Source organism: Urocitellus parryii, chromosome 14 (assembly GCF_045843805.1).
Source record: "Urocitellus parryii isolate mUroPar1 chromosome 14, mUroPar1.hap1, whole genome shotgun sequence".
Lineage (NCBI taxonomy): Eukaryota > Metazoa > Chordata > Mammalia > Rodentia > Sciuridae > Urocitellus > Urocitellus parryii.
In genome coordinates this window covers 54,180,768-54,252,856 of record NC_135544.1, presented here as the reverse complement: position 1 = coordinate 54,252,856, position 72,089 = coordinate 54,180,768, and the positions used below count along the sequence as shown (strand labels likewise).

Below are 72,089 nucleotides of genomic sequence, written 5' to 3'. Positions count from 1 at the left end.
ACAGGTCGGTTGATTATAACTCTGAAACTTAAACATGCTCTTGATATACTTCTGTATAGAATTATATTTTTAAATTTGGCCCCTCTTGGAACTCTGCATTTCTCATCCCTCAAGGAGCTAATCCACAAATATAGCCACAGCTGCATCAATAGTATCTGAGTAGAACTGAGAGTCTAAGTCAATTAGCCTAACATTTGCTCATTTCTGGTTTCTGACCATTTTTTTTTCTTACTGATTTGTTAAAAGTGTCCTTACAACTTTGTTACCATTCTAGCCTTATTTTTTTTCCTTTATTTATTCCACAAATATTTATTGAAGCCCTACTATGTATCTGTTGTAGGACTTTGGAATAGTTTGGAATCTTTCAGCAAGTATAACCAAGAAAAGACCCCTACTCTCATTGAGTTCATTTTTTTCTTAGTGAGAGACACATCATAAAACTTTATTCATTTTCTGATGCTGCATGACAAATGACCACAGACGTCGCAGCTTAAAACAACAGACATTTATTGTCTCCCAGGTCCTGTGGGTCAGAAGCTTGCATGCTTTAGTGGGGTCCCCTATGGGCTTCCAGGACAGTGTTGGCCAGGGTGGAGTTCTCATCTGGAGGCTCGACTGGAGCACAGCCTACTTCAAGCTTGCTCAGCTGTTGACAGAATTGATTTTTTGTGGCTGATATCCAGGGCAACCTCTTTTTTTAAAGCCAGCAACAGAGAGACAGACCCTAAGTTGAGTGTGCTAACAAGACAGTTTTATATAACACAATGTAATCATGGGAGTGACATCCTATCCCTTTGCCAAATTCTACTGATTGAAATTATGGTTCCTGCCAACAACCAGGTGAGGCGGGCTACACAAGGGAGGGAATGCCAGAAGGCAAAAGGTTGTTGAGGGTCACCTTAGGGTCCCTCTGGAACAATAAATCATTTTTGTAGTGTGTTAGGCAGTGCTAAGGGCTTTGGAAAATTGGGGAAGGGGAATAGAACGCAGTAAAGAAAACCAGGAGGGCCAAGGGGAGCGGGGGAAGGTCATGGGCTTTCCTGAGAAGGTGAGGTCCACTGAGTCTTGGAGGGGGTTAGAGAATTGACAGTGTAGTTTCTGAAAGAAGGAACAGTTGGAGCAAAGTTCCCAAGGTGGAAGCTTGGGAAAGAGAAAGGAGGCAGAGGGGCTGGGTGCCGCGAGCAGAGTCCAAGTGTCGGAGTCCCACTCCAGATGGGCAAGCTGGCAGCAAGAACTTGTGGACCTTTTACTATGTTCTAGGCTCCAGGTGTATGGTGATGAGACATAGCTCCTACAGCCTTATCAGAACAAGGGATAGAGTCAACAGGAAGAGCCAACACCCTCAGGGATGCGCATTAGGTGAGAGGCTCTGAATGCCTCCTGTGTGGGAACTCCTGCAGACCATCATCTTTCCCCATTTTATAAATGAGGAAAAGGAAACCTAGAAGGTTTCAGGTATCTGACGTCATATAGCTAGCCTTCCCTCTGAAGGTGTCCTTTCACCCACAACTAAGTACCTATGAACAAATTCAAAAAGTTCTTTTTTTAAGAAATAAAGTGGCATGAGAGAGAAGGACTGGAATTGGTGCTTTAACTGCTGCTAGAAAAGGGCCCCCTCCCCCTGCCCATCTGAACTGAGAGGGCGGCCACCTGGAGACCTGGGGAGAGAGGAATTGTGACTAAAGAGTGGAAGGGCCCTGAGACATGAAAAGCTTGCTTGATGCATGAAAAGGAAGCCAGTGCCCCTGGGAGGGACCAAGCAGGCAGGACTAGAGAGAAAAGAATGGAAATATGCAGGTGGGGTGAGAGCTCATGGGGACTTATAGGCCTTGCAAAGGATTTGGGGCTTTATTCTGGTTATAATTGGAAGGCCCTGAAGATTTAAGCAATGGAATGCTGTGATCTGATTTTATGCATTAGAAAGGTCACTCTGTGAAGGGTGGATTATCATTAAGGGTCAAGGGTAGAAGCAGAAAAAACGAATTAAGGGGCCAGTGGGCTGATCCCTGTGTGAAATGATGAGGGAAGGTTGAACTGAGGGTGCAGCAGTAGAAATGGAGAAAGTGGTCAGATTTGGGATATATTTCGAAGGCATAAAAACCAGACTTACTGGTACATTGGGATGTGTTGTAGCAAGGTATCGCAGTGGAACTGAGGGACTTGGACCTAAGTAAGTAGGGGATAATGATGAAGTCAGTAATTGAAACAGGTAGTTTTAATTTGGGAACAACTCTACTATTTTATTTTTGTTATTTTTAGGACTTACTAAAAAGGGTATCTTGCATTTTATAGTTTGGGAAACTGGAGAGTTTTTTTGGTTATCTTTTTGCTTCTCAACATTATATCACGAAGATTAATTCATATTTTTGCATTATCTATATTTCACTATTTTATTACTGCATAATATATTCTCTTGTATGATCCACAAAATTTATTTATACTTTCTCCTCTCAAGAGGTATGGCCAAGAAGAATAATGGCTTCTCTAAAGATACCATGTCATTGTGCCCGGGGCCTGGAAATATGTTATGATGTAGTATAAAGGGGAAATAAAATTGCATGTGCAATTAAAACTGGTAATCAGCTGACCCGGGGATGAGGCTATAATTCTGAATTATCCAGGTGGGCCCAATGTGCTCATCAGGGTCCTGAAACACGGAAGAGGGAAGCAAAAGAATCTGTGTCAGAGTGAGGCAGCAGAAAAAGGCTGAGTCAGCCGTTGCTGGTTTTAAGATAAAACTGGGCCAAGAGCCAAGGAGTGTGGGTGGCCTTTGGAAACTGGAAAAGGCAAGAAAACAGATTCTTCTCTATAGCATCCAGATACAGCTCTGGTATTAGGCCAGTGAGAGCCTCTTTAAGCTTCTGACTTCTAGGCTATGGGATGATAGATTTGTGCTGTTTTAAACCTCTGAGTTTGTGGTAATTTGTTATAGCCGCAAGAAGGAACTTATACAAGGGGCATTTTATGTTTCCATTTCTTAAATGATTGCAAGCATCGCTGCAATGAATGTTCTCATATATGTTTACATGTGTAAGAGGTAATAGTTGCTCTTGGGGTACACCCAGGTTGGAATAGCTCAGTCCTTGTCTATGAGAAAACTGAATTTTATAAGATAATGCAACCAAATTGTTTTCCAAAATGATTGAACCAATCTACCTTCTCAGCAGCATTGTAGGGGCTCCCTGATTGATTTAGATCTTCTCCAACACTTGGTAATGTCTGAGGCGTACATTTTTTTTAACAATTAAATAAGTGTAGAATTGTATCTAGGTGCAACAAAAATCATATGGTTTGAAAAGTCTAAAATGCTGGTTGTTGATGGCATTTTCATATGCTTATGGATGGGTACCTTCCTGTCCTGTGAAATGCAGGTTCATGATTGTTACGTATTTTTCTATTTGCTGTTCTCTCCGGAATTAATAGAAAAGTTTATATAGTCTTAATCTATATGGTCCTTTGGCTGGTGGATGTGTTGAGAACATCCATTGTGTATGTCATCTTTTTCCTTTTTTTTAAAGCAAGGGTCTGCAACTGAAAAAAATGAATATAAATAAATAGATAAAAGCAAAACCAGTAGACAGAGGAAAGAGAATATGAGGAGGGAAGAAGGGAGGGAAAGAGGAGGCAATGGGGACTGAAATAGAGCAAATTATATTCCATAAATATATGAAAATGTCAAAATGAACCCCCACTATTATGTTTAACTATATGCAATTAAAAAAACATTTTTAAAATAAATAAATAAAATAAGCAGAGGTCTGCAACCTATAACTAGCTGACCAAATCTGGCCTTTGCATGAAGCCTGGTTTTCACATGCTTAAATGGTTGAAAAATAAAGGTACTACAACAAAAATATGTGAAAGAGACTGCGTGGCCAGAAAAGCTCTAAATATTTGGCATTTTTGTTTTAGTCAGATTTTCACTGCTGTGACTAAGAGACCCAACCAGAACAATTGTAGAGAAGGAAAAGTTTACTGGGGAGGGCTCATGGTTTCAGTGGTCTCAGTCCATAGACAGCCGGCTCCATTCCTTGGGGCTCAAGGTGAGGCTGAACATCATGGTGGAAGAGTCGGGTGGAGGGAAGCAGAGAGAAACTCTACTCACCAGATACAAAATACATACCCCAAAGTCATGCCCTAATGCCCACCTCCTCCAGCCACACCCTACCCACCCTCAGGTACCACTCGATTAATCCCATAGGGGATCAATTCAGAGATTGGGTTAACACTCTCATAACCCAATCATTTCTCCTCTAAACTTTCTTGCATTGTTTCACACAGGAGCTTTTGGGGGACACCTCACATCCAAACCATAACAATGTTCTTTTCCTGCTTTAAAGCCTCTATTAATGAACATAACTTCTTAATTTGGTTAAGCTCTCAATCTTTCAGAGTCTTATTAAGAAATCCTTCTTAAGGAACAGAGAGATAGCAACCTATATTTTCTCATAAAAGCTTTAATGATTTCCTTTTGGCATTTAGGTTTTTTTCACTAGTTTCAGTTGTGGGGTGTGTGTGTGTGTGTGTGAGTGTGTGTGTGTAGTGTGAGGAAGAGATCCAATTTCATGCCCCATCTCACCACTGCATAATCATTCATTTCTTCGCCATTGGTTTGGTTTGCTGAGGGTCTTCTGTCCACTTTTGTCAGAGATGGGCTTTCCATATTGGACTCATTCCATACTCTGAGTTCTATCAGAGAATTCTTCTAGTTCTGTTTCAATATTACACTTTCTTCGCTGCTTCAGTTTTACAATGTTTGGATGTCTGGTAGGATGAGTCTCCTTCACTTCGTCTTCCCATTTGAAAGTGTCTTGAATATTCTTGGCCATATCTCCCTGGGTCAATTTTTAAACCCAGTCTGTCAAGACCCTTGAAAATGTTGTTTGGGATTTTGATTTCAGTTGCATCCAATCTATGGTCTAGAAGTCTAACTAGAGAACGAACATCTAAAAAACATCTATATGAAACATCCTTATCTCTAAAAACTGAAAGCCTCTCCCTAACATAGATCTTCTTTAGCGATTGATTGATTGATTAGTGATTAATTGGGCTTATCTTCTCAAGCTGATCCTGAGAGGTCTTTAGGGTGGGAAATCCACCTAGTCAATTATTCCCTTCATTCCCATTCATCTCAGGGATTTTATGCCTTTGTAGGTGGCTCACACCTCTCCCTCTTGCCTTCTCACTTATCAATGCATACTTGATGAGCACCTGCTGTCTGTAAGACAATGTGCATTGGGTGACACCCAAAAACACAGTGTAGAGTCCCTGTCTTTAAGAGACTTTAGACCTAGCAATGGAAAAAAAGACATGTGAAAAAATTACTAGCAATTCAAGGCGTTGAGTACAAATTTTCTGAAAATTTTCTAAAAAAAATTTTTTTAAATAGCACATCAACTTAAAAACCATTCAGCTTTAGTAAGGGACAAAAAGATCATCATCCAAATGTACTTCCTCAGTAATTCCCTGGGAATCACTGTTATTAAAGCAACTTACCAGGACTGTCATTTCCAGCAATGATTTCACTCATTCTGAAAAAGATTCTGTGTGATGAAGCTCATATAAGAGACTGGGAAGATCCATTGAAAATTGATTTCCATCTAAAACGGCTGGGTTGAGTTTACATTTTGCCCCTCAGCCATTAAAATAAAAATCAGCGCCCAGAAATAGCTAATTGCCAAAGAGTTCCAAGTACCTAGAATTTGACTTTAAAGTTGAGGAGGGAAGGCCACAGAAGCTTCCTTGGGCGATGACCAGAAGGGAGCTTCCTCTACGTTAAGTAACCCAGAAAGAGTTCAGCCTGTAACCTCTGTCCTGAATCCTGGTGGGCTTGTGTGGTTTCAAGACCCGCTTCCCCTTTTCTTCTTAAAATTAATGTTTTCACTGTTGCTTTTTTATTTTAAGACAAAGTGGCAGCATGATTCATACGGTTACTTCCTCCTCCTCCAAGGTCTTAGAAAAGGTCTTCCAGTTGAGAAAAAAAATGATTTAGTGGAAGATCAGGATTATTGTATTGACTTGCAAAACTCACCCTTCTCCTTTTCATTCTGTGTGATCATTCTAAACCGGAAGACTTGGGTGGGATTTATGCAAGCACTTAAGTTCTCCTTGGAATGTACCCTCAGTCACCTTCACTCTCACTGACCTCAAGCACAGGGCTCCATCATCCCGGGTACATTTATCATGGCAACTTAAATGAAGATGTGGATACTCTAGCAGTCATATAATATCTCTCTTTTCTCATTGCTGAAAGTGAAAAGTTAATTGTAAGTTAGACAACAAAAGAGAGAATGGTATATCAGTAAGGAATGCTGGAATGTCATTCTTGGATTAAGGGGAAGCTGCTTAAACTCAGCAAGCTTCAGTTTCCTCATCTATAACATGGGGATAAAGTATAATATATATATATATATATATATATATATATATATATATATATATATATATATATATATATAAAATATATATGTATTCCATCTCTTCTCTGTCTTGTTTTGAGAATGGCATTTATATGGTTACTTAATTATAAGCTTTACTTGAGTTGCCTGTTTTAAAAAGTACAGATCATCCAGATTCTTATGATTTCCAGAAAACTGGAAATACTTATCATCAGATAAATTGGAGAAATATGAAGTAACAGATAAAATCTTTCTTTCCCTATCCCCCAGAGCTTCAGTTATATTATATCATGAGCTATGGGACCAGCCCTGAGAAATGGGAGCCCATGGAAGGATGCATTTTGCAGGCTGGATAAGTTTACAGAAACAGAAGATGCCCACTTTTCAGTTTCTTACAAGTATACAAAAAAAAAAAAAGTCCTTTTAAAAATCATTTTACACATTTGCCTCTGTCTCTCTTCTTAGGTTGGAGACGGTCCTACAGCTCCTGGGCTCTGGTCTCCATCCCGCCGCTGACTGGTTGGGTAATTTGGAAGACCACTTTCACCTCTCCAGGCTTCCTTTTCATATGTGCAAAGTGACCAGAAGGCTTCCGCTTCTGGTGTCCCATTGTCCTGGGATAATCCTCTGCTCAGTTGTCATTCTCTGCATGATGAGCACATCATCCTTAGAAGGAGTCAGTCCACGGCCAGGTAAGGTGAGGGCGTACCTGCCTAAGCTCTGCACCGGTGTCCTAGTGGGGAAATAAAGTCACGGAGAACCCGCCACAGAGTAGCTGGGAGGACAGAGGTCCACGGATAACTCCATGTGAACTCACAAGAGGACCCTCGACAATAAAAATGGGAGAGACACATGATGGCACGGTGGGCAAGGGAGGTCACGAAGCTTCACGAGGGCTTCCTCTAATATTATCAATGACGAGAGTTTTATTATTTTAAAACAAAAGAGCAAAACAAGTATTTTTTTTAAGTCTAAGGGTGCTTATATATTCCACATAACATGTATGTTTATATGGATTATATATAAACTATATTTTATAACTATATTGTTATTTTTATAGAGTTGATATGTAAGTATAATCTCATATTTTATAGATATATTTAAATCCAATGATAAGCAATTAAAGGAAAATTTTCCTCCCCTGTTAAAATTCCAACCATTCCTCCCTCAAAAGCCAACTTAGTGAATTCTGTGTCATTTTCCAGAAATTTCCTCCTGTAAGCACAGAAATACATACATGCATACACAGATAGCCCTGCACCCTCTTCCTTCTCTCTTAACATATCTTGTACCTGAATCTATTTCACCCAGATAGATTGACACACGTATTTCACACCCATGGAGTCTTCCGTAGGGTCACATAATCATTTGCTGTACCATTTCTCATATGGCTGGACTTGTGGAGAGCTTTCAGTCTTTTTGCTATTAACCAATCACTAAGCAATACCTCAGTGAGTGTCTTTGCACCTCCCTCTTTGTACATATCACACAGGTGTAGCTATAGGATATATTCCTGTAAGTGGAATGACCAGATAGAAAGTCCAGTTAGCATTTTGAAAGATATTGCCAAATTGTTCTCCCTTTAAATCATAGCAAGTGATAGTGTTCTCTCTCCCTGTGTTCATGAAAACTCTGTTTAATAACAACCTCAATGCTCTTTGACCTAATAATAAAAAACAGAGCCTTGTTGTTTTCATTTATAATAAGACTGATTTCTAGAACATTCTCAGACTTTTTTGTCCTGTTTGTTTTCTGCATTCTTGTCCAGGCCTATTGCTTCTTTTTCTATTTGATAAGATTGGGATGAGTTTTATAGAAAGAGTAGGATTGCTGAAGAATCTTGAGTGTCATGCTAAACAATGTGGACTTATTCAAGCTTGTGAAAGACTTGCTTCTGGAATTTTCTTAAGGACTGTAATTTAGTTCCTAACCAGGGGGCAATTTTGTCCCTGAGAACTTGATAACTTCTAGAGACCTTTCCGTCAGTGGAGGGAGGTAGTTTTACTGGCATCTGGTGGATGTTGACCAAGGATGCTACTAAATTCCATATAATGCAAGCCCTCTGCACAGAACAATGATCCAGCCTCAAATGTCAATAACATAAGAATGTATTATCCCTCCACTAGAAGGACGGAAAACCTAAGAGACTATAATTGAGGAAAAACTTGAGGCCAATGTAGGCACCATGGGCTCTGGCCTTGTCCTCATGTAAATCCCACTGGCCTCTCCTCTCCAGCATCTGCAGCACAAGAGCTGAGCAGAGCCAGCAGAGCCCGAGGGTCCTGGGCTGGTTCCATCCCCACTCTTAGCAGTGCATTGTTATTAGTGGTCTGCATACTTTTTACTTTAGTTACATTAAAATAAATACACAGGAAAACCTCAATCATGCTCCTCCACAACATGTTTTGAGCAATTCAAGCTGTAAAATCTTCTTCAGCATTAAAGCCTTCTTCTGAGTGTCAAAGGCAATAAAATGCAGGGTGGTGGGAGCAGGAGAGAAACCACAGTGGGCTGATTTTATAATGGACATAATCCCAGGGAATACAGGAGGCTTTTCAGATCTTGAGAAAAAATGAGTAGCATTTCCTTCCACAGAACCACATCCCTGAAAGTATTCCATCCTCCCACTTCTCAAGGCAGCCTCTAGGCCTGGGCCTCCAAGATGACACTTAGCATCACACCTGCAAATAGTAGTAGGTGCTCAATAAATAAAGGTGAGCGACCCCAGTCAGGGGAAAGTGAACATATAGGTATTTTATTTGAAGCAATTTAATGATAAGGAGTGAATACAACATCAATCGGCATTTACTCTGTGCTGATGTGCTGAGTGGACTTTCTCATTGACTCTTCCCAGTGGCAGGTGACGAGGTGTCACCATTACACATAAGGAAATAAGGCCTTGAGGGAAGTGGCTTGCTCACAGGCACACAGCTCCTGAGGGGTGGTCTGTCACCAGAGTCCTTCCTTTTAAGCACTGTATTGTATCAATGCTTCTATGAGATCACTAATGTTACATAATTCCCACCATCCATCTTATTTGATCATCACAAGAGATAAATGCATAGATCTCATTGTAATGTAAATGCATTGTAACCATGGAAATACACACACACACATTTTTAATGGATATATAGTTATTTATTTTAATTGATACATAGTAACTGCACATAATCATAATGGTGGCGTGCATGCCTACATGTGTCATCATATCAGTCATTGACAGATCTATCACCTCAGACATTTATCCCTTCTTTGTGTTGCAAACGTTCAAAAGCCTCTCTACTATGTAGCCCAGGAAGTTGAGCCTCAGAGAGTGAGACTTTGCATGGGCTTTTTCTCGTCCAGTGAGGAAGTCCACAGAACAGGGTAGAGCACAGCGTGGCTGCAGAGTCGCTAATCAAGACCTCCGGAGACCAAGCAGGAAGCAGTCTGATTTTATTGCGCAGCTACCATGTACATATCCTCAGGCAGTAGCTGAGCAGACTACAGGCAGCCACCAGTGCAATTTCTGCTATGTGTTCTTGCGGCGATCAATCAAGGAGTGGGCCGTGGAGCAAGCTCAGGACTGCAACTCATGTCCTCACGCCCAGGGCTGTGCCCACGGGGTAAGCGGCCTGCTGCTCACATGCCTAGCCCAGGGGAGTGGCCTGCCACTCAGACGCCCTTATTGCATGCCTCGTAGGCAGTACTCCATGCACCTGTCCCCACAGGACCTGCCTGACGTCCTATGTGTGCTGAGCCACAGTGCTGGGGCTTGAGCTCTCTTCCCCATAGAATGTCACGATTCGCGTCCATTACCCATCCTTTGCCTCTCACCTCTAGTCCGCCCCCAGTGGTTCTGTAAATGGAGCCACACACACCTTTCTCCTTTGCCCCTCAGTGCACTGTTAACCATTGTTAGGGGAAGAGGTTGGAGGGACACTTCTGCAGGGGATTTCTCTTCAGGTTCTGGGGGCTTCCTCCTCCAGGCTCTTGCAGTCCACAGTCTATCCCACATTTGGCCCCAGAAGGGAGCAGCCACTTCAGCGCCCAGCTGCCACCAGGGGATAGCAGCCACTTCGACACCCAGCTGTCCAGAGGTCAGCGGCCTTCCTGGGTGCCTCCTCAGCAAACCGCAGTGCATTCTGAGGCTGCTGCCTCTGTGTGAAGAGCCCTTCCTGGCACCACAGAGGGCAGATTTCCAGCAACTTCCGCCAGCCTGTTACCTCTGTAACTTTGTGATCATGCAGTGAGCCTCAGCTGGGCCCCGTGGAAAACACAAGATCTCAGCCTTGGGGCAGTGATTGCTTTTTTTTTTTTTTTTTTTAAACCTGCAAACCCTGCACTCTTTAGGATTCTCTTTCCTCCTACTTAAGTGATTCCCCATTACTTCACTGGCTTGTTACAGGAACTATTCATGCTGAGACATCTGTGTGATGGGTCCCCGAATCCCACCTACTGCTTTCCTTTGAGCTTCTTGCAGGGATTAAGACCTGCCAACTACCTGGCATCCCTTAAGCATGAGTGAGAGGTCCAGGAAGCTAGGAGCTGAGGAGCATTTGCTCTTACTTTATTTTCTTGATCTCTCATCTAGGTTTCATGGATATAGGAGAAAAGGATCAATCATAGTGCACTTTTTAGAAGTGTGCTAATCAGCTTTATGGTACTGTAACAGATACCCGAGGTAATCAGCTTATCCAGAGGAAAGGTTTATTTTGGCTCACAGTTTTAGAAGTTTCCATCCATGATCGGTTGACTTTGTTAGTTTGGGGCCTGTGGCGAGGCAACCCATCAGAGCAGCAGAGCCAACCCATTCACCTTATGACCAGGACACAGAAGGGAGGAAGAGGAAGGGGCTGGAGTCTGAATGTTCCCTTGCAGGGAATGCCCTTGATGACCAAAAGGCCTCCCGCTAGGCTCCACCTCTGGAAGTTTCTACCATCTCCCAGTAATGCCACAGGATGGCGACCAAGTCTTTAACATGTGGTCCTGATTGGGACACTTACCTAAACCACAGCAGTAAGAGCTACCTGTGAAACAGGCCAAGATCGTTTCATGATGTAAAAACACTTCAAAGTCTTAAATGTTTTCATTTTCAACTATATACCTAAGTAAAATCACCAGCACCCAATTCTCCACCCCAACAGGTTGGTAGGTCCCTGTTTTTGTTTGTCTGTTTTTATTTTCTTTTAATCTCAGCATGTTCTTCTCCCAGGCATGGGGACTTGGATCATTAGTTCTCAGGATAATGAGACTTCCAAATGTGCACACAGCAGCTTCACATATGTTAGGTCATTCCACCATCAAAGCAGCTCCTGGGACATCCAGAGCAAGAGTCACAGTTCTTTATCTAGTAAGCATAGCCCCTCAGTGAGAGTTAAATTGCTCCAAGGGCAAGTGGTAAACAGTAAAACCAGGAGCAAAGACTAAAATCCAAGTGTAAGTTCATCGTTCATTTTCCATTGTCTCCCCACATCTCTCTGTTTCCTGGACAAAAGTGTTTTTTTTTTTTCTGCTAAAGAATTTCAAAGATCAGCAAATGGAAGGTGTGGGGGATTATGTGGAGAGGGGGGCCTGTAGAGCTCTCTTGGCATCCCTCTGTCATTGTTGAGCAGTAGGCAACTCATGTACTGGACGAGCTCCACCCCCGGCCACATAGAGAGAAGCAAGAACTGGGAGGAAGCCAGAGCTGAGCGTGGGAGGGGTGCTGAAAATGCAGTTGCACAATCTGACAGGGACTTGTAAGGTCGATCTTTCCCCAGCAGGAAGCCAAGTCTGCACAGATGTCAGGGTGGGGAGGGCTTGTGGGAGAGGTTGCCTGTCATCTGAAGGTGCGCGCTGGCTGCCCTTGCATGGTAGGTTAGGACTTGCATGCTAGCAGAGAACCAAGCCCGTAATATCTCTCTGTAGACAGGGTGATGGTGTGACTTGCTCACACCAGGCTGTCTCAGTGTGCTCCTGCTGCAGAGCAATTGATATCAGCCAATGACTTCTTAGCACTCCTTTTACTTTCAAAATTAAATTGCATGTTCCCCCTGAAAGGTCGACCACAGACAGCAGACACAGGGCAGTGCTGGGTTCTGCAGAGTGGTGTCAACTCCTTGAGCATGAGCATGTTAGAGAAGCACACTTAGGGGAGAACAACTGGGTGTCCTTCAAGTCACCCTCGTTTTGTGGCATACATCTCTCCTCTTGTCACTACTGATTCAGGTGTTCCTCTGCTCACGTAGCACTTCCTCCATTCAAGATTCAGTGAAGTCAAATTAATCCTCTAATTCTGGGATTCTCCGTGTTTAAGGATCCATTTATTTTAAAAATGCATGTAAATCCTACTTTTTATTTCCTAACAAATTGTGGCAGAGTTGCCTAAGAATTGAACTGAGAGGAAAGTATGTGCAGAGGTGGATATTTCCAAGAATAACCTCTGTGCCACCAGAGCATACCTAGGCATCACCAGCCTATGAGAGCCATGATGGTAGCAACGAAGATGACAATGGCATTTTATGTGCACAATTCCACTGAAGCCCAAAATAATCTAATGAAGTTCACGTAGACATACCGTGTGATATTTACCCAGCAATAACAGGTATCAGCTTCTACCTGTAGACTTCGGTCTTCCACACCTTACAAACACCTCCCTCCCACTCCCGGCCCCCAGGTATCTCTCCTTACCTTGAAGAGTCTCACAAGTATTTTTGTTAATTACATTTTTTTTACTTTACATTTTGAAGGAATTCCATATTTAAATAAACATTGCAAAAGTAGTTCAAAGAATTCTACTATAACCCAGATTCCTCAAATGTCAACATGTTACATAACCGCAGTACAATGATCCCAGTAAAATTAACACTGGTGTAAATAACGCCGGAATCTGCTAGAATCTCCCTAGTTTCACTTTTTCTGACCCAAGATCCACTCAAGGCTCACAGACTGCATTTTGTTGTCATTTCTTCTTCATCAACCTTGATGTGGAACAGTTCCTCAAACTTTCTTTGATGTTCGTGATCTTGATATTGCCAAAGAGTACTGATCAGGCCGGGCACGGTGGAGCACGCCTGCAATCCCAACGGCTTTGGAGGAGGCTGAGGTAGGAGAACCGCAAGTTCAAAGCCAGCCTCAGAAAAAGCAAGACACTAAGCAATTCAGTGTGGCCCTGTCTCAAAACAAAATACAAAATCTAGCTGGGGATGCGGCTCAGCAATTGAGTGCCCCTCAGTTCAATCACCAGCCACCCCGCCAAAAGGAATACTGATCCGTTATTTTGTATAGTTTTTCTCTATTTCGGGTTCCTGGTGTTTCCTTCTGATTTACATTGTTTAGGGAACCAATGTCACAGAAGTGACCTGTCCTTGTCAGGGCATCATATAAGGAAGCACACGAGGTCAATTTTCCCCCTTCCAGGTGATGTTAACTTTGACCCCTTATTAAGGAAATAATATCTACAAGGTTTCTCCATAGTGAAGTTACCATTTTTCCTTCTGTACCTAATAAAAGGCTTATGGGCAGATACTTTGACAGCATATAAATACTATGTTCCCATTATACCTTTGTCTATTAAGTTTAACCTACCTTGATTTTGATTCTCACCTGTGACAACAATCACCATTATGTTTGCCAAATGATGATCAATTTCTCTCAGCCCTTTTACATTTGCTAGACGGAATTTTGTACTAAGAAAGGGCTTTGTTCTCCCTCACTTATTTAATTATTCATTTGCTTATTCATAGTTGGCCCCCCATATCTGTGGGTTCTGCAATCACAGATTCAACCAACCTTGGATGGAAAATATTAAAAAAAAAACTCGAATCTATATTAAACATGTGCATACTCTTTCTCTTGTCATTGTTCCCTAAACAATACAGAATAACAATTATTTTCTTATAATTTACATTGCATTGGATCTAGAGATGTGTTTAAAATGTCTGGGAGCAGGTATTTAGGTTATATGCAAATATAAAGGGACTTAAACACTGCAGATTCTGATATCTGTGGGCATCCTGGAACCAATCCCCCATGGATACTGAAGGACGATTGTATCTCAGCATAGATTCTAGCATTCTTGCTTTATTCCAGTTCATCTTGAATTTGGCCATTGGGATGTCTCTAAAGCAGGCTGCAGTGGGAGGCAAGCTCTCTGGGGTTCACATCCTCCTAGAAGTGGGCACCTGAGAAGCCATGTCTGCAGGAAGCTCTTGCCACAGCCTGAAAACTAGTCCTGCAACTCTGCATCCTGCTGGTCCTCCTGCTGTTCCTGCTTTGCTTCTCTTCTGAAGCCCCCCAGGCCACTTGGGATTCTAGATTAGGAAGGGGAACATTGTCAAGCTCTCTGTGGACCTAAATCACCTGGGCCTCAAGCAATGCCACCCAGGGTCACACATCAAATATGTGGGCTTTCATCAAGGGACATTTTTCCAGCTTCTAACTTCCTTCTGCTGAGGAATTTAGGAGATCTTTGAGAAGAGAATGTGCTGTTTTGGCAGCTTTAAAACCGCTGGCTGCATAGGAAGGAATCAGGAGAGCCTTGGAGATGAGCAACCAGCAACAGGCTTGGGGAAGCCTCCAAAATCGAATGTACAACAACTGCCCTAATGAAGCAATAATTGGTTCATCCATTGCTTTATTAGGGTATCAGTATGCATCCCTTTACTACATATGTACAGTTCTCCTCCACCTTTGAATAGTTTTTATCTATTATCTAGCTTGATCTTGGTGCATTCTTATAGAAAGAAGTAAAATAGAGCCTATAATAATATCTATTTAATGGATGAGAAAGCTAAGGCCTTGAGAAAGTCATACAGGCCAAAGTGAGCATCTATACCTAAAATTCAGAGCTCTGATCCCCCAACTAAGGTTCCTGTGAGGTCACGTTGCCCGTAGAGTCACTTGGCTTCTCTTGAGAATTTCCTCTACCATACAAAGTTGTGGTTGAACAAGAAATTTTGTTATTCTGAAAAGTATATCACAAATTGGTAGCAGGTGATATAAGGTCAGAAAACAAAGCAGAGCTTTGAACTATTGCTTTGACTTTTTAAATTAAATTTGATTTTAGTGGTGATCATTTTTTTAATTAACATGGAAACAGGTGATGAGATCTTTGCATTTGTCAAAGAGGATGGAGAAGAAAACATCAAGGAACATAGGACCCAATGGTCTCCAGCTCTTATCCTGCTCTGTTGATCACTGATACCATAAAGAATTTCCTTTGCATTCCCCAAAACTCTTAGGAATATTTATTAGGTTTTGTCTTCTAAAATTTTAGATATGTACATGTGCACATGTGTATGTATTTATGCTGTTATACAAAAATTTATGCTTGACACAAAATAAAACAGCATGGAGGGTGGACAATGGAATCTGGTGCAGAGGTTGGGGACTGATGTGAAGACTGTGTGAGGTTCTTGCAGCTGTCCATTTAAAACAAAACAGAGACCACCTCCAAAATGTCATTGTGACAACCTCAGAATATCTATGACTTGTTTGGGTTGGAGTTTATTCTGGAGAATAAACTGCTGGAGCATATGTGTCCAGGACATAAAGCAGAGCTCTCTGCACAGAACTAGTAAGAGAAACAAGTCCCATGAATTCTGTAAGAGAAATTGGAGACACAGCTCCACATTCTCCTTACCAGCTCCTTTCTCCTCTGGAGTCTGGGATCTAGGGGAGAGGGGCATGAGAATGAGTCTCCACATTATTTAAAAACAGTTTCAGGTATATTTTGCAAGTTTGAGGTGGAGAGGTGGGAGTGGAAAGGTAGATTTTGCTAAAAAGTAGAACTCTAAAGAGGAGCTTGGCTTACAATGGAGCCCAAAGTTCTTCCCCTGTGGAAGTATTAGAAAATCTGGTTAACTTTGGCTTGAATCACAAATGATGATTGCCAACTGCATAAAAATCAGGTAAAACATTTCTTATAAGTGACTGTTACAACTGTTATGCTACAGGTCATTTACTCAGAGAAGGAAATAGGTTCATTTTACAGAGGCTTCTTTATAAGAAAAAACTTTCAGAAAGTATCATGGATGGGAGTCAGAAGACTTGGAATTGCATTCTGGCTGTGCCACTTATGAGTTCTGTGACCTGCATGTGACACGGAACCTTCCAGAATGTCTGGGTCTCCATCTACAGAGTGGAATGAATGATACCTGCCTTGTTCCTGTCACATCAAATGAGGGGATTTCTATATATTGCAGGGTGCTCTGTGAATTTAAGATAATATTATTTTTCATTAGGAGCTTCCACCTTCATATCCTGTGCCACATTTATCTCACTCAAGACCAGAGGAGACCCTCTTCTAGTTTTAAGGTTTATTTTAGACCCATGAGAGATGGAAAGTTCCAGAATGTGTGATTGCTCCCCGTCCCAACCCTGAATGTGCCTCCAGACCCTCCCACATTCAGCGTCATTCTGAACATGACTTGACACAAACCTTATAATAGAATGTTTCCAATAGATACGGTTCAGGGGCGTATCCAAGTTCTGGACCAATGGCTTATCAGCCAGCTTCCTGTCTGGGGCTCACTTGACCACAGGTCACCCTACAGGGACCAGCAGCTTCCGTGTCAGGGATCATGGTGTCTTTACTGTATTTAGGGCACTGAAATGATAAACAGGGATGGGGAAAAAAACAAGGCAGATATTGTTGGTTTGAATTTTTTACTTGGCTTACAAACTGTGTGAGGAGTTGGGCTAATATGGCTTGGTCAAGCCCTCTTTCACCTAAAAAGGACGTGTCTAACTTTCTTTGCCAAATAGAATGAAATTCCTTTACCCGTGCTCTCAGGAGAGGAAAAGCCATCTACTTTAGGAGCATTTGGCGTAGCAATGGGAATTGTGAAATGATTTCCAGAGAATTACATCCAGTGATATCTTGTTTGGATAGAAAGTGAGTGTTGGTTTTGTTGTTGTTTTAGTTTTGGGGGGTTTTTAGTGGAAAAGTGAATCTTACGAAACCAACCCAAGGCCCTGTGATTTTTCTGGTTCACGTTCCCTGTGTGGGAGAGAAGGCGTGGAAGGACGAGGTGTCTTCATGCTTCCTAATAGTCAGATTTCCACCAACAAATGCTTCCACACGTGACCCCATAGGAATCTCTCTAATTCCACCACAGATCAAGCTGTGGCTGATTCTAACACCTTGAGGTATTTGCTCATGGTCTCTCTGGGCTTGAGGCTTCTTTCTGGTGCTCTTTCTACTGTCCTCTGGCTTTCTTAGTCCAAATAGGACAGGGATTTTGAAAAAGCCCTTGGACTTCTTCACACTCCACCAGATTGAGCAACACCTTCAACTCTGGGAGACAGAAGGAAGCCAGCGACAGCCACCTGCAACATGGCAAAAATAATAGCAAGATCAAAAACCCTGGTTCAGGCTCTGGTTCCCTCAGGGTTGGGGACTCTGCTGCAGCCTCCTCAGCAGGCTCCTGTCTCCTGTGGTCCCCTTGTCTATTCTGCATAGCCCTGGCCCTGGAGCCGTCTTCCCGGACTACCTACATGTGGTCTCTTCCCCCACCTGGCCTTGCAGGTTCCTTCCAACTCCAGTCCAGCTTGCCTCTCCTTCCTTAGCTCCCACTTCTGCTCCACATGACACTTCTTCCCCGTCCCACTGACCATCCCTCCCCCATCCTCTATCCATGGTCCCAACATCCCTAAAATACCTTGTGCTCTCCCGGAAGCATCTGCTCTGTCTTTCCTAAGATGCATTCCTGAACTTCTTTCCTCAGCTGAATCCCAACTGCTTCTTGGGAATGCAGCTCAGACTCAGTGGCTTCCATAGCACCTTTCCATACCAAGAGATCTCACCTGCCTTTGAGCTCTTTCAGAAATTTGCTGAATTTGCACTTCAGTTACTCTCCCACAGCTTCCATACCCTGATGGACTGTGAGCTTCCATACCCTGATGGACTGAAGATTCTGGTCCCTGCACCCCAAATGTTGAAGCCCTAACCCCCAAGGGAATAGTATTTGGAGAGTGGACCTGTGGGAGGTTAATTAGGATTAAATGAGATCATGAGGGTGGGACATGGTTTCTTCATAAAAGAGACACTGGAGAGCTGACGTACTCTCTCTCTCTACGGCCACGCCTTGAAGAAAACGGGGGTGAGTAATGGAGAGACAGCTGCCATCGGCAGACCAGAAGAGGGTCCTCACTAGAACACCACCCTGCCTCCGGAACAGTCAGAAGATAAGTGTCACTGTGTGAGCCACTGGGCCCTAGGAGCAGCCCGAGCTGACCAACATAGATAATATTTCAAGCGGTTTGTTTTACTCCCTATCTTTCCAACAGAACCACTTACTCTCCTAGAGAACAAGGTCTTACTATCATTCTACCCAGGACTCAACGTCCTAAGAGAGATCAGCTCCCTTGAATTCAAGTCAGTATTTTTGGTCAATAGAAGAAGGGCCTGCCTACACTTGTGGAAGTGTGTGTGTGTGTGTGTGTGTGTGTGTGTGTGTGTGTGTTTGGTACCAAGGATAGAACTCAGGAGCATTCGACCCCAGAGCCACATCCTCAGCTCTATATGTCTCTATTTTATTTAGAGACAAGGTCTCATTGAGTTGCTTAGTGCCTCACTTTTTGCTGAGGCTGGCTTTGAACTAGCAATCCTCCTGCCTCAGCCTCCCGAGCCACTGGGATTACAAGTGTACACCACTGGGCCTGGCTGTGGAAGTATAGATTTTAAAAACGATTCGAGAGGTCCAGTTTTGTACCTTGAAGATTATATCTAACTAAAATGTTTCCTAGAGATATTGTTTGCGAGAACTCCTGTTGAAACTTCAATGTATAAACAAATTATTTGTTGGTTCCCTCAGTATTCAAATCTTAATGGGTTTTCTGTATTCTTGATGATCCTTAAAATTAGTTTTTCATCCTTCTGTGTTAGTTTGAACCTCCAGGTCGCCATCTTGTTCTCATTAGTTCTTCACGATGGTTCCTCTCTCTATCATCATGGGGCAAATGTCTGTCTATCCTTCATCTAAACCACTGCCATTTCTCAGGAGAGTAAACCAGGCCTAGGGAGATTTAATGTAATTTACAAAATAAGTTCTTCGCCCCATCAAAAAGTTCATGTTTTGCAAAAAGCTATATCTTTTGTTTAAAAAAATCATTTTAATTACTATGAGGAAAAGAACAAGCCAAGAATATTCCTGAGAGCTGGTTTCCCAGTTCTTCCTTCCGTCTGACCTTGGTTGTTGCCTCTTCCTCTGCGCTGTGTAGTGAAGAAGTTCTAGCAACAGCCAGCAAGGACAGGGCTGGTGTCTTGGTCCATTTTCTATGGCCAGAACTGAATACCGCACACTGGATAATTTATAAAGCAGATAAATGTATTTAGCTCATGCTTTTGGGAGTCCAGCAGTAGGGCGCTGGCTTCTGTTGGCATCAGAGGAGGACCTACCTCCTGGGTAATGACATGCTGGCTGGCATCACATGACACGTCAGGGCAAGCAATCACCCATCCATCCACTAATCTATGAATGGCTCAATCTATGAATTAGTGGACTCATCCACTCATGAAGGCAGAACCCTAATGACCCACTCACCTTTTAATGATCCACTCAGTCCCATTCTTAACACCAATGATGGTGATTAAATTTCAACATGAGTTTTGGTGGGGATGTCTGAACCATAGCAACTGGTTTCTTGAAAACCCACTGAACTTCCACTTAAAAATGTGGGTGGCCCAGAGAGCACAACAGTTGATGAGGATCAGTGTGGGAGGCTATTAGATAGTTACCTACCTCCGTGGGGCTGTGTGTCTTGGGTCTTTCTGCATGAGGCCTTCACCAAGCATCTGAAGATTCATTCTACCATACAAATGGCTCTGGAAAGGAGAACTCAAGGTCCCCAGGATCCTACTGTTCCTGGTGGGAACAGGCATTTTCCCTAGGCAATCATAACCCATTTATACAGGAACTTATTGTCAAACCTTTGCATACTCAAATCAAGTTGCTATGCATGAGAATTAAAGCAGCTCTGATCAGTGAAAACAAATCTCTAAACCAAAAGAATACTTTGGAAGCTGATAAAGTCAAAACAAAGAGGTCTTAGTAATCTTGCCATGTCTTCACCCCTTCAGAAAGTTCATCTAAGGACGAGGAGGGGTGGTCTCTGTTCTTTCTGCCAGGGTGCAAGCTTTTCCAGGATACTTCTGATGAATCTCAATTGGTCTAGGAATCAGAGGAAGAAAACCGAGGGTGGAAATTCTCTTAAATGAAAGGCCCCCAAGGACTTGATGGTGCTGGGAGCCCACCCGCCTGCTGCATGCCTGAAGGCTCCACCAAAGCCTTTGGCCAGCTCCTGCGTCTGCAGCAGACACCACTGAAGACACCCTTGGCTGCATAACAGGCTTCCTGGTGGCCCTCACAGATCCAGCCACCAGCATGCAGCCCAACCCACTGAGCTGAGCCCAGAAATGCCTCGAGAAAAACAAGTCACAACACCAGAAATGAAGCACAATAGCTTTTTCACTTGGGTTCATACCATATTGCTCCATGCAACCTTTACAAATGCCAAGTCAAAAGACAGCCAGAGGATGTCATCAGGATGCTGTGATTTTCAAGACCAAGTTTGGAAGGCTGGGTTTACACGCCCCAGCAGAGCAAGCCCAATGGGTGGTTTTTCTAGCAGAGTTCCCTATGTGTGTCTGCAAGCCAGAGCAAGCCCTGCTAGTCGTCTCTCTAGGAATGATGCGCTCCATGTTTCCAAATTTACTGTTCCTATGTCGTTGTGTCCATGGTCAGGGAGGAAGAGTGACAGGCATCTGGAAATCCATAAGGTTGAACCTGTTAACTTCCAAGCCTGATGAACTTTAGGTACACCCCAAACACACAGGTGGGACCTTTTTCACCCTGCTCTATTCCCAACACTGTGGGGTTCCCGAACCTATTTTTCCATCGCCACTCCATTTTCTTTGCCACTTAAGTAAATAAGCCAAATCTATCCTAAGCTCATCCAGCTTTTTAAAAACACCTTCCATGTCCAAGGCACTGGCCACATGCTGTGTGGGGCTCAGAGATGATTCCTAGGGCAGCAGAGAACTCTTCCAATTGCCACTGTCCCCTCCCTGTCACCCCATTTAGTACCCTGGGAGCTCAAATCTCTCTTTGCCTCAATCCCTACCCTCAATTTCCTGGATGACTCCAAGTCAGACTCTTTATTGGAAAAAAAATTTTGAGAGATTATCCTTACAGAAAGGATAACATGAAGATTCCCAAACCCCTGCTGTATGATATCTCAATCGAGAAAATAAACGTTCAGATGGGATCCATGTTGCTGAGCACCAAGGAACTGTGTGCAGGCTGAGGCATCATCTGCAGGAGCGTGTGCCAGGGTCATCTGCTGCCTGGCTCCTGGTGGGAGCTTAGCCCCGGCCAAGGCACTGACGTACCAGGAAGGGCTTTCTAAGAAAAATGGCAGGCAGCATCTTCTAATGGGAAATACACTGTTTTTTCCACGCCTTGTCTCCCACCCACTGACTTCCCTCCCCACCAGCCTATAAATGAGAGCGTTCAGCAGGGATTCTGAGATCTGGGCTCTCTGGCGCTGTGCTAAATATCAAGCTAACTGCAGTGAAGGGAGCCTCCACTTCGCAGCAGGGAGGAGCCCAGACGTGGGTGAGCACAGGGAAGAGTCACGGGCACACAGAAACACAGATGCACAAGGCAATCGGGCTGCCAGCGGGCTAGCGCCGCCAGGGAAAGAAACCTTGCTAGAAGTCTCTTCTCAGGAACGTGTGCAAATTAGAAAACTGGAACTCACTTGCCACATCTGGGCCGCCCGGTGGGGGCTTTCCCATGTGTGATGCCATTGAGCCCACCCCAGCCCTGGGAAGGCAGACCCTGTCACCCTCATTTTCCCCAGGAGGAAACTGAGGCTCCAGGGTGATTGCATTGTGGCTACCAGCAGGACAGGATTGCTACCCAGGACTGTCTACCTCCTCCTCTTGGGCTTCTGCCAGAAGTCACAGCCCTCCTTAGAGACACACAGGAGCCCTGGGGTTCATCAGGCCCACTCAGCAGGGTTTCCAGGGTCTGCTTTCTGCAGTTTCCCTTGGTAGCTCACCAGCTCTGCCTGGAATTCACTCCATAATCTCTCCTTTGCTTTCCACAATCCCAACATAGCTATCAAAGAGATCTTACAAAAGCACCAACTTAGCCGTATTGGGACATGAATAAAACCCTTAGCCACCGTCATGGGGAATTAGTTCCAGGACCCCTCAAGTATACCAACATCCACGCTCAAGTCCTTACGTAAAGTGACAAAGTATTTGCCTATAAACTGTGCACATTCTCCTGAGTCCTTTACATCATCTCTGATTGCTCATAACACCTGACACAATGTCAGTGCTGTTTGTAAACTCTTGTTACACTGCATGGTTCAGGGAACAATGACAAGAAACAAGAATTCAGTATGCATTCAGTACAGACACAACCTTCCTTGACCCAACTACACACCACACTCTGCAGCTGGCTGAATTGACAGATGAGGAAGCCACAGGTTCTGAGGGTTGACTATAATCCCCACTGGCCATGAAGTAAGTCCTAACTCCCTGGGGTGGCCTGGAAACCTCTGGAGGAAAGAATCCTACCACACGTTGCCAGACCTGCCTCCTGCCTCTGCACTTGCTCCTGAGGGCCATTTGAGGACCTGCCACACTGCCCTGTCCTTGTACTTGACTCCCCTTTGTGAGACACATGCTCTTCTCTCTACTTCAAGGTCAAATATCTCCTCTGGACAAGTTTCTCTCCCACCCCCCATTCCCCTGCCACTGAGTGGCTACCCAATAGTGGCTAATGGCAGGTAGGAAGGATCTGCTTTTGCTCCCAGACACTTTTAATCCTAATAGAGTCCCCCTCCCAAGCCCCTTCTTGAACAATGATTGAGTTTCTAGAAAGACAGGATTCAATTTTGTTTTTTGGGTATAATAACTGATATTCCATAAGAGATTAATAAATGATCACAATGACCATACAAACACATGAATGCTTGAGTGAACCAGAGGGAAATGAGAGGGGAGGGAGACAGGAGGGAAAGCAGAGGAAGAGCCCAGGGTGGGCTGCCAACTTCCTGGGTCACCCGCTGAATCTACATAGAGGGAGCAGGCAGGCTCTGTCTGGCAGGAAGCTGGCTGGTGGTTTAGCCCTGGGGAGCTGCCTTGGGAGTCCCAGGAGACCTTAGGGAACTGCCATGTGCACACCACAGTCCCACAGTGAGAGGGCTGCTGGACCTTGGGGTGACCTGCAAGGTCCAAACTGAAAGAGAATAGCTAAGTGACCAGCCGCTTCACAAGTTTACCTTGAGCCTCTCTGTAGAGGAAGGGTTTTCTATGCTGGGAGAAAAACCCCTTGGAATGGAGCAAACTGGAAGTTCCCCTGACTAAGGAGTCAACAGTGTGGCGAGGTCTCCTCCTGGTGGATCTGCATATGATCAGCAAAGGATCTTTCCTAATTCTCTCCCTCTGTCCATTTATTCAATTTTACCTCTCTCCATGTATGTATATAGGTATATTTTTTTGTATCTGTATTTGTTTTCTATCACTACTAGCAAATTGCCATAAACTTATTGACTTAAAATAATCCCATTTTTAACCTTACTCTTCTACAGGTTAAAAGTTCAAAATGAAGCTGGTAGGGACGTCTCTTCCTGCAGCTTGAGGTCTGGAGAGGCATTTCGTCTCCTTTGCCATCTTCTTGACACCATCACGTCCCACGGCTCATAGTCCCTTCCATCTTCAGAATCTCTCTCTTTTTTTGGTGGGGGGTAGTGGGGCTTGAACCCAGAGGTGATCTACCACCAAACTACATTCCTAGCCCTTTTATTTTTTTTTTTGTTTTGAGCCAGGGTCTCCCTATGTTACTGAGGGTCTCACTAAATTGCGGAGGCTGGCCTGGTACTTTGGATCCTCCTGCCTCAGCTTCCCAAGTCACTGGAATTCCAGGTGTGCCAAATCTTTCTGACCCTTCTTCTGGGGTCGCATCGCCTGACTCTGACCTCAGCCAGGACCAGTCCTCCGTTAAGGATCTATTTGATAAGATTGAACCTCTCCCGGAAATCAAGGATAATCTTCCCAACTCAAGACTCTAAATCACATTTGCAGAATCTCTTTGGCCATCATATTCACAGGCTCCAGGAATTGGGATATTGTTAGGGCTCAAAAAAAAAAAAAAAGCCCAAGGATAGGTGTTTTGACATAATGTGAGGCCTGAGAAGCTGCCTCCAGGTCCTTTGGACCTAGTCAGGTTTCTCCCCAGAGGGTGGGAGAGAGCTTATCTGATTAAGGAAAAGAATGCAACTAAATTTAACCTCCTCCCTCAGAATCCCATCCAATCACCAGGGAAGATGATCTCTGGGGAAAGGGGTGAAAGTCTCCACAGTAGGACACCTGCCCAGACAGACATTTCCAGGGTTTTATCATAGCACTAGGCAAGGGCCCAACCCTGAGCTATATCCTAGCCCCTCCCCTCGCAGACCCCTCATCTATTCTTCTGAAGGGGATTCCAAGAGCTAAGAGACCTTGTTCAGTGCACTCATCCTTACCCCTCCAGTAGCTTTTCCTCATCACCCTCCGGGATGCTCCAAGCCTCTTCCTATCCTAGTTTCTACTCCTCTCTGTAATTTAGGAAGCTATTTGAGCCTCAACCGTCTGGATCTTTGAGGAGACTCATACTTTATGTATGATAACTTTCTCTGATTTTTCCTTGTGTGCACACTTTCTTTCATCTGATCCTTGCAGTAATTCTGGGGCAGGGCAGGGGAGCTAAGGGTACTGAATCTTAGTGCTTATAAGAATGGGATGAAGGCACCCGCCCCGAGTCTCCTGGGCAGGAAGCATCCAGATCAAACCTTTCATTTTGAACCCCAGGCGCCTTTTCACTATGCCGTAGTTATCTTAGGAAATGAACATGGCAGAACGAATCATTTCTGAGGTTCTTAGTACCTACAAAATGTGCCCAGTGCTTTTAATGAAAAGCCCTGTCTCTTAACATCTCTAATGATCTCCTGTGCCCCAGAACTGAACACCATTTCAAGTCTGATCAACAGTGAAAAATGAAGTTTTGTAATGGAACAAAAATGCTGTGAAGCAATTTAATCAAGTGTAAGATAACATTCCGTGTAGGATTTATTGGACATAATTATAGCTCATAAATAGAGCTATTCAATGAAGCATGCATTTGAATGTAGAATTTCCTTAAAATCAGTCCTCATAAGGTAAACTCTGCAGGTGCCTGGCTCCCGTGGGACACAGGACCTTGAGGCAGCTCCTCAGGCCTCATAGTATGTCAAAGTACCTATCCTTGCTGCCTCTAACCCATTTAGTTATGTTATTTGCAATGCTTCTTTTGTTTTTGAAGAGGGAAACTGAAGCCGAAGTCTGGTGCCATAATGAACTCATTCTGGTTCTTCTGTGGTGCACGCCTGTAATCCCAGCAACTCAGAAGCCTGAGGCAGGAGGATGGCAAGTTCAAAGCCAGCCTCAGCAACTTAGTGAGGCCCTAAGCAACTAAGTGAGATCCTGTCTCAATTTAATTAATTAATTAATTAATTAATTAATTAAAAGGACTGGGAATGAGGGATGTTGCTCAGTGGTTAGTGCCTCTGAGTTCAATCTTTTTATTTATTCATTTATTCATTCATTTATTTATTTATTTATTTATTTTTTAGTTCAATCTTAAGTACCAAAAAAAAAAAAAAAAAAGTTTCACCTGACCCGTGTAAACCCTAAGGATTTTCCCCACCCAAAACTCCTTGTCTCCCTCTGGTTGCTAAGAGCTAATCTGAGGAACCACACGAAAAACGTCAATATTCAAAAGATTCAAAAAACAACAGATAAACAGGATTTCCAGTCTCAGATCTGTGAAACATTTCATGGGACCACCCAAGTGATTTTGACCAAGTTCAGTTGCTCAGAATTTCTCCACACACATCCTAAAAAGAGATGAAAGCAGAATACACAGGATCCCCAAATGGTAGGATTGGTAAGGACCAACCTCCCAGCTTCATAGATGAGGACACCAAATCCCAGACTAGGAAATGACAGGTAGTGAGCAGAATGCTAGAGGAACTTCCACTCCAAGTTCCAATCAATCAAGATCGTCCAAGCTCAGGCACCACGGAAAGTTAGGAAGAGGGTGAGAGAAGGACCCACCAACCCAAAAGCACCCTTGAGGAGCCCCTGGGGTGGCTTGGGGAGGTCCCACGCACACTCTGAATTGGAAGGATAAATTCAGTAATGTGCATGAGCAGCAGGTAAGTGACTGACTCTGGGGTATTTTCTGCACACCAACAGTTCTCTCATTCGCCAACACCAACTTGGTGTTCAACAACACATACAACTCGATATAACCCTCACACCCAGAGTTAGTGCAGACCCCACAGATTAAGGGCTCAGTCCGTGAGACTACCCCCACTTCGGAGGCTAATCACAAGTCCTAAGCCACCCTCATTTCTGATTGACTGGCTGTAAACCAGGTTGCCCACAGCCCCGTCCTCCTGTTCCATTATTGTCTAGACAAGCTCACAGAATTCAGTAGCATACTTGTATCCACTTATCATACAGGATACAGCTCAGGAATGGCTGATGGGGGAGAGGCACAGGGTGAGGTATTGTGGGGAAGCGGGGAGTGGAGCTTCTGTCCCTCTCTGGGTGCACTACCCTTACAGCACCTCCAGATATTCACCCACCTGCAAGCTCTCAGAACGCCATCTTTTAGGGGTGTTTGTCGAGGTTTCATTGCAAAGACATGATTGGTTAAACCATTCACCTCTGATCATTGATCTCCAGCTCCAGCTCCTCTCCTCCGCAGGGGTGGAGCCCCAAGTCTTAAGCTACTCCAAGCCCAGTCTTTCCACCTACCAGGCTCTACCTAAAGCCACTTGGGGCCTGACAAGGATCACCTCGTTAAGACAGGACACTTCCATCTTCCTTATCATTTAGGAAATTCCAAGGGTTTGGAGCTCTGTGTCAGGAACCAGGGATAATGACATTTGTCTTTCTATGATACCACGGTGACACAACCATGAAGGCCCCAAGACTTCTGAGCGGAAAAAGGTCAATTGCCCTCACAGAAGGGTGCAAGGGAGGCTCTGCCCCCACCAGGTTGACAGCAAGGTTGGCACTGAAATGACCTGTTAAGATGCAGAAATCAGGGGCTGGGGCTGGGGCTCAGTGGTAGAGCACTTGCCTAGCACATGTGAGGCCCTGGGTTTGATCCTCAGCACCACATCAAATTAAATAAAATGAAGTTATTTTGTCCATCTACAACTAAAAAAGAAGTTTAAAAAAATGCAGAAATCAATGGGCTAGGGGGTATATCTAGCTCAGTGGTAGAGCACTTGCCAAGTGTGTGTGAGGCCCTAGGCTCAATCCCCAGTGCTACAAAAAATTTATCAATAATAATAATAACAAAAGCATAAATTGGCCCCTGCAGTAGTTTTGCTGAGTCTGAGGTTCCCACCTCCTCGGGACTGTCTGGTTGTCAATTTGGAATTTTCCTGCATGTGGCACACATAAACCACCACGGCCTCGGTGGGCAGCTGTATTGGAAAAGTGCCGGGCACAGAAAGTGTTTGCTTTTATTATTTTAAATTTTTAATTGATTCTTTAAATATTCTTTTATAGATCCACCCAGCGATGACCAGATGGCAGGCGAAGTTTCTGTCCTCAAGTCAGCCACCAGCTGTCACTTTGAGGTAAGTTGTCAGCACACCCGTCAGCCCCTCTTCAGGATCATCCTTTGGAAAACAGAGCCCAAAGAAACAGAATCCTTACTCAGCTTAAGAGTTAGAAGGAGGCTCAAGCTGGAGTTCAAAGGAACAGAGGTAAATGGAGGACAGAATGCAGAAACTAATCTTTACTCAACATTATTATGTATATAAGGTCCGCGTGTGTTAATAAGTATTCAACTCACAGTCAGTCCACAACATCTTGTTTCAAGTCACACAAGTTGGTCTGGTCCATGCATTCAGCTGACTAGGTCCGCAGCCGAGCAATTTACTGTGGACTGTGCTGCCCTCTTCTGGAAACAATGGAAATTGACCCTTACTGGGGCTGCAAGTGCTCATGAACACTGAACTCCAAGGCCAATTTCACTATAAGTTGAGACAGAATTTGGAACATCGTTCAAGAGGAAGAAAAGCAACAAGAACAGATGAAAGTGACATCATATTTCTTAAAGTGTGCAGAAAGGTTTCTACAGACCATTCAGGCTTTGAATTTTTTCACTGCTGAAAAAAACGTAAATGGAAAGCCCTGTCTGAAATATTGTTCCTGAGCAGAAGGTCTTTATTTTAAGATACTCATTCATAGAAGAAGGAGCCCAGGCTTTGGAGTCATATCCACCCAAGTTCAAAGCTGGCCTCTGGTGCTTGTTGTGTGAGTGGATGATGGTGTGAGTGAAAACTGGTCTTTGGATTCTCTAGCAAAATTGGAAGCATGATGCATAGCCCAGGGAGATGCAGTGAGATGACATTTAAAAGGCACCAAGACATTGTAGACTTCCCTTCAAGAAATGTAATAGTGAAAAAATTACAAAATCCTAATGAGAAAAGTGAAGAGAGACCTGAGTAAGTAGAGAAGTGCTTAAGAAGTTCAAGTATAGACAACATTCATTGACGGAGCTAGAAGGTTCCCTGTAGGAGTGGCAGTGGGTTTACACTGGCTGAGAGGCACACAGGGGCCTTGTTGGAATGATTAGAAGTGTTGTTGATTTTCATCTCAGTGATATACACAAACCCACAAATTCCTAAAGCACGCACTTAAAAAGTGTGCACTTCTCTAAAGTATTACATACACAGTTTTTCAGAAGATGGGAGGGAAGGGAGAGAAGGTGTAACCGTGGTTCACTCTATGCTTTGAATACAGCCCTTGCTGCTCTGCCACTTAACCTACTTTTAAGATGGACATGTTTCTTTCTCTTCCTCTCTCTCTGTTCCTCCCTAATCTCTCCCCATCCCTAATCTCAGGGGGGAAACAGGATCACCTTTTTTCCCATCCTAGGCATATCTGTCCTTGAGCACACACCCAGAACAGGAACAAAATAATCCAGAAGATCTCAAAAATTACTATCTCCCAAATTAACAAGTAAATTACAACTCCCACAAAGAATGCATGGAATGTAGCCTTTGAGTCACCTCTTTAAAAGCCCCCTGTTCCTGCTGGTGGGCAGAATCACAGCCTTTGGGGACAGGAGTCCCCCGTGTTTCTCCTTTGCTAGCAATGAATGCAACAAATCTTTTTTTCTCTCTCTCAAAAACTGGATCCTCCTTATGAGACTGGCTTCGGAACAAGGACCCAGTTCTCAGCAACAGGAGGAGAAGGAAGAAGATAAGGAGAAAAGAAAGAAAAGGAAAACACTTTGGAAACTAGGGGAGGGGTGGGGGAAATCTCAGAGCTTGAGATAATGATCTCAGCAATTTTAACCCTCCCCAGCATGGCCTTTCTTAGTGCATTCCGTGACCTGTGTTCTGGAAAGTACGGAAGGAGACATCTGCCTAGGAAGACTTTCTGCTAGAGTTAATGTGAGCCCGTAGAATAAAGGTGGACGAACCAGCGACTCAGCCCAGGTGAAGGGGCGGCCTGTGGGAGCCGGGGAGTTCCACCAGAAACAAGCAAAGCAGTTCCAGAAACTTAAGCAACTAAGCTTGGCCCAGAGAGGAAATGAAATTGGATGCCATCCCTAGCCCAGTAGCCAGCAAGGCTGCTTTGTTCATGATAATGCAAATGCTTATTATTAATTTAGTAAGTTGTGATGTAACCATATCTGCAAGTTGAGGGAGAAAGAAGGGACCATAAAAATACTCAATCCACATTCATGATAAAGACGGTAGATTACGTCAAAGGATGTCAAGCCAAGGAAGAACTTGAGTCGTTTCTTGATATTAAAATAAATAAATAATAAAATAGATAAAAATGTGAATGTGGAAGATAGACTTTAAGAGTGAGAAGGGATGACACAAAGATGGCTGGTTTTTTGGTCATATTTCAGGCATTTGTTTGGTACTAGGAATTAAACCCAGAGGTGCTTAACCACATCCCCAGCCCTTTTTTATATTTTGCTTAGAGACAAGATCTCACTGAGTTGCTTAGGTTCTCACTAAGTTACCGAGGCTGGGTTTGAACTTGTGATCCTCCTGCTTCAGCCTCCTGAGCCACTGGGATCACAGGTGGGCACACCACGCCCCACATAGTTCAGGCATTATTATTGTTTGACATAGTGATGAATCCGCTGACCATGGAGATGCTCTGACAGGCACATCCCTAGGTGTTTCCACCGTGTGAACATCATAGAGAGTACTTACACACACTGAGTGGGTGTGGCCTATTGCACACCTGGGCTGTGTGGCACAGTCCACTGCTCCTTGGCTCCAAGCTTGTGCAGCATGTCACTTTACTGAATATCACAGGCAATCACAGTACCATGTAGGCTCTCGAAACACAGTAGGGAGTGTGTGTGCATTAAACATGTCTAAACATAGAAAGGGCACAGTGAGCGTCTGGCACATCTGTGAAGGACCCTCAGTGAATGAAGCCTGCAGGACTGGGACTTGCTCCGGGTGAGGCCACAAGTGAGCAGGGGGTGAATGTGAAGGCCCAGGACTTTGGGTGCAGCCTGTAGCTCATAAACACAGTACACGGAGGCTATCCTACATTTATAGAATTTTTTTCTTTAATAATAAATAACTATAAAGCTTTTAATTTTTCAAAACTTTTTGACTTTGGAAATAACACAGCTTAAGACATAAGCATAGTACACAGTGCTACAAAACTATTTTATCCTTAAATATTTATTGTATAAACTTTTTCTGTTTACAAGGTTTTAATTTTATTTATTTTACTTTCTAGACTTTCTTTTTATTAAAAATAAAGACACAAACACACACATGAGCCTAGGCCTCACAAGGTGAGGATCCTCAGTGTCACTGTCTCCTGTCGCTGCCTTTGGTCCCCTTTGGTCCCCTTGCAAGGGGCAGTGGCATCTCCTGTGACATCATGGCCTCTGTTCTTCTGGAATTACCTCCCGAGGAACCCATCTGGGGTTGTTTTACAGTTAACTTTTTAAAATATATGAGTACAGTCTAAAATAATGATTTAAAAGTATAGTAAATTGATAAGCCACTAACAGCTGTTCACAACGGTGTCCTGCGCTGGACATATTGCTCGGGCTCTACTTTTATATGACAGGCAGTTCAGGGCTGTCCACACCAGCACTGCCACATACGTGTGGGTGATTGCTGCTATAGGACCTTGGGATGGCCACAGTGTCACTGGGCACTAGGAATTTCTCAGCTCCATTAACATCTCACAGGTCCACTGTCATGTGTTCAATCCATCACCGATTGAACCCTCTTCCTGCACTGCCCCCCACCCTCTGACTTCAGGGGGACATGCAATGACTTGGTTTGGAGGCCAAATCCAGACGCCTTGACCATTTCTCATACCTCCTCATTCTCCAGAAAAGCAAAAGGGAGCGAGAAGGGAGTGGGTGTGGGAGGAGCATGGGGAGGAGGAGGGGGAGGAGGAGGGGGGAGGATCATGGGGAGGAGGAGGGGGAGGAGGAGGGGGAGGAGGAAGGGGAGGAGGGGGGAGGAGGAGGAAGGGGGAGGGAACAGGCTTCATTTCTCTTGGTTTCCTGAGACAGGAACTCAGACCCTGCTTCCCAGGTGTGCATCTGAGGTAAAGTAAGGTAAGGTGGGGTGCTGACTTCCTAGGCTTGTCCTGGGCTCCTCACACAGGCCTTGCCCCTGGAGCTCACTGAAGGCCACCCCAAAATGAGCCACATGGATGCAGAGAAGGCCAGATCTACAGAAGGTGACGCCATAGCCCAGAGATGAGAGGACTTGTCCCGGGTCACACAGCCAGTTGGTGTCAGAGCTAGACCAGGACATGAGGACTGGGTCTGTTTGCTCCTGACTCAGCCCTCCAGCTCCCACCCTATGGACTCCCACCATTCCTTTCTGAAGCCCCTCCCACAGGAGCCACAACCAGCCTGCTCCCTTCTGCTTGATCCCGAGAAAGCCTTTCTCCTGTGCCCGAGCTGGGGGAGAGCTCAGCAGGACCGAGTTGTCATGGCACAGGCCCTGGTGCAATGCCCACGAAGCTCAGCCTGCACCGGCAAGACGAAGAAGTGCTGGGGACCCAGAGACCCTTGGCCATCTCATGCAAGGACATCCAGGGATGCTAGGTGGGAGGGCTGCCCTTCTTCATGTGGACCTCAGAGAACCCACTCACACTCCCCACAGGGCTGCCTCCAGGAACACAGCCAGTCTGCTTAGAACATTTGCTTTTTTCAGCTTGGGCTTTATCTTGAAATAATGAACTCCATAAGAATGAGCTCCATAAACAAGACAGCACAGCGGGAGGTGACATTCTCCAATATTCACCCTCAGCTCCCTTATGGTGTGGAAGTGCCAACCTGCAGAAGCGTTCTGGGACTCTGAGGCCGCCATGACTGCACCTTCTGGAAGTGATCAGCTGCGTCCATCCCATCTCCCTGGGTGCCCCTCCCCATAGGAAATCTGGCTCCTCCCCATCCCTCTCCCAGCTGCCCACTCATCCTCTCATGTGTCTTCTCTGCATCTTTTCCAGCTATTCAGTTGCCACACGAGTGTGAGGTGCTGCAGCTTCCACAGCAGATGTACACTGAAAAGACTCCGTCCTCTGGTTTGTGTCCAGTGTTTTCTGGCTTCTTGAAGTTCCACTGTCACCTTCACTGAAATACCAGCCTCTACCTCATAGCAAAGCCTGTCCAAGGAAGGGGTGTGACCCTTGTCCTTGGAAAGACCCACAGAGCACTCCTAGGCCCATACCCACCCTGCTGAGTTGTTTATCTACAAACTACAGGAGAGATCTGCTGAGCCAGGTGTCCCTGACTCAGTCAGGCTAGGTGGGGACCCATAGCAACCCCCTAGCAGCCACCAATCAGCATGAGACAGGGAAAATACCTGGGATGCCAGATGACCCTCCTAGTAGTTTATGGTGGTTGATAACATTTTGAAGTTCTGCACGTACTCCCCTCTGGCTTAAACCAATCAGTTCAAACGAATCCCCCTCTTGTACTAACCAATCACCCTTACCCAACTTGTTCCCGCCAGTGAATGTGCTAATCATGTTTTAGAGTTGTTATTTGATTTTCCTTGGTGTGTGATGATTTGCTAAGAGATGCTATGATGTATTTGGGGGTCCCTGCCTTCCCCCAAAGAGTGTATAAAACTGCTGCAAACCCTGGGCTCGGGGCCTCTCAGCGTCACCAGTTGCTGTGTGCGCGCAGAGACAGAGCTAGCTCGAAATAAACACCTCTTTGCTGCTTACATCGTTCTTGGTCTCTGATGGTCTTTTGGGGTCTCAAATTCGAGCATAACACACTCCGTTGCGATTGGTACTTTCAAACCCATCACCCCGGAGGTAGGTTTATGGTGGCTGCACCTCCTCCCTGTCATGAGGGGACCTCTCCACCTGCCCCACAATGCAGACCATCTGCTATGTTGCTCCACTTTTATAGAAAACTTCCTGTGGCTGATTCCCACCAGGCTTGGCATCTCCAATTTTAGGAGAACTTTGTGTGCCCTGTCAATGTGGGAAGTTTCCCTTGCATCCTCTTATTCATATTACTTATAAGACCATCAATAAAGGCTTATTTGCTTATTTATTTGCTTATTTATTTTGTGATGGGGATTGAACCCAGGGGCACTTGACTACTGAGCCATATCCCAACCACTTTTTATATTTTATTTAGAAACAGGGTCTTTCTGAGTTGCTTAGGGCCTTGCTAAGTTGCTGAGGCTGGCTTTGAACTCTCAATCCTCCTGCCTCAGCCTCCTGAGCTGCTGGGATTACAGGCATATGCCACTGACCCTGGCATAAAGACTAATTCTATATTTTCTCTTTTTTATACTCTTTCCTACATAGGCCCAATCTCTGGTCCTTATCCTACTTCTGATCCACAATTAAAAGGGGCTCTGACTTATTTTCTTGTGTTTGGGGTTGACTCTTGTCAAGAGACTCTTGACGTACTCAAGAAATGGCATCCGTTGGTTTCCCCTTATCCATATCTTTGCGTGTTGCTCAAGCAATGTTAACCTGCAAGTCAGGGTGAGTTTCCCTTAAAAATCCCCCTTATTTTTTTGAACGCATTAGTAATTTCTGTAACAAGCCCAACATTTATTATAAATCCCACCCACACAGATGGGGGCTGGCAGCAGTCCTGCGCAGCTGGTGCCCCTCCCCCGCCTCACTCCAGCTTTGCTTAGGAGCCTCCGTGGACGGTGGACGCCCACCCAGCCTGCCTTGGTAGCTACAGTTTATATGTTTGGAGGGTTTTCCAATTTTACCTTTGGGCTCCTCCACACTCTGAGACATGGCATTCTTACTAAATGATAAAAGTCCACCTGGTTTTGCAAATCAGGGGGTCGAATTAAGGCCAAAGCCCTAGAAACATGTCCATCCATCAGGCATTTGTTGTTGCAGTGATAAGGGTTGATTGAGAAGCTCAGCACAAATGTGTTCTGGTGATTCAGGGTTCCTCCTGAACCCATCAAAGTCCTACGAGGGAATCAGAAGTCGGAGCCAGGTATCATCCTGTGAAGTCTGAATGCCCTGTGTCACGTCATTCTTTCCCTCTCCCTACCCCTGGTGGACCTCTCCATCCTGTCTCTGCTCCATCTCTACCAGTATCCCCCACCCAGACCTGGAGCATCTGGGCCTCTTTGGACTTGAACCTAGGAATACTAACATGCACTATGGTTTTTAGACCATGTATTTCTTGTTTGTCCAAATAGCTGAGAAGCAACTTAGGATGGATGCCACGTCTCCCATCTCTTTGAAATTTCATCCCCCAATAACCACCTCAAAACGATAGCGAAATGTTGTAATATTTATGGCAACTACTGCATTTGCCCACACACTCTCTTGCTACAAAACAGCCTCTGGTTGGCCGTGTCTGAATTAGGTTATCACTTATTCATGCACAGGTGTGGACAAGGCCTTACTCTACTTCTCATATGAGGAAATCCACATTGAGAGAGATTTCAAGGCAGTTTCTGTTCACTTCTTCCCATGAGATCTCGGTTCCTGTAGAATGTCTGATCTATCCTTTACCTACTTTTATTTCTAAGACTCTAAGAGGTTGAGGAAAAATAGGAATACACACAGGTGATTATGAGACTGTCAGCGACTGAAGCACAAGAGAAACTCTTCTCTCCATTAGATAAGAATAAAATAGGGAGCCCTCGTTAGTCACTGAGGATAAAGTCATTCTAGCAGTGTATAGGTTTAGCTACAGAAAAAACACTCCATTTATTAAAAAATAAGCAGCAGTACAATATTGAGGATAGCTTCTCAGCTCAGCACGGGGAGTGTATCCAGGAACAGAGGCCAAAACTCTTTTAATTTGTTGGGAATATGCCAGAGAAAACCAGAGAACAGATACAACAAGGCTTGTCAGTCACCCCTCTGGTTTCAGGAGCACACGGCTCGCTGCCACCCCCAGGAAATGAGTCATCCCTTCCCAGAGCTTCTCACAACTCAAGTTCAGTCAATCCCAGGGATGCTCTGTCCTCCCACAAGAGCTGGACACCTGTGGCACTGAGGCACAGAGGGAGAGTTACGCATGGCACCCAGGGGAGGGGAGGGGAGGAAACACCCAGGGGAGAGGAAGGGGAAGCCCAAGGAGCAGCACATCGCCATCAGGCTCCAGAGGCAAAGGCGGTTCCTGAAGCCCAAGCCTCCTGGATTCACCTGTGACAGGGCCCGGGGACACTTCTGCTGCTACTCCTCACTGTCAGGCTCCTCATCGCTGTTCTCCCCCAGGGGAAATTCCTTGGTGGGCTTCTGGGTTGCATAGGTCCGGGTCTCCATGGGACAGTCCTGGCTCAGAATAGCCTGTAGCAAGTGACAAGAGAAATGACTGCATATCTTTGAAGATCTCCCCTTTCCAGTTCCCCCACTAGATCATCCAAGTCTAGTGCTGCTTAGGAAAGCCACCACACCCTCTGTCTGCTTCACCAACGTGCAGAGGCCTCCCAGGGTAGCCAGGCACATCAACCGCAGTCAGGAAAAGCATCTGAGAGTCTTGTAACTGAATCCTAACGTCATTAATGCAAGATACAGCAGGAAATTGGCTGAAGTTGGCAGCACCCTCCAGCAAACCTTCCTGTTTACTTTTGTTAGCCTCCAAATGTATCCCCTCCCCCGCAGACCCTCAGGGCACTCATGCTGCCAGGAGAGGAAAGGACCTTATTGACTAAGATCACATGATAATGGCAGACTAAAATGAATGCATGTGCTGGGTAGAATTCTGCCCAATGAGGGCAGAGATAACATGGTAATTGTTGTGGTCTGGATGTGAGGTGTCCCCTCCAAAGCTCCTGTGTGAGTCAATGCAAGAAGGTTCAGAGGAGAAGTGACTGGGTTGCAAGAGTCTTAACCCCATCAGTGAATTAATCCCCTGATGGGGTTAACTGGGTGGTAACTGAAGGTGATAGGGTGTGGCTGGAGGAGTTGGGTCCCTGGGGGCATGACTTTGAGGTATATATTTTGTTTCTGGTGAGTGGAGTCTCTCTCTGCTTCCTGATGACCACATAAGCCACTTCCTGGTGCCATACTCTTCCGCCATAATGTCCTGCCTCACCTTGAGCCCCAAGGAATGGAGCCAGCTGTCTAGGGACAGAGACCTCTGAAACTGTAAGCCCCCAGATGAACTATTTCCAAGTTTTTCTTGTCAGGTCTTTCAGTCACAGCAGTGAAAAAGGTGACTAAAACAGACATGGACATCTTGCTAGTAACTACCCTAACCACAGGATGCCACCGAAGGTCCCCTGCTCCCAGCTTTTTGTGAGACTCTTTGTGAGTTTGCCATTTTCCGTTTTTTTACTTAAGATCTTTCTCGACAGCCAGATAGGAGGCTTAAGAGAAGGGACAAAGAAGGACACAAAGGAAAGATGGACATAAAGGAGGAACAAGAAAATGTGGCAAAGCGGAGAGATGATCAACAGAGGGAGGAAGGGGCAAGAGGTGGAATAGGACAGGAGAGACTTTAGGGAGAAACACGCACGCTTTTTTTGTTTTGTGCACAAAGCCTTACAAGTTTCTCCTCCTTGGCTGGGGGGCTCCGCAGGAAGTAGCAGAGCGGAGCATAGCTGATGTTGATGACCCCAATGATGACCATGAGCCAGGGGAAACCGATGGCCCTCACGATGGCACCCCCGGTGGATGGGCCTGCAAAGAAGAACTCAAATTCATAAGAGTCACGGAGCCTTTCTCACCCGTGGGACACTGTGCTGGGTGCAGTGGGGGACCCAAGGACATCACAGTATCAAACAGCCTCGCACCAGCTGGACAGCAGCCAGCTGGCTCCACCTCTAGTGCATGTGTGGGAGGAAAAGGAGAGGGGGACACCCACATCTGGGCGCTGCCCTCTCCCCCATGCTACGCACCTATGGCAAAGCCCACACAAAAGGCCACGTCAGCGATGGCGTAGACACTCCCGTACACTGAGGTGTGGCGCAGGTCCACCAAGTGCCCCATGATGGGCATCAGAGAGGAATCCACCATGCCTGTGACAAACAGGACACTGTGGGTCAGCAACACCCCCAGTTTTTACATCCCCTCCTCTCCTCCTGCCCTAGTCCACCCTGGGCCTGTTGAGGAGGCCATGGTGGGAATTATGAACCCATCTCTGGGTCCCGGCAGCTCTTCTCCTGCTCCGTCTGCCTTTCCACCTACCTCCTCTGGTGAGACAAGGAGGAGGAGGAGCAGCCACCAAAGCCAACATCAGGGGCATCTTGCACTTACCTATGGCAAAGCCAAGGCCTGCGTTGGGGCCAATGAGACCAAAAATACTGTGGGCCAGAGGAACCTGCAAGAGGAAGGAGGGGGACGTCATCAGCACCCCAGCCGGTTGGCGGGGAGGGTGCAAAGGGTCTTCACCTGAAATGCACTTATCAAGCGTGTGCTTGTGCCACGTGTGTTAGCTCCTCGTGAAGGAGAATTTTCACCTCCATTTTAAAGACACAAAAACAGGCCTGGTACCATTTGGGTCAAACACCCTTCCCAAAGTTACAGAGCTAGTAAATAGCCACGATCAAGGTGGACCTCAGACTCAGCTCTTTAGACCATCCCAGTGGTCCTTTTCTGTTGAGGGACTGTCCCTCCTCATCCTTTGGCTTTCTCTACCCAAACACACACTCCTGTCCTCATTCTCCACTGAACAGAGTTGCCTCTCTTTTCCATGACAGACCCATCCACAGGTGCTATTTAAGTATGTAACTAGGTGGCCCCTGGAGCAAGAAGAATCCAACAGCCCATGAGTGGAAGGAACAGGTGGCCTGGCTTGGGTACCACATCAGCAAGCTGGGAAAGTCACCCTCACCGCCCGCTCAGCACCCCTGAACGCCCTTCTTTCCCTTTTTGAAGGTTCCTGACACCTTCCCTGGGCACCCAAACCCACCATCCCAGCACACTCACTCTCCAAAGGCTTAGTGTATCATTTAGACATTTGCAGCTGGTAACATCCGTAGGGGTGACACCCCAAGAGGTGTTATATTTACCAAGAGTATTGGTTAAGATTCACTGGGGGCTCCCCACTTTACGAGGACCACCACCCGTGAGATGCTATCAGAATCCTCTTGGGACAGATGGGAATATGGAGCAGACAGAGGTGATGCAAGTAGCTCAAAGCCAGTTGGGCAGCGAGGTCGAGATGGAGCCTGAGCTCCTGCTCACCATCAGGACCACCAGCCTGTCCTGAGCACAGTTCTGTTTTCATCTCCCTCGAGCCCAGAGGCCAGTGTACTTATGATCTCCATTGGGGGCAGGAGAAAATGTGGACTGAGAGCGCCTGACAGGAGCTACTGAATCTGAAAAAGCCCTTCTTCCTTCCATCATCTACCAAATATTCCGGTGCCAGAGTCTGAGGCACAGGCAATGGTTCCCTGTGACTTCTTCGGGGGACCCGTCAGGGTGGGCTGAGTGCAGGAAGTCATGAAATGCACCGTTCACCTGGCTCCAGATGTGGATACCGGCATGCTTCCCTTCGCTGGCTCTCTCCCAGAGCCGCGGCCTCCTGCTGCCCACTGCCCTGGCCTCCTTCCCACCTCCCTTCAATGGCATGCCACTTCAGATGGTGGCATCGCCCCCAGGGCTAACTCCTGCCTACTCAGAAACAGCTTTTTTGACAGCCTTTGCCAAACATTTTGAAGGAAATGGTCTTGAATTATCTGGCTCTCCCACCCACAACAGGGCCTCGTTATACTTACACACAGCAAGCTGGCACCCACGACCACCATTCCCACCAGGGAGCACAGCCACCTGGGAGGAAAGAGCCGTCATCATCGGTGCTCAGGGGAGGGGTCCCTTCCACCTGCCACCCCAGCCCTGCTGACTCAGGAGGCGCTCAGCAGGCAGCCCTGGTCTCCTGCTGTGTACCAGTTCTCAATGCCTCCAGCTCTTCTGTTTCATTTGGCCTTACAGATCCATCTCGAAAATCACTCATCTCCTCCTATCCTATTTTATTTGGTCTCAAACATTCATCTCAATAAATAAATAAAACACGAAAATATCAATTTCTTTTCAGCTCTAATTTCCTAAGCCAGTGCTTTTGAATTGATTTCAAAAGCCTGAACTCCAAAGATAACTTAAAGCTGTAACTGTTTTTCCCCCGTAGTAGAGAAACAGAATTGGGGTTTCGACTTCTCCGCTCCCGATCCCATTCCCTGGGTGGCTTCTGAGGCTTCGCTGTAGAATTCCCTGGGGTTCCCTGGAGCACCTTTGGACAACCAATGCAATGCCCCAGCTGCCCAGTGGAGAGTAAGGGCTCCCTGTGTCCCGCTGTCTCTTCTAGTGACGGCTCAGGACCGCCCTCTCTCCAGGTTGCCCCCACTGCCACCCATCCCCCACCCTCCCCTGGTAGTTTTTATTGCTCTGTGCTTATCCTAATTTTCAATCTCAGAGAAGCAATTCCTCCTCCCAAGCACAGAGACAGCCTCAGGGGTCTCTCCCATCTCACATTCCTATCACTCTTCCCAGATCCCCGGGCTACATACCGACCCATCTTGTTGGCCAACACACCAAAGAGGTTGGTGCCGATGAGGTAGGACACGCTGGCAGGCAAGAAAGCTAGACCTGCAGAAGGACACAGAGCCTCACCTTGGAATGTGCTCAATTCATCGAAAACATCTTCTATCCTACAAGACACCGACGTCCCCCCTGGTGCCTTCCAGGATTCCCAGACCACTTTATTTTATGGATGGAGATCCACATATAAACCCAGAGTAGAAGTTGTAGAACCCACATTGCTGTCCTCCTCATGAGCAGGGCTTCCTGTTTGATGATACTTGCTCCTGCATGGGCTCCTGCCATCTGCCATGGAACCCCTGGAGAGCCAGCACCATGCTGTTCAGACTCAGCTTCCAAAACTGTGAGCTAAATAAGTCTCTAGTCTATGAAGTCAGCCTCAGGCAGTGTGTCACAGTAACAAAAAAATTCACTAATACAGGAGATAATAAATCTTACTGGACCGGCTGGTTTTGAAGCATAAAGGAGATATTTAAGGGAGATTAAGCACTTTACACAGTGCCTGGAATGGACGAAGTGCCTTATGAGTATCAGCCTTGATTATTATCAAAAAGTCCATGACAGGGTCAGGACCTAATCCATGCTTCTCGCTCCAATGCTGGATGTTCGCATTCTCCTACCCTACCCATGTGGCAGCAAAGATGACTCTGGTGTAAGGGTCTGCTTAGAATCAGCAGTGTGAGTTTCCTTGAGTTCCACCACCCCTCTCTGCACGTGGGCCTGGAGGAAACGCACACAGCCCAGGAGAACACATTCATTACAGCTAAACCCAAAGTCAACAATCCACCAGGTCCTAGCCGACAGCTTGTTTGCTTTTTTTTTGTTTTCCAGTGGTACTAGGTACTGAACCCAGGGGCACTCTACCACTGAACTATAGCCCAACCCAGCTGCTTGTTTGCTTTTAATATTCTCTTCTGTGGAGTAGCAGTGAAGCACACCTTAGTGTATTTGCTTACTCTATCTGCACAGAGTGGCAATCTCTTTAAACTGTGCCTCTGTGTTTATATTTAATTGCCTTAAAAAAGTTTAGAGGTTATAACTACTCAACTGTTTATCTGATTGTTGAAACAGGCACTTCTGGAAAGCTCTCTGGCCTAGAAATAACCGCTTGGCATCATTGTAGATGGTGTGAAATCTGCTAAATGAGATTTTTCCCAATCTATGGGGCTTGCTTATTAGGACCAGCCATATCTCGCTTTGAGTTGCTGACGAAGTGCCTATCAACACAAGCTTTTCACAGCGTGCCTTCAAGGGATAGCAGATTACACAGAGCTGTGACTATCAAGATGGTTTCAACCAAACAATGATGAAAATAATAGCAGTTATTATTGACTGAGTATATTCCATGTTCCATAAAGTGTACCTATCCTTAAAATGATTACACACCTCAAAACAACTCTAAAAATAATTTCCACCTCTGCAAATGAGAAAAGCGGAGATCAAAGGGTTGAAATAACTTATCCAACATGATAATTAATGAGTGGTCAGATCAGAATTCAAACCCAAGTGGACATGTATCTAAAGCTTGGGTTATTTCCTGCACTTGGGGACAGTTGCTAGCACCCAATGGATCCCAAGGCAAAGACTGTGTCGCATCATGATCAACAAAGTTGTCCCCTTTGCTCCTCCCAGAAACCTGGAGAGCTGTTCTTCATGTAGAACAGAGGTTTTGGAAGTGTGATCATTGAACAGTTCACTAGGAGCACAGACTCGTTTTTCCTGACCTGCTGGCCAGCACCCAGCAAGCACTCCAGGTACCTCCAATGTCATCACTGGAGAACTTTGAAGTGAGACTTTACAGATGCAGAGAGCACTAGGAAAAGCTGTGGGAGATGCTGGTAAATGGTGACTGAGTCACTGGTAACTGAGACTGGTAACTGGGTTGCTGAGGAAGGACTTCCTCATGCTGTAGTTGCTCATGGGTACCAGTAGCCTAAGTGGCCAGACCCTAAGCCTAAGGGGGGCATTATCTGCACTGAACACTGACTAACTCAATTAATTGTCATGGTCAGAAGCAGTTTCAGCCCAGAAAAATTCAATTTGGCCTAGGAGTGCAGCTGGGAACCCTGCTTAGAACTGTCCCCTTAAAAATTAGATTTAGTGCTTTCTGTTACATGTTGAGCTGTATCAGGCTCTTATCAGCTTCCCCTCGGGCCCCAGAAGCCTCTCTTCCCTGCAGTGACTGAGTCATCTGCACGTAGCAGTCTCTATCCCCTTTCCTCAGGCTTTCCAGAAATGGCTGGAGCCTTAGAGGAGTCACAGAGTCTGGCCCCAGAGCTTTCCACGGGGATCCAGAGCTGAGTACCTTCCCCAGGGGACAGCCATAGGGCATCCTTCTTGAGCATCATTTTAGAGATGGAAAAAAAAATCAGCAAAGAGAGATGGGGAGTGGAAGAGAGGAAGTGTGGGTGGACGTGGTATCATGTGTTATTTACAGGATAAGACAGCCCCACACCTGTCATTTATTCCAACAGTCCGTGTGGATGGCAGTGGTGATGCATATTAAAATTGCACATGGGACAAAGCATTTCTACACCTGAATCACTTATTCCTCCAATTCCCTCTAAACTAGATAGTTACTTTCCCTTTCAACTAGAGAGTTATTTGACACTTCAGAGGTGAAAAAGGTGGTTTGCACAGTTTATACAGCTAATCAATGGAGCTGAAACAAAAACCTAAGTCTTTGGACTTCACTAATATTCATTCATTCCAGCCCAGAGCTAGGTATGTGGTCTCTCAAGAGTCTCCTTGGTCCCTTCCCCCATGTCCTTTCTTAGGCTACTTTTCTGAAGAATTTTCCACCCACTGAGGCCGATTCGTGGATGTGGACATGGAAGGTAATTCTGCGAAGGAAGCTCATTGTCCCCCTGAGATGTTAATGACCTGGACTTGATGATGCCTTTTGGTTTCCTGTGGAAGGGCCCACAGCACTCACCTTCTGCCCAAGCCCAAGGCAGGGACCAGGTCTCTTACCTAACTGCCACTCGGGGGAGCACATGGTCTGCATCATCCAGATGGGCAGGGTGGGCTCCAGCATGGCCACCCCCATGTTGGCAAAGCAGATGGAACCTGAGAAGGCAGGCGGTTCTGTGGGCCACTGTGCCCGAAGCCCAAACCCTCCCGGCTAGGAGGCAAGCCGTTGCCGCCTTACCTGCAGCCACCAGGATATAAGGGTCCTTGAGAAGCATAAGCAGCGGGGTCCCTTTGGTACTCTGAGGACAAGGATGACAAGAACTTCCATTTGTACAGTGTTTACCTCCCTCTTATTTTCACAGAAGCTGAGAATGTGCACATAGGACCTCAGAGACCATCTATCTCGACCCCTTCACTGTGGAGACCTGGAGACCCAAGTCCAGGAAGAGAAAGTGACCTGCCCAATGTCACACCGTGAGCTGGAGGCAGAGCCTGTACTGTCCCAAGTGCAGGGCGGGGCCTGATGGGAGTCACAGAGAGAGGGGCAGCACACTCTAGATGTGACCCCTGCCTCCAGATGACTGTCAGGCAGGTCAGGGTAAGTGGTGGCAGGGTCGGGGTTAGACAGCAGGGGTTCCAGGGCTTTTCCACTAGATCCCCCTGGCACCAGTGTTTGCCCAGAACCACAGGCAGAGTGCTCCATCCCACTCTGCATAAAAACACTACCTCAGGGGACTGGAGATATAGCTCAGTTGGTTGAGTGCTGGCCTAACATGCACAAGGCCCTGGGTTCGATCCCCAGCACCACCAAAAGCAAAACAAAACAAACCAAAAACACTATCTTGACTCCTCCAGCTGTCTGAATTATTCCTTTCCTTTGAGCCACACTGGACTAGGAGCCTAAACCCTGGGGTTAAAACACCAGCCCAAATGATCAGTTCTATCTTCCCTTTCCCTCAAGATATACCTTGTCCCGGCCACACTTGGCCACCCCACTCTCCTTCCATGCATCCCAGCTGCCCGCCACCATCACTGCTGTCTTTGCTTCAACTACCTGGTTTCTCAGTTCCAGGGTTCCTCGTCCTACCCACTCTTCAAAGTCAAGCTCAACTGGCTCCTCCTTTTCCACCTTGTCCTCTGACTCAGCAGCTGAAACTTCTCCCTTTTTCAAGCTTCCTGAGCATTCTGTCCTAATCTCCTATGGTGCATACTGTAGTCAATCTTGTAAGAGATCTGAGAGTTTTGATATGATATACACAATGTAAATTAAATATAGAGACCCTAAAGTAGAAAGAGCATGTCCTCATCCCAAACATAGTTCAAAGAAACTGATGTAAATCATAAAAATACACATAAAGAAGTCCAATACACTCTTTCTTTTGCAAACACCCCATTTCTAGGAATTTAAAGATCACTGCCAACTTTCTAAAATGCATGCATATAAGGTTATTCATTGTAGCATCATCTGTAACTGCAAAGTACTGAAACCTACATAAATGTTCCAAAAAGAAACAGAATACACAGAGTGGTGGACCATACAGCTTCAGAAGCAATGCAGAACTCTATGTACAGATGAGGAGTGGTTTTCAGAATACATTGTTAAGTGTGAAAGAGAAAGGAGAATGCAAAGACTATAGAGTACGATAACTTTTGTGTAAGAAAAATTGGAGATATAAGAGAACACATGTGAACTATTTATTTTTGGGAAAAATGCAAAATGCATAGGAAAGATAAACTGAAAAAACAAGTGATTGCTCATGAGCAACAGGGTTAAAGAAGGGGAAGGGTAGAAAGCTCATGGAGATTGATATTAGAATACCTTTTTGAATCATTTTGACTTTTAGATGATATGTTCTTTACATTCAAAATATGAAATTGTGTTCATGTTATGGATGGAATTGTACCCTCCACCAACTCACAGGTTGAGCACAATTCCTTAATGTCCTATTCTAACATGAGGACTTGGGGGAAATAATTAAAACTAAATGAGGTTTACATGAGTGGAGTGCTGATCTGATAGGAGAAGTATCTATGTAAGAAGAGGAAGGGACACCAGTGATCTCTGTCTCTGTGCACAGACATCAAAGAAAGACCATGTGGGGTCACAGTGAGAGAAGGTGGCCACCTGCAAGCCAGGAAGAGAGCCCTCACCAGAAACCAACACATTGATCCACACGTTGATCTTGGACTTTAGCCTCCAGAGCTCTGAGAGACTAAATGTCTGTTGTTTAAGTCACTGAGCCCATAGCATTTGTTATGGGCAACTCAAGTAAACTAACAAATTCACAAGAATGGAAAAAAAAAAAACCTAAAATCAAATGCAAAGAAAAACAAGTGGACACAACTGAATGTGAAGTGCACCATGCGTCATATAATCACACTAAGGGTGAAAAAACTAACATAAAAATTTCTAATTGCAGTACTTTGGTCATATTCCCCACATCCAAGGAAAAAGAACTGAATGCTATCTTGAATGCTTTCTAGCAAGCTTGCTTTTGGGTGTGTGGGTGCACAAACTACAAGCATTGTAGGACTGCATAAAAAGTAAATGTCTGGACTTGGGGGGGACACCAGGATTCTCTCTATGGAAAAGATTCAGGAAAGCAGTAAAAAGTGGAGTTTGAACTGGAGGCAGAGGTCTCAGTATGAACTCCTGTGGATATACCGGCTCTGTTACTGAGATGGCATTAAAACAAGGACACCCCCATAGCAGTGGGACACCAAGTGCCCATGTTTTGGTTTCTAAACACCATCCGCCATTGAAAGGAACCTGAGATTCCTGGAGAAATAGTTGATCCCAGGGCTAGGGAGCGGGGTAGGTACAAGATGACGTGACATATGTTTGTATCACAAAGCAAAAAATTACTCAAAAAAAGTCTGTGGGCGTGTTAAAATGACTTTGAAGCCAGTTTGAAAGTGTCTATACTTGCTAAATCTATAACAATTTGACCATCAAAATAAACAGAGATGGTTATGAACTTCAAGCTACTGAATAAAATAAAAATCCATGAGTTCAAACTGAAAATAAGCAAAGAAATGAATTGTATATATATTGACATATAATGTGTATTATACGTAGTTGTGTATGAAGAGAGGAAGAGAAAAAAATGGCTATTTCTTACAGGAAAAAAATGCCAACTGATGATATGGGGGAATCAGTAAAATAGAAATTGCTACATTTTTCAAACATCATAGTAAACATTGGTTCAGGCAAGGATTATTGATGGAGAATAAATCTAGGGGGAGGTGATTTTTTGAGGGAGATGAGAGATTTATATGCTCTTACAGTGTTCCCCACAGGTTGTCAGAACAACATGAAAGAGAATAGCTACACATGGAAGAGACCAGTCGGCTCCCTGACCCAGGGATGAGAGACCAGGATGAGAGATGAATAGGTGCCATATGACACTCTAGAGGAGACGGGCTCACTCAGGTGATGTGACAACAGAGGCTGCAGAGCCCACAGTGGATCGTGAGGAAACAAAAGGCAAACCAAATTTAGAAAGATTCTAGAAAATAATGGTTGGTGTTCTTCAGAAATGTCAGTGTCCTTCCTCAGTGTATTCCCAAAGGACTTAAAAACAGCATACTACAGGGACACAGGCACATCAATGTTCATAGCAGCACAATCCACAATAGCTAAACTGTGGAACCAACCTAGATGCTCTTCAGTGGATGAGTGGATAAAGAAACTGTGGTATATATCCACAATGGAATATTACTCAGTATGAAAGAGAATAAAATGGAGAATATAATGCTAAGTGAAGTGAGCCAATCCTCAAACACCAAATGCTGAATGTTTTCTTTGATATAAGGAGGCTGATTCATACTGATTGGTGGAGGAACATGGGAGGAATAGATGAACTCTAGATAGGGCAGAAGGGTAGGAGCGGAAGGGAGGGGGTATGGGGGTAGGAAAGACGGGGGAATGAGATGGACATCATTACCCTAAGTACATGTATGAAGACACAAATGATGTGACATACAACCAGAGGTATGAAAAATTGTGCTCTATATGTTTAATATAAATTATGATGCATCCTGCTGTCATATATAACAAATTAGAATAAAAAATAATTTAAAAAAGTATAAAGTCAAAATATTGCAAATAAGAAAAAAATGTCAGTGTCTTGAAAGACTAAGACTGAAAAACTTTTCCGGATTGTGACACAGGAATAATCCTGAGTCCTAACTGGAGGGAAAAAACCTGGTAAGAATAATGACAAATCAAAGCTGGACTGTAGATTAAAGTGCTGTAGCCACATCAAATCAATGGGATCCAGAACTCTACTGTCACTGCATAGGAAATATCCTTGTTCTCAGAGAAAACTCTGAAATATTCAGGGGTAAGGAATCATATAAGCAATGTACTCTCAAATCACTCAGAAAAAGATCAGGAATAGGGCTGGGGATGTGGCTCAAGCGGTAGCACGCTCTCCTGGCATGCGTGCAACCCGGGTTTGATCCTCAGCACCACATACCAACAAAGATGTTGTGTCCGCCGAGAACTAAAAAATAAATATTAAAAATTCTCTCTCTCTCTCTCCTCTCTCACTCTCTCTTAAAAAAAAAAGCAACAATAATAAGAGTGGAGAGAGAGAGAGAGAGAGAGAGAGAGAGAGAGAGAGAGAGAGATTGATTTTAATAGTTATGGTAAAATGTGAAGAACCTGGGGATATGGGAGTTCTCTGCATTATGCTCACAACTATTCTGTAAATTTAAATTCATTTCAAAATGAAAAGTTTTTGAAAGTCTAATGAAACTCTGGTAATTTTTTTGCCCCCCATCAAGTTCTTCCTAAAAATGTCCTGATGCCCTCTTCCCTGGTATCCCATGCCTGGTTACTTGTTTCAGGATTCGTCAGTCCTGGCCCCAGGTCCTCGTGGCAGTGGCAGAACCATCTGGACGCGTGTCCCTGGGCCCAGGCAGGGCTAGAGCTGCATTAGGACCAAGCACATTCCAGGCCTGGGAGTCCCGGCAGAAGGTCTTCCGTGTTCCTTGCTCTGAAGAGTTTCCCTCCCCAGTACCCAGACATTCTACCCCTACAGCCAGTTCCCAAAGGGTGACGCCACATCTCCAGGTCACGGTGGGGAACTCTCAAGGTGCCAGTTATACCACAGTTCCAGATTTTTCCAGATGCTTCTCTGGTTACCTTCACTGTCTCTATCTATATAGAATGAGGCTAAAAATAGTCCATTATTTCTTGGACTTTATAAGATAAAGCAGAGACAGAGATCCTGGGACACAAAGATCATCAAGAACTTTTATGTATAATTATAATTACTCCCAGATTAGCTTGATGGACCATAGTTTGCAAGATCAGGTCTTTAGACCAGACTTTCTCATGCGCTTCCACACTTTGTTATTTTCCCTCCTGCATGTTGAGTAATTCATCACAATATGATTTGATATTGATTTCCCAGACCATCTTTGGTTTGAAATCAGACAAATATCAACTCAGATATTTACTAACCATGACAGAATGACATTCTGTTAGGGATGCTCTTACAGGAAGTCTTTCATTGGGGAAAGGTTGCCTGAAGGCTTCCCTATCTCTAAAAAAAGATTTCTTTGACTTTTTTTTTTTTTTTTTTTTGGCACCAGGGATTGAACCCAGCGATGTTTAACCACTGAGCCACATCGCCAGCTCTTTTTATAATTTTATTTAGAGTCAGGGTCTCACTGAGTTGCTTAGAGCCTCGCTAAATTGCTGAGGCTGGCTTTGAACTTGTGATCCTCCTGCCTGAGCCTCCCGAGCTGCTGAGATTATGGGCATAATCTGTCTTTGGTCTTTTCTGGGTCCTGTCTCCATCCTTGTCCAATTTTAGCCAGACTCTTTTGCCATTGCCCATACTCCCCCAGATGTAACCCAGCCTAGGGGCCCAAGCACAGATCTCATTTTTCCTGACTCTGTTCCCCTTCATCTTTCTTCTAGTGGTTTGACAGGATGTCTGGGTCCCTGCCCCTGGCCCTTCTGTCTACCTCTATGCAATGGAAGTCTGTGTCTACTTACTTCAGGAGAGACTTTGGAAGGCTTCAGGATGAAAAGTTGAAGTGCTAAGAAAGAAGAGGGAGAGAGACAGTAAATTCCCTTTGTTCACTCATTAGCTGGGGCTCCAGTAAGAGCCATGTTGCTGCCACCCTCTAACTCCCTGAGTTTCTTCCCTCTTTTCTAGGATGGGGGTGCCCTGGATCCATGTAAACACGTGCACACTGACCCCACAGCCTAAAGCACTCCCGTCCTGACCTGGGCTACCACTGACCAGGGTCCTAGTGCTGACTTACCTCCATCCAACAGCGCCAGGAAGGCCAAGATGAGGAAGGGAGCAGGCTTCCCAACAAACTCGTACATCACACTTCCAAAGGGAGCGCCCACTGGGAAGGCAAAGCAGCACAGACCCCGGGAGTGAGCAACCCAGTCGCAGAGGCTCATCCGCGGGCGTTACCCACCAGGGGCCAAATGTCACCTGGGCTTCTGGAGATTCATACATGGAGAAGACCCCGCCCCTGTCCCCCAAGGAGCTCACTTTAGAGTGAAGAAAATATGAAGGGCAGGTTCAAGAAATTGTCACTGTCAAGTTTGACAGTAAAATCGGATGCACAAAGTGCTGTGCCAACACAGTGAGGTGGGTCAGAAAGTCCTATTGGCCACAAGGCCTTTGCCAAGTGCAGAGTGCCTCGTGGGAAAAAAGAAAAAGTATGCAAGAAGACCACAGAGGCGTCAGAAAAGAGCGTGTTGCTACAGAAGAGAGGGGAGAGAGTCATTGTTGGTGTTTGGGAACAGAGCGGGGGGACAGAGGTGGAGAAGGTTGAGGTCACTTGTCACGGGCCCCAGGTGGTCAGATGAGGTGTCTACTGAGCTAAGCATCAGTTCCTTTCAATGGGAGAGAAACACCCCACCGGCTCTGGGCTCAGGAAGGAGGGAACAGGAAAGAGATCAGGCTGGGGCCATGTTCCAACCCAGAAAGGGTGAGGAGCGGCCCTTGAAGGGGCAGCAGAGGGTGAAACAGGCCTGTTCATGTGACTGTGAGGAACGAGTCCAGTGTGCACCAAGTTTAAGGCTGAGTTTGGGGGAAGATGAATGCTAACAAAGAGCAGGGCTTTGTTCCCTCTGTGGTTGTACAGGGTGGGGACAGGCTGGGAAGGAGACTTTTGGCATTTTCTCCTCAGTGGGCTTGTAGCCTCCTGGAGGGCAGGACTATGTCTGGGGTTCTTACCTATTGCCCACTGTTAGCGTTGTGCTTGGCATGTAGTATACACTCAGCAAAAGTAAGTGGCTTTGGACTAGTAGATTAAAACACGTGAAGGATGAGCCTCGAGGAACGCACAACCTTATGGCCGAGAGCTCGGGATTTGAAGTGCAGAAGATCTGAGGTTCTATCCTGGCTCTGTTGTTGCCTGACTCTATGACCTTGGATGGCTGCTTAATTTTTCTTATCCTCAACTCTAACCTGGGGACCATTTTTCGTCCTTCGGGTGGCAGTGAGGAATAAAGGAAATTATATCTGGGATGAATTCAGCAGAGAATCTGGGTGGGGAGAGCACACTCTCATGTTGAAAGCATGGAGATTCCGACATGGAGAAGTAGAGATACGGCAGGCAGAGCAGGTCACTCACACGGGGAGGTTCGTTCCCTTGGACAGGCTGGCTTTCTGGATCTCTCTGAGGTCCTTATGAACGGCACAGCTTATTAAGGATAAAGAAATGAAATCTTCCCTTGGTGATATTGGTTTTTGGAGGGTGGTACCGGGGATTGAACTTAGAGGCACTTGATCACTAAGCCACATTCCCAGCTGTATTTTGTGTTTTATTTAGAGACAGGGTCTCACTGAGTTTCTTAGTGCCTTGCTTTTGCTGAGGCTGGCTTTGAACTCTCCATCCTCCTGCCTCAGCCTCCCGAGCTGCTCAGATTACAGGTGTGCACCACCACACCTGGCCCTACGTGATTTTTCTGAAGGAGTCCACCTGTGATTGAGCCAGGAAGAGAAAGGAAACACTCGCTCATCTTCCACAACCCAGGACACCTGCCTCCAAGGGTCTGCAGTGCTCCCAACCTTCCTGAACCCAGAGTTGCAGCAAGGTGCCACTTACCCAGCACTCCCAAAGCCAGGCCCCCCAGGGCAATTCCCATGGCTCGCCCTCTCTCGTAGTCATCAGTGTAGACACTGGCCAGCATCCCAAGACCTGAACAGAGAATGACAGAGGGAGTTGGCACCTGGGAGGGCTCTGTCTGCCTCTCTCAGAGTCCTTGGTCTCTGCTCTATCATGTCGTGACTAATAATCTTAGATAAAGTTTCAGTTTGAGGGGTGTTACAAAACTTATCCATAGTATATTGCCAATACTGTCCCCCACTGGTCCCTCAAATGTCCACACTACTCATTCCTTCTGGGCATTAATGGAAATGCAAAGGCTTCTGGGAAGGGTGACACAGACGACCACTCTCTAATTGTGCCATATTTCATAGTGTTTGATCATTTCCTGGCCCATTTTCCTGCATGAGGGGGCTCTGGAGCAGGTGAGGGGAAGGAGCACCTATGAGCAGAGACTGTTCCACTCAACATTGTGCCCAAGGGGGGGGGGGCAGGAAAACACCAAGCACCTGGAGCACGGCCTGAGCTGGCAGGGCACAGCACCCACAGAAGAGCATAAAATATCAGCCTCACAGGATGCCATGAAATATTTGACAATACTTAGCAAACTCTGATGGTATTACAGGTGGTGTTATTATGACAGTTCCTATAAAATGAGAGAGAGAGAGAGAGAGAGAGAGAGAGAGAGAGAGAGAGAGAGAGAGAGAGAAGAGAGAGAGAGAGAGAGAGAAGGGCACTAAGTAAAAACCTGGCCTGTTTATGGTTTTACTTGGGCTTATTCTGAACTGAGCTAGCAGCATTATTATTGTATTATTCCAGGATGTTATGCCAGACTTAGGGATCCATGGCACTGCCAGCCACTCTGCAGCTACCTTGTTCCTGAATCACAATTTCTTCCTACCAGGATGAGGTTTTCCTTAATTAATTTTCTCATATAAATCTTAGAGTGATATTATAGTGTCTGAGTAAGAGGTGGTAGGAGATGTGTGCGTGTGTGTGTGTGTGTGTGTGTGTGTGTGTGTGTGTGTGTGTACACACGCAGCATTACCTGCAACAGATGAAAACGAAGATCCAATGCCTTGAAGGGTTCGGGCCACAAACAGCAGGGTATAAGTGGCAGAAAAAGCAAACACTGGGGAGAGAATATCAAGAATGCTCCAGTTAGCAAATTGTGTTTGATTCCCCAGCCACCAGACAACCTGCCCGTGACAAGCAGAGATGAGTCATTATGCAAATGTTTCAAGAAAGCACAATGATTTGGGCTTTCTGTTCTTGAAGTTGTCCTTCTAATCTCCCCAGCCTTCACTCAGGACTGATTTTTATTTTTAGGACTGATTTTTTAATTGGCAAGAAGACTGAGAAACCGCAGACGCATACCAAGTCACCACACAGAGCAGATGGAAGACCTGGTCTCCACATTTCTTGCTGAGAGCTGCATCTCTAAGTCACTGGAATTAGGGATGTTTGTGAAGCCCATCGGCCTGGGCGAGGAACTGGTTCCTAGCTCCTACTTCAAAAGATGTTGCCTCCTCCATAACACCCAGATTTGGCCTTTGTCATTACTGGGCCACATTGGGTCATCTGGAGTACTGTGACAGGAACTTGTGGACACATCGTAGACCACAGGATAGAAAATACCTTGTGATCCAATCACATCCTTCTCCCTATCTTATGTCAGAAGATCTTTTAACCAAATCAAATTAGTCTGTATTAGATATTAATAAATGCACAGACAGCTCTGCTAGACTCTGCGAGCAAACCTGAAAATAAAGAGAACATCCAGTTCACGGAAACTGAACCAAAGAGCAATAAGTTATCCAAAACTAAATCACAGGGGGTTTATTAAAACAATGGAATATTATTCAAACTTAAAAACTAATGATGTGCTGATACCTACTCCAACATGGATAAGCCTCAAAAACATTGTGCTAAATGAAAGAATTCAGATGTTAAGGGCAACATATCATAGGATTCCAATTGTTGGTGGTCAGGTTGGTAGATGCAGACGTGCCTCACCCTCGATTCCAGAACAGTGTCTCCCAAGGAGAGGAGAATCCCTCCCCAAGTGTCTGAATCAGAGAATGTTAATCCTCTTGCCCATTCATTATAGGTGTCTCTGGTTGGGCTTGTAATCTTCCTCAATTACTTCCCGACATGATCACACATTGCCTAGCAAACACGCACATTCCTGGTGTCTCCCTTGCTGGCCTCCGGTGCCCTTTCTCAGACTTTCTGATTTCCAGTCCACAGAGTGGCCAACTGATTTTGATGTGCCCAGGACTTTCTTAGTTTTAAAACTGAAATTCACACTCTCTGGGAAATCCTTCAATCCTGGGCAAAACAGGATGGTTGCTCACCCCATTTAGGAAGATCAGAGTAACTTCCTTTCCTCTTTGCACACGGGCCCCTGTTTAGTTCCCAACAATTTTAAGCCTAGTTCCCTGACAGGGAGCTGGATGGGTAATAATGGGCATCAGAAACCTCTTTTTAGCATGTTTGAAGACCCTAAATGAGGCTACATAGGATATCCTAAACACCAAATATATTTTCTTTTGGCTAGAATTAGGCCAACTTAATTTGGCAACACTGGTGGTCGCATGGAAATACTCATTTCTATTTAATACGTATAGTTTGGTAGATAAGAAAAACTTTAAAAATATGAGTGTTTATCAGAGAACGAGGAAAGGACCTTATGCTAAAGAGCCTGGTTCCACTGATACACAACATTATATTATTTTGCTGGTGTTTGTCATGTCTCCCAGGCAACCACCATCTGCCCCTGGGGCTGGAACCACGACTGTCGTCGTCCTTTAAGTTCCATAATACATGTGCTCCGTAAGGTTTTATGAAATGAATTCAAAGTCTTATTAGATGACATCGTTTTTTAAATTTGCTGTCCAGCAAGGACCAAGCTTTAGAAGTTCACTGGACACTATGAACTGTAATTTCCTCATTTTTTTTTTTGATTTAGAACAGCATGAGGAAGTTGTAGTTCTCAGGTGAAACTGCGTTTCTTAAGTTCCTGTATTTTGCAGTCTTCCTGCCCTGAATGCAACAAATTCTCATCAAACCTTGGTTTGGTAGGAGTCCAGTCCTATGCTGGGAGGGAAGAAAAGACGAGAAGGAGGAATAGAGAAAGATAAGTAACAGAAAGATAAGAAAATCAAGAGGGAGAAAAGGTTATATTGCTGGAGAGCAGGGAATTACTAAAGGGAGCAGGAGCTACCAGTGTGCTCACAGGCTCCCCCCATCTATTAATCCCCAAACGAGGATCCTCCATTTACTCCTTTTTATTTTTCATTCTCAGCATCAACTACTTTTCTCGCTTCCTGTTTTTATTCCATCTGCATTCTATTTGGAATATTTAGCTGATACAGGATAGGCTCTCTAGTCTTCTCATTTATTTAACAAATTTACTTTGCTAAACCATAATCTTTATTGGGAAGTTGGAGACTTTCTGGAATTTTCCAATTACTATTTTCCAACTTTTTTTTTCATTAGCTGTGGCATATTTTTCTTTACCATGGCATATTAGAATAATTTGATCTTTACCCAAGGCTGGGAGGTTTGCATGAAATTCACTGAAATTCACATGCATATGTGAATGCTCACATACACACACACACACACACACACACACACATTAATATATATTATACAAACAGCCTTTATGATTTCCACTGATAAATGAAATATCTGTTCTCCTTCAGCAGAATAGACAAATTCCAGCTAGACTAAGTTGTCACTACTATCCTAGTCCCCCATTCCAAAAATTGCAAAGCATTCAAATCAATGTCCCAGTCCAATTAGATGGCTAATTACCGGATGAGCTAACCTGACCTTGCTCTCTATGCTGCACTCACATGATAAAATCAGAGGTTTCAGTGAAGGGGAGAACAGGGGAAGCATATTACTTACTAACAGTGGAGAGAAACATGATAACAAAGCCAGCGAACATGGGGATGTGATATCCAATCCTAAAAGGGAATAAACAAAAGAAGATACCATTCCAAAGGGCACTCACACACACATATTTTTTTAAACGCTAGTGGAAACAGAAATGTGGTTAATTTGAGTTCGTGGTAAACATGTCTCTGAATGCAAGAGTGGAGGTGGAATACAGCATGCGAATGACTCCATGCAAATAAACAAACATGCAAATTGACCTGCAGACTGAGGCCAAAACCTCTTCCAGAAAAACTCAATAGAGTGTATATCTCCTCAAAACATTGCCATCATCCCTCAAGTGACTAGGAAGCCATACTTTAGAGGGCATTAGGACTGTCTCATTCCCACCTGGGTCCTGTTCAAGCTATGTTCCAGAGAATGAAGGAACATGAGCTCTAATCGCTGCTCACTGGTTCTCTTCTTGGCCCTCAATATTCATTACATCACTAGGGAAATCAGAAGTTCACAATGTTTCACCAATAACATGTCATCCTCTGAGGCCTCGGGGTAAGTAACTTTCCAAGGAGCTGATACTCTGGGTCCCACAGTGTTCCTTCTTTTTTCCTTCTACTTATCCATATGAAACCTCTGCCCAGCCTGCTATTCCTGAGCCCACGGGTACCCTGTGGGGTATGGCACTGACTGAGATACCTGTTGGTGAGAGGTCCCACGAATGGGTTGACCAGAAGTTGCATCAAAGCCTTTGAAGCAAACAGAACCCCAACCCGGATGTTCTCTTCCTCCAAGAATTCTGTGCCCTGCAGGCAGTTGTTTCTATGAGCTGTGTTGGCTTCGGTGACTGGAGGGGGCACAGTGCCAGAAGAGCCATTTGTCCAAGCTGTGCCCCTGGGTGCACTTTGTTCCACAGCTATGGTGATATTGTCAAAGAAGGAGAAGATGGTGGCAAAAGTAGGAAGGGTGAGGTCCAGCTGGGAACTCACAGAGAGGCTGGCGTGCCCAGAAGAATTGACCTCTTTGAACTCCGTGGCATACAGGAAGGTGGGCACAATGGGCACTGAAAGTCAATGAAGACCAATCGTAAGGGTTAGGGACAGATTATATTTTGCCACTACTAGGTTTAGGGATTACTTTAAGGTTCTGTTTTATGCCAAAGGAAGACCTTTGTTAAGTGACATCCTTTAAGGTGAGCTAAAGACTGTGCCTGCCCAAACTGTGCTGTTAGCTAAGGGACCTGCATTCCAACCATCACGTCGCTGGTCCTCCCAGATTCATGGATTCTGCATGGGCCATTTTTCCTACTCACTGAGATTTATTTACCACCTGAAAATCAATACTAATTGAGCTATAGTGATATTTTGCAGACCGATATAGATCAGTGAGGCACCCAATGTGCACGTTCCCACTTCAGTGAGATCTGGGACAGTTCCCTGGTACTTGAATCCCAGATCTGACAACTTTTAGCAGGCAGCCTCAGGCATATCATTTTATGCTTCTTTGTTTTAAAAAAAAAAAAAACTACCAGGATGCTTTGTTTTTAGGTTTTAAGATTATAATCTATGTGGTGGGGGAGGGGCTTGTGTGCTCATATTTCCTCCTAGGAGCAATGATTCAGTATTTGCTAATCCAGCACTTGTGACAGCTTTACAAAACATAATTATAACCATAGAACCACAAATAATGAGAATTGACAGCATTGGATTAGCCACTTGTCTCAGGAAGATTCTTATTTAAAATAGTATATTTTACCCAGGGGCAACAAGTTAGTAACGTTTATACCCTGGCACAATATAACATAAAGATTAAGGGAGTATCATCTAGAAAAAGAAAACTCCGAGGGAATGAACTGCAAGAAGGGTAGGGCTTGATAGAAGTTGAATGTCCAAATGTCGTGTGCCATTTTTAAAGGACAGAGCTTAGGGAGGCGTGGCTCCCAGAGACAGGATGGGGAAGCAGAGGGAGGCCACTCTGGTTCCAGGACTTCCTCCTTTCTGGCCAGACACTCTCTGAACCTCCTTCTCTTTGAACCTCTGGAGTCATTAGAAATGGCAGGAAGACTTGGTTACTGTAGGCAGTTTCCCCCAGCCCCTAGCAACCTCTATATGTTTTCCCACCAGAAAAATAAGTCCACTCATTGCTGAAATGGAGCAGGCTGTATTGCCTAATGGAGTCCAAAGCAAATTAACTCTCACCCTGGAGACCCCCAAACGTACCCACCACAGTAAGCAGCATGTTGTCCAGAAGCAGGGCAACAAACACCACCACAAGCACCAGCTGCCGGGACCCTCTGCCTTCCTCCAGCAACCGCTGAGGAGCATCCAGGACTGTGCGAAGCATGGTGGGGCAGGGCTGGGGCTGGGGATGGCTTCTCCTCCAGGTGCTCAGAGGCACCTGCCGAAGCCCTGCAGCCGCCCTATACAAGAGGAGGAAATCTGTCCCTGTGAGCGAGACTCATTGTTAAAAAGATAAGTGCAAAGGGTTACAAGTAGCAGGAGTGTTTGAAAATTTTCCATGTTTGTCCCTCCCTTTATTTTTTTCTTTTTTTTGCAGTGCTGGGGACAGAACCCAGGGCCTCATGCACAGTAGGCATGTGCTCTGCTAATGAGCTACACCTTCATTCCTTTTAAAATTCTATTTTGACACAGGGTCTCACTAACTTGCCCAGGCTGGACTCAACCTCCAGAGCAGTTGGGGTTACAGGCATGCGCCACTGTGCCCGGCTCTGATCACTTCTCACACATATCAATAATGCTATTGATTCCCAGATTGCCTTCCAGGTAAGCGCTGCTTACCAGTAATTTATATTTGAAATTTAACCTAATGCATTACCTGTATGCTTCTCAAATGTCAGACATTTGCCCCTCACCTTGATAACTTATATCTGAGAAGTATCTGGACAATTACTTATTTACTCTTTTCCTTTAAGTCCATGTTTTTAAAATATTGCTATACTATTTTAAAAAGCAACTTGATATACCATGTAAAAAGAAAATTATGTTGTATGTCTAGTTACCACCCCCAAATTATGGGCTAGGTTATTTGAACCACCCAAAAATATCTCATGTGGCCAAACATCACTCATGCTGCCCACGGAGACACATTAGTCTGGGCCAACTTTCATTTCACAGTTACAAAATCAGAGACTCAGGAGCTTAGGAAGTTTGCCCTTGATCAAATTAATTATTGTCAAACAGGGATGAAATCTCAAGCTTTTTAACTTGCAATTTTCACTCCACCTTTTGCATGAACTCTGGGCACTAGAAGTGCTCATAATCTTTTATTTATCTTATAAACCCCTGCTCAGAAAGCTGTTTCACTGTGTATAAGTAAGATAATAACTTTCATGACTAGTTTCCCATGTAGGATTTCATATCATTTGTTAGCCTTAAGTCACAGTTCCTTGTCAAAACTTCAGGTAATCCCACTTTATGGAAGATTTCATTTTCTTTTATGTAGTTTCTATTGTGGTATCAACAACACCAATCATGCACATTTTTAAAACAGATAATTGTCATGAAATGTGTAAGGTCCTAGAAATTTGATTACTCCATTTCAATTAACCTGTCCTAAAGAAAGGCTCAGAGTATAACTAAAGGTTTATGTTTGAAGATATACGGCTGAATTATTTTTATAAGTGAAAAATGAAATATTTTAAAATCATATTTTCAAATAATTTCAATGACTTAGAAAATACTCTTAAGATGGTAAGCCCAAAAAAATAATATCAAGCTGTATTTACAGCTTGATCTCACTCAGGTAGAAAATTAATACATGTGTATGTTTTTAAAAGACAGGAAAAATATCCACTCAAATACTGGTTATGTATAAGCAATGATTTAAATTATCTTAATTCTCATTTTCAATCATTTCCAAATATTCTGTAGTTAACAACTTTCATAACACAAAAAGAAAACAATTGTAAATGATTATCACTGAGTTCAATCATTAGCCTTAGCATTGGAAGAATCCTAAGTGCTCATCTGCTGTGCTCTAAACCCAGGGCTAAAGAACTCCTCCTGCAGTTCAAGCCATCAAGATAAATTTTAGCCAGATAAATTAACCAGAAAATGCACGCAATTATTAAGACCATTCATTTCAGCTACTTCCAAATACAGACTGACATAGGATACACAAGGTTGAAAATTAGAAGAGATTAAAAGAAAAGCAATGAAAACTACATGATTTCAATAGAATGCAATACTATAAGGAGAGAACACACAATAAAAACGAAAAGCTGACCCCAAACAATAATTTGCCAACAAATCAGGAGTAAATTTTATAATGAAAATCCTCTGATGAGAAATACAAATTATAAGGAAGAATTAAATTTATCCAGAGAGAAAAAATCCTACCTTTCAGTCTGGCTTGGTGTGTGCCACTCAGCAAGGGACCAGCAGGTGTTTGCAAGACAGCAGGACTCTGTTTTCTGAACGTGGATGTGCTGATGGATTTATTGCCACCTGTTATCTGAGGATGCTCTGTGTGCCCTTTGTCCACAAAGATTTAATTGGAAACTCCAACAGGTTCCACTCAGGGCCTTAGCTCCCTGCGTCAAAGGCAGGTAGGCAGGGCTGGAGAGGGCAGAGAGAATAGCTTGCTGAGCCAAGAGGCAGGAGGCTATGCTGTTTTACATCTGTGCTTATCTATCATCAAACCCTTTTAATTCTTGCCAGGATCAGAATACAAACTGGAACACAAGATGGAAGCAGGATGCAATTCCTGTCCCCGCCCACTTAGTCAAAGGGGCTCCTTGTACCCCACTTTGCTTCCTGGAAAGAAACAAATCTTAGAAAACTTACAGGGGACAGGGGAAATGTGCGTTTGCCATTCTAAAGCCATAAAAATTCTACATCTCTGGTCTGTGGAAAGACACAGGTTTCATACTACATCTTTGTATCCCAACACTAGCTCAGAGCCTGGCACATAGTGACCCCAGCACACCTTTCTTTCTTGTGTGGATGATTGGATGAGAATGAGGTCGTGAAAGAGTGAAATCCGTGGCAGCATAAGCTCACTGTGGAATCTTGGGGAAGCCCCATGGATCCATATTATTCTGACATTAGGAGTCATAGTTGGGCAAGGAGCATAATCAATTCAAAAGAGCAAATACAACTAATGAGCAAGGGTGGAAGCAGAGGTTTCCACTTGTGGATCTGGTGGGTCCTTCCTAAGTGTAGGAGTTAATTCAGAGACTTTCCATTTAGGGCTAAAAAAAAAGAAGGCAATTATCTTAAAATGGAAATCTAAAGAGAAATAGGGAGAGGAGAAAAGAGCATTAGGGGAATGCATTACTCCTCTTGCTGCTGTAACAAGGTACTGCAAACTTGGGGGCACAAAACAACATACATTTATTTTCTTACAGTTCTGGAGGTCAGAAATCCAAAATAGCCGTTACTGGGTTAAAATCAAGGTCTCAACAGGACTGGATTCCTTCTGGAGACTCCAGGGGACAACAGTTTCCTTGCCTCTTCCAGTTCCTAGAAGCAACATGTGTTTCTTGCCTCATGGGTTCCACCTTCAAGGCCAGCTGCGTGCCATGTTTAACTCTCTCCCTCCTTCACTACCAAGGACCCTTGTGCTTACATTGGGTCCACCCATATGACCCCAGATAATCTTCCCATCTCAAGATCCCTCACTTAATCACATCTGCAACATCCCTTTACCATGTACAGGAACACAGTCACAGGTTCCATGATTAGGATGTGGGTACATCTGGGGTACCATTGCCCTGTGTGCCCCAGGGACCGTGGCACACTGGCTTTGACTCCTCTGTGGCCTGAGTATCTACAGAAAGAGGTTGCTAGAGCTGGATTAATAATATATTTACTAGACTCTGAGAATGAAGCACTATCTGTTTGGGGTCCAGGTGACACTTCTTTCATCAGGCCCTCTCCACTCCAAGTACAGGACCTCTGGAGGCTTGGGGCAACCCCCAGCAGAGTGGAGCTGTGTCTAGTGGAGAAAAGCACCACGTGGGGGCTTGGCATAGAGACCTCTAGTGAGGGATAGCTGCTCTGAGACACCACCACACTGGGGGTGCCCCCAAATAATTGGGAAACCATGGTTTGGGGAACTGAAGACCTGAGTGAGAAGGTATAGGCAGAGAATTGTCATACTTTAGCATTAATAGAAACCACAGCAACAATGACAATAGCTATCACTTATGGAGTGCCTATGCCACTTCAGGCATGTTGCTGACATGTGACTCATCTATTATAGGTATATATGTAATACTATATGTTATTTCATAGATATTATAGGTTTTACACACACACACCTACACACACATTTGTTAACGGTGCTTGTGTTTGTTCACAGGCAGGACAAACCTGGGGTGTCCTTACAAAATATTCATCTCTGTAAATAATCAAAGCATTGTCTACTCAACAGGAATAAGCTCCCATCTTTGGTTATTTTTTTATGTAAAAAATGAAACCAAAAGGCTCGAGAAATGAAAATTAATATAGACTATTAGTAGCGAAGTAACATCTCAAGTGTCTAATTACAAAAAATAATTTAAGTATGTGGACTTGAAAGATGATCGTGTTGCTGTTAAAACGGAGAAAAAAGGATTATTATGAAGGCTATATATATAAACCTAGAAAAATTCACACATAAACAAACACACATCTTATAATTGGAAGTGAAAAAGTAGAATATCAAACTCTATATACTTTTATAATAGAATACACAATAGTCAGACGGTGGAAGCAATTCAGATTTCCCCCAAAAGATGGGTAGATAAGCAAAATGTGGGATGTATGTATGTATATATATATATATATATACACACACACACACACACACACACATACATACATATATGTGTGTGTGTATGTATACATACATTTATATATATACATATATATATGGGATGGATATATATATATATATATACATGTATATATATGTATATATGTGTGTATATATATTTGTATATACATGTATATATATGTATATGTACATATATATATCTCCAAACACACACACACACAGAATGGAATATTAACCAGCCTTAAAAAGAAAGGACATTGTGACACATGCTACAATCTGGATTAGTGTTGAGGACATTATGCTAAGAGAAATGTCATTCACCAAAGAGCATATTCTGTTATGTTCCACTTAAGTGGGGAAACTGGATTAGTCAAATTCATAGAAATACAATATAGACTGGTGGTCTCCAGGGTCTGGGCGAAGGGGAAATGAGGATTTTTTTTCAGTACTGGGGGTTGAACCCAGGGCATTCTCCACTGAGCCACATCCCAACCCTTTCTTTTTTTCATTTGGAGATAGGGTCTCCCTAAGTTGCTGAGGCTGGCCTTGAACTTGTGAACCTCCTGCCTCAGACTCCTGAGGCATGTACCACCATGGCCCCCTGGAGGTTGTTTCTTTAATGAGTATAAAGTTTCAGTTTTAAAGGATGAAAATTTCTTTGCACAACATTGTCAATATGCTTAGCGTACTGAAATGTGCATTTAAAAATGGTTAAGATGGTAAATCTTATGCTTATTGTGCTACAATTAAAAAATTTTTAAAACTGGATGTATATTGTGATTATATATCATAATTTTATTAGCCAAACAATAAAGGAAAATTTAAAAACTAAAAATTTTTACCAGTAAATAGCAATAACTTGATCTATATATAGTTATACTCGTGGACTCTGAGTCCTTGACTCATGATTTCCGGCCAGCAAAACCAGATTTGAAATGTGAGTCTCTTTCCAGGTAAAGTGGCTGGCGCTGAACATCCTCAGACAAGAAGCTTTTTTCTCCAGGCCAAATTGCATCTAATCCAATTACATTCACCTTGAGCAGTGGCTGACATGGCCTGCCAGAGTCAACGGTCCTGTGGCTCTGATCTGGAGCGTGCTTTTGTTTCTCATTGCTTCCTGTTTCCCTCACTGTTCAAATATTTGACAATCAGTCTTGACTTCCTCATTTGTAGCAGATGTCAGTGTTCAGACGGGAGAGGTTTGTTCCCAAACCTTTGACTGTGGCTTGGAAGTCACAGGCTTCTGAAAAGAAGGTCAGGGCCAGGGGCAATATTTCCTTATATGGGCATAATCTACTTGGCATTAAGGAACCTGTAGGAGTAGAGATCTGTCCACAAAGAAAAAAAAATTGTTATATCTGTGAAAGAAAGAAAGGTTGGTTTCAGATTTAAGAGAACAAGGTGTTTTAAAACTCCAAAATCAGAGTTAAGGATATAGCACAGGGGTAGAGTACTTGCCGGGATGCTGAGGTCCTGATAGAGAAAGAAGGAAGGAAGGGAAGGAGGGAGAGAGGGAGGGAGGGAGGGAGGGAAGGAAGGAAGGAAGGAAGGAAGGAAGGAAGGAAGGAAGGAAGGAAAAACTTAAAAAAAAAACCCACCAAAATCAACATAAGTTGGAAATCCATGAAATAGGTATCAGTAACAAACTCAGGAAAATATAAGTAGAGCAAAGACAGGAAAATTCAGCAACCCCCAAACCTGACCCAGCATCCCTTCACCCCAGTCCTCTTGAGGAGAGAGCCTCTATATTTGGAGAGAATAGATCTGGGAAGGTTTAAAGCCAAAGAAGACACGGAAGCTAACCCTGTGAAACCAGCTTCCTTAAACATAGTCAGGTCCCTTCAAACTCAGTCTGGGTCTGCATTGTACCAGAAGCCTGCAGCTGCCCTGGTACAATGCAGAACTTGGCAGCGGGTTGCCTGGCAGGACTCTCCCGGGAGGCTCCCGGGGCTCTTGCCTCCTACCTGCAACCTCAACCATTTCCTTCGTTTCTTCAATACAGACTTAACCCCATGCCCAAATCCATGTCCCCCTTGTGCTTACTCCTGTTCTCAACCTCCCTTTGACTCTTCTGCACCGGGAAGGTCTCTCCCTTCTTCGGGGTCCCTCCCTTTGTCTCTCATTTCAAGGACCTTTACTGTCAAGTTACTTCCCCAGATCACCAGGGCATATCACCTCTGCCCCATTTGACTCCAGCCTGCTCTGCTTCGAAAAGGTAACCAAGCGACATCTACTAGTCGGTGCTTCCACCTCCTTCCCCTTAGCGCCCACCTGGGAGCTGTGTTGGAATTGGTCAAGAACAAACTGACCAATTCCAGAAGAGATCTCATACTTCATGATGCATGTGGCATTTTTTTTCTGGCACAATTCCTGTTATAGTTTGGATATAAAGTGTCCCCCAAAACCCCTGTGCTAATGCTGGAATAGTCGGAGGAGAAATGATTGGGTCACGGGAGCTGTGATCTAATCAGTCCGTCCTACTTTAAATGGGTTGACTGTGGTGATGGCAGGCAGGTGGGGCTTGGCTGCAGGAGGTGGTCACTGGGGCCTGCCCTGGAAGGGCGCATCTTCCCTGTGGTCCCTCATCCCTGCTGCTTCCTAGTTGTGATGTTCTGTTTCACCTCCAGCTCAGAGCAATGGAGTTGGCCCACCATGGACTAAATCTTTAAAACCATGAACCCAAATAAATTTTCCCTCTTCTAAATTGTTCTTGTGAGGTATTTTGGTCACAGTGATGCAAAGCTGACTAACACACTTCTCAAAGGCAGAGATTTTTTTTTTTTTATCTCCCTCATGTTTGTGTACCACACAGCACTTGGTATCTTGCCCAGTGGAGGTGCTCCGTAACTGTGTTATCAGGCTTTCCGTTACTACGACAAAATCCATGAGGTGGGTTTATTTTAACAGTTTCTGAAGTTCAGTGCACAGTCTCTGTTGGCTCTGTTGTTTTCAGCCTGCAGCGACTCAGTACATCATCATGGCAGGAGTGCATGGTTATGGAGACCTGCTTACCTCAGGACAGCTGGGAAAAGGAGAGACAGGAAGGGGCCAGGATACCAACCATCCCTTCAAGGGCACAGCCCCAGTGAACCAACTCTCTTCCACTAGATCTCAGTTCTGAAAGTTCCATCACCTCCTAGTAGTGCCACAGGCTGGTGACCAAGTTTTTAACTAACGGACCTTTGGGAGACACTTGCATATCACGGCAATAGCCATTTGTAGCAGTTGTTGCTAACAGTGACAATGAGAAATCATTCTTGCCTGTGGGCTTCACATGAGACCAGAAGAGGTACTAGAAACCCTGAAGGAAGTGTGCACATTCCTGGAGCCTCCAGGATGGGAATAAAGAAATTCCACCTTCCTTTTGGAATTCAGTCTCCAAACCCTCCCATATGGACTGTGTGAGCAAATTTCCATGAGCAGAGCTGAGGGTTTTGAAACCCACCTCTAATTCTTGGGCTCTTAACCTCAGCAATGGCTCCTTATTAACTTCCATTCATTTACCAGATAAGGAAAATCTACCATCCCCTAAGACCTTTGCATTGGACCAGAGAACTGGTGGAAATAACCTAGACTTCAGTGGGGCAGGAAAGGCAATGTCTCTTAGAGACAAAAGTTGTGGTTTTTTAAAATATTTTTCTCTATATATAAACATCCTGGAGATTAATGCTCTATCTAAGGTGCAGGTGGCAAAGATCTTCTCCCATTCTGTAGGGTCTCTCATTACATTCTTGATTGTTTCCTGCTATGAAGAAGCTTTTCAGTTTAATACCATCCCATTATGGATTATTTTTTTTTTCGGAGGGGGTATAGGGGATTGAACCCAGGGGCGCTTAACCACTGAGCCACATCCCCAGATCTATTTTGTATTTTATTTAGAGACAGAGTCTCACTGAGTTGCTTAGCACCTTGCTTTTGCGGAGGCTGGCTTTGAACTCACGATCCTCCTGTCTCAGCCTCCCAAGCCACTGGGATTACATACAGGTCCATTGATGGATTCTTGGTTTTATTTTTTGCACTTTAGAACTCTTGCTGAGGAATTTATTTCCTAAGCCAACATAATCATGCTAAGTGAAATAAGTCAATCCCCCAAAACCAAAGGCTGAATGTTCTCTCTGAAACCCAGATATTCACACATAATAAAGGGATGGGGAGAGAACTGGATTAGATGAAGGTCAACGGATTAGACAGTGAATTCATTGGGTTAGAAAAGGGGGAATGAAGGGAAAGGAGGGGAACAGGAATAGGAAAGACAGCAGAATGAATCAGACTTAACTTTTCTGTGTGCACATATGAATACATGACCAGTGTAACTCCACATCATGTACAATCACAAGGATGGGAAGTTAAAAAAAAAAGACGAATGGGAAGTTACACTCCATGTATGAATAATATGTCAAAATACACTCTACTGTTATGTACATATAAAAGTAACAAATTTTTTAAATGAGAAAAAATATTTCTATACATAACAGGAAATAGAAAAAATGCCCTTCGAGGTTATTAAAGTTTGGTTCCTGCTTCTCCCATTTGCCATCTGTGAGAATTTGAACAAACTACTTGAGTTCTTTGTGCCTGGTTTGCTAACTTACAGAATCTAGTGAAGATTTAATAAGTAAAGGCACTTAGAAGAGTGTCTGGCACACAGCACACAGTGTTGTATCCTAAGAACTTATTTATCATAAAAGCAGGAAGATACTGATTCTGCTCTGCTGAACTCTTTTGTTTGGGGAGTTTCCAAACACTAAGTTCCTTAAAATAAATTCCTCCTAGAAATGCAGAACCTATGCTCATCTGCTTTCAGGGCTATTAGTTCTTGCTAACCAGGAAAATTTGCACAGATTGCTCAAGACTTACTTGGGACAGTCAACAGTGTTCCTCTAACTCACGGCTTATCCAAAGTCTGTCTGAATGAAAGCCTACCTTTTTTCTCCTCCCACCGAGGAGAAGCCCGTGACCAAAACCAATCCTAGCTGACCATTCTCTTACCAGCTACACAGTCCAGCATCTCATTCTATATTGTTTTTCACATTCTCTATGTTGAATCATATGTGTAATCTTGTCTCCACAATTTAGCTTTTAGCTCCTTAGAATATAATAATGTATTGCACCATAATGCCATCATTGCTTTAGAGATATGATGTGGGCTCCAAGACACAGAGCTAGGGAGCCTGAGGCTGCTACCCTGAGCTCAATGTATGGCTGAGATTATGAAAGTATCTGATAGTTATTTTGAGGTTTTCCAATGCCCGACACCATGTTGAATCCATTGATAGTGCCACTGAATAGATACTTGCTGATAAAAGGCATCAAGTGCTTTGGCTTCTCCAGTGAGTACATCATAAGCAAACCATGAAAAAAGGCATTTTTCTGGCAATGAGACTCAGACATTGAGACAGTGTAGGCACAATGCCATGACAACTGGTGGAAAAATAGAGATGATCCAAATTAGAATATTCCTAGAATTGTTCCTGAGAATTCCAGATGTTGTAAGTCCAGCTTGTCCACAGTTCATCTTTGATGTCATCTTCCACACAGATGGCAGATCAGAGCCTGGATCTTGAATTCTCATTTCAGAGGACTAGAATTAGCCAGCAGTCTTAGAAATAATTTGGTTTTCCAAAATTACCCTAGATGGGAGTAGAACAAACCATTAATAACTACCCCATATCAGAGGGTAGGTATCTCCTAGATTTATCCAAATTTGAACAGAGAAGGCAGAGACAGAACTAGGTAACTACAGAGGCTATAGAGTTTTTTAAAAATTCACAATCTGTGGTCTAGGAAGCATAGATTGCCAGTCTCTCAGTCCAGAACTTAGGAAAATCACTTTGCTTTGTGGGCTTCAATTTCCTTATCTGTAAATTGAAGACATTGGTCTAGTTGATTCTTGCAGCCCATTTCAGGCTTAATAATCATAAACTAGTCTTAGAAGCAAAACAGTGAGCTCTCCTTTAATGTTGATTCTGTCATCTACTACCATCCTCTGCCACTGATTCCTTCCAGGTCTCTTTAATGCAGAACTTTTCACATACCTGATTGCAGGCTGTTGTATCACTATTCACAGGACCCGCTGCCTATTAAAACAAACAAACAAACAGCAACAACAACAAAAAACTATACCATTTTAAACAGAAGCACCTTCATATTCCTGATTTTAATTCTAGATAAAAGTATGATGCTCATACCAAAAAAAAAAAGGAGAAATATAAAGAAGAACAACAATCTCATCATTCAGATAGTCACTGTTAACATCAGTACTTATTCTTTGATGATGTTTTCTGAGCGTGTGTGTGTGTACACCTATCAGTAATGGAAATCATTTTGTATATGCCATTTCATATAGAATTTTCTACTTAATACTGTTTTGTGAAGATTTTCCCATGCATAAAATATTTTCCTATCAGGCTTAGTGTCTGAATAATATTCCATTGAATACATATATTAGTATTTATCCCACAAATTCCCTTTTGTTAGAGAACTTGGATGTGAAAGAACCACCCTGATCTGACAATCAAAGGAAGTCTCTGACAAAGGGCACTTGGAGTTCCAAGGATGTGTTCCCCCTTCAGACCATCAGCAATGGCACAGTGGCATCTGTTAAGGGAAGTCCAGCCATCAGTCTTCTCTTGGTTATTACATTTAAACATTTACTCCGCTCTCTTAAGTTGCCATTGTTCCTATCATAGAGGGCCCTCTACTGTTTCCTCTCTTTTTCACCACACATTTGTGACCCTAGTGACAATGAAGGAAATATGGAATATGGAATAGAAACAGAGATCTGTTTTCAGGAGGTCAGAGTAGTTTTTCACCTATAAATATCACTCTGATTCTGATGCTCAGAATTAAAAAAAAAAACAGCCAACACAACAACAAAGAAAAATGAAATATTAGCTTCTTCTTCCATCTTATGCTGAAATTTTAATATTAATGATTTTATTAGTTCACTCCTTCTTAATGGAAATGGACAGAACTCTTTAATCTGCTGTGGTTTATCTTCATAATATTTTCCTCTATCAGGATTTTCCAACAAATGAAGAAAGATACATATTATATGGGGAAACTCTGGGTCACCAGTGTGAGCTTTTCTGACCTGTCCCTTCCCTATTTTCCTTCTCCAATAAATATTTGTAATAAAAGAGTAAGAATTCACATTTCTATATAAGGTGTGGATTTCTGTGAACCTTCTTTTAAATCCCTGAGAAACATAAATGATGTGAAACCTTTCCTGCTCACAAATGGAGACTTGGAGACGGAAGGAACTAAGGTCTGATACCAGGTCACACTGTGCATGTAAAGAAACAGTCAGCCTTGAAATCAGACTGGTGACTCTGAGTCTCCTGTTCTGACCACATTTCCTACTTCCGGGGCCAACTAGATTTTTTTATTCCTTGGGAGTAGAGTAAGGTAGGATAGGATTTCAACAAATAAGAAAACAATGACCACTGTATATTCTGAGTAGGGCCACTATTTCTTAGGAAAATACCCTCCACATACAAAAATAAAGTTGGGAGAAAGAAAAGGAGCAACATATTTTAATCTTTCTAGCAGATACTTATTAAGTGCAAGTTGTCTTTAGATAGAAGATACAAGAAAATTATAAGATGTACTACCTGATAATTAAAGGGGCTTGCTATTTAGAACTTAGAAAAAGAGCCTGACACATGCTATTGTGTAAATGTTTTGTCAATCAATAAATGTATGATTAATGTTAGCTAAGAACTTTTTTGCTCTTTTCCAAAAGTTGCATTTCTTATCTCTTTTAATGCTTCCAACAATTGCATGAGAAAGTATTACTATACTAATTTTATAATGGAGAAAAAAAATGAAACTTATAGAGAATAAATTTTTGTTCAAGTTCATAGAACTATTGAAATTAGGGCTTTAAGTCTGTCTAGTTCCATGCCTCTTAACCATAATACTGTGCTATTCCCTGTCCCTGGGTGCTACTCTCTGAGCATATGTGACTATCAAATTGCTCTTCTGAATGTCATACTAATTATATTCCTACCAATAAAACATGAAAATTCCTGTTTCATTTTACTTTTGCTTGCACATTAGTTAAAATTAAAAATTGGAGTCCATCTCATAAATTAAAACATAATGTTTTGCTCTTAATTATAAAACATAGTAAATGATGCTCAATCTCATTCATCATTAATGAAGACTTTAGTAACTAAGTAATGTTTACTTCACTTATTACACCAGTTGATTATCTCTTATTTTAAATGCTTGAGACTAAAAGAGTTTTGGATTTCAATTGAGTTTTTCTTTGTGAGGGTGAGGGTGGGATGGAATATTCGCATATACTTCATGAGATATCTTGGGAATGGGACCCATCTCTAAACACAAAATTCATTATGTTTCATATATCTCTGATACACATAGCCTGAACATAATTTTATACAATATTTATAATAATTTTGTGCATGAAACAAAATTTCATAGTGTGGAATTTTTCACTTGCAGCATCATGCTGACACTCAAAATGTTTGCATTTTGGAGTATAAAATACTCCAAAAATTTGGACTTTTGGATAGGGATGTTCAACTTGCATACCACCATTATATACAATTCATCCCCCAAATCTTCCTCCCATGTAAAAACGTTTGATTTTCTTCATCAGTTATCACCATGATCTTCTCATGGTCAAACACAATGAATACTTACAGTCCTTCCATTACTTGCTTTCTCTTCTGTTTGGGGGTAATAACAAATTAAATTTTTGTCTTCTTTTGGCTTGTGGAACATGTGCTCTGGGTCCTTTTCATCTCTTATAACATTTCAAGTTCGACTGCAGGATACTTTTCCTTTGTCCATCCACTCATCTTAGTGATTCCCCTAGAAGTGGACCTTGAACAGCTTCCCACTCTATACACAATCTTTGCTTTGTCTTTTTCAGGTCCTCATCATCAATTTGTTTATACGTCACAAATCTTAGTTCATCCCAGATGTCTTCTTGGATATTTACAAACAATCCAAGGAAACCTAACAGATTCCCAAGCAGAATAGTTTCCCTCTTTCATCAAGCAGCAAAATTCCCCTCTCCTTCTCTGTGCCAGTCCTGTAAATGGCGCCAGAATCTATTCAAGCTCCATCAAATCTGGACTGTCACCTTCTGCAGCCTGTCATCCTATTTTAGTTGGGACCCTTGTGTAGCTTTCAAAACTGTTCCTGGGTGTCTTTCACATCAATGCCCACAACTTAAAACAAACCAACAGATGCTTGTTGAATGGATACAGGAGTTAAAGAATTGGGTAGGGAGATAGTAAAGGGAAACGAATAATGGCTCATAGTACCCTCCCTGGTCATAGAGTCTCACATTTCCCCTGTTTTTCAAGGTGCGTTTGATAGTTCTCTTCATTCAATGCAATGAAAGGCAATTCTAAAATGGACATCAATTGGCCTTTTCTTGTACGTGTTCCCCTCTCGCTCAATCTGGCCCCTCTTTGGCTTCCTTTTCCCTCTCCCTGGCGAGCGCCGGCCCTCCCAGCACGCTGGTCAGCTCCTCTCCCCTGCGCGCTCTCAGCCCCGCCCACGCGGAGCCCGAGTCACGAGGCTGGGGGGCGGTGAGCCGCGAAGGGGGCGGAGCCAAGATGGATCTCCGCAGCGCGCCTGGGCGGAGCCTGGTGCGCGGGCCGCCCTAGTATATCTGCGCCTGCGCGGCGCTGCTGTGGGGCCAGTCGGGACGGAGGAGACAAGATGGCGTTGCGGGCGGTGCGGGGGATTGTGAACGGGGCCGCACCCGAGCTACCCGTGTCCGCCAGTGGGCCCATGGCGGGATCTCGGGAGCAAGCGCTGGCAGTCAGTCGGAACTACCTCTCCCAGCCTCGCCTCAGTGAGTATTTGAAAGCAGCGGAGAAACAGTCTTCGCTTCTTCGCCTAGCCCTTTGCTCCCGCTCACCTGCTTAGCCAGCGGGCGGGGTGAATTTTTTCCCCCTCTCCAGAGACCCACAAGTGTGTCTCTAGGAGAT

At 44.2% G+C, this 72,089-nt stretch overlaps 2 protein-coding genes across 6 annotated transcripts in view; one reads left to right on the top strand and one right to left on the bottom strand.

Moving 5' to 3' along the window:
• Positions 1 to 36,126: 36,126 nt before the first annotated feature.
• Positions 36,127 to 57,678, bottom strand: Slc18a1 (solute carrier family 18 member A1). 5 transcript variants are annotated; one of them, XM_077792671.1, is made up of 15 exons: positions 57,555 to 57,678; positions 56,035 to 56,398; positions 55,354 to 55,412; positions 52,484 to 52,567; positions 51,436 to 51,528; positions 49,630 to 49,719; positions 49,358 to 49,401; positions 43,583 to 43,643; positions 43,405 to 43,500; positions 40,401 to 40,479; positions 39,615 to 39,666; positions 38,152 to 38,215; positions 37,794 to 37,913; positions 37,442 to 37,575; positions 36,127 to 36,240 (listed from the first exon to the last, which is right to left on the bottom strand). In XM_077792671.1, the coding sequence occupies exons 1-15, from the start codon at positions 57,676 to 57,678 to the stop codon at positions 36,127 to 36,129; spliced, it is 1,578 nt and encodes a 525-aa protein (XP_077648797.1). The 5 variants fall into 5 exon arrangements, with proteins under 5 accessions (XP_077648797.1, XP_077648799.1, XP_077648798.1 ...); XM_077792673.1 differs by lacking the exon at positions 43,405 to 43,500; XM_077792672.1 differs by lacking the exon at positions 52,484 to 52,567.
• Positions 57,679 to 71,803: 14,125 nt separating this feature from the next.
• Atp6v1b2 (ATPase H+ transporting V1 subunit B2) overlaps positions 71,804 to 72,089 on the top strand; it is a 23,143-nt gene continuing 22,857 nt past the window's right edge. Inside the window, exon 1 of the mRNA XM_026397530.2 lies at positions 71,804 to 71,953. Within this exon, the coding sequence (XP_026253315.1) occupies positions 71,818 to 71,953 (136 nt within the window). The 5' untranslated portion in view covers positions 71,804 to 71,817. The remainder of the gene's footprint in view (positions 71,954 to 72,089) is intronic.

Excerpts from the sequence above, each read along its gene's own strand:
- Slc18a1 (XM_077792671.1), bottom strand. The coding sequence starts at position 57,678 with ATGCTTCGCACAGTCCTGGATGCTCCTCAGCGGTTGCTGGAGGAAGGC. Across the intron at positions 55,413-56,034 it reads GTGGGACCTCTCACCAACAG|GATTGGATATCACATCCCCA; the intron begins GTATCTCAGTCA and ends ATTCCCTTTTAG. Across the intron at positions 43,501-43,582 it reads TTATATCCTGGTGGCTGCAG|GTTCCATCTGCTTTGCCAAC; the intron begins GTAAGGCGGCAA and ends CTGCCTTCTCAG.